Below are 72,089 nucleotides of genomic sequence, written 5' to 3' on the forward strand. Positions count from 1 at the left end.
ATGAGATCATCTTGGATTATCTGTGTGGGCCCTACATTAGGACAAGTGTCCTTACAAGTGAAAGGCAGAGGGAGATTTGACATGGAGACAAGGGAAAGCCATCTGAAGAAAGAGGCAGAGATTGGAGTTACGTAGCCACAAGCCAAGCAACGCCTGGGCCACCAGAAAAGTCTCTGAGGGAGTGTGACCCTGACCATACTTTCAGACTTCTGGTCTTCAGAACTGTGAGAAAACAATGCTTCCTTCCTTCCTTCCTTCCCTCCTTCCTTCCCTCCTTCCTTCCTTCCTTCCTTCCTTCCTCCCTCCCTCTCTCTCTTTCTTTCTTTCTTTCTTGCCTCGCCACATGGCTTGTGGAATCTTAGTTCCCCAACCAGGGATTGAACTCGTGCCCTTAGCAGTGAACGCTCGGAATTCTAACCATTGGACCGCCAGGGAATTCCCAACAATGCTATTTTAATTCACCCAGTTGGGTGCCATAACATGTTATGGCAGCCCTGGAAAATTAATACACAGTTCAATTGTTTTACTCACATTACCTCATTTCATTCTCACAAAAATCCCTACAAGTGAGGTATTATTGTCCCCATTTTAGAGATGAAGAAACTGAGAAAGACCGGACAGCCTGCCCCAGATGCAGAGCTACCAGTGGTGCAACAAGCATTTAAACTTGACCAGAGTCATGCTTGGTGGGATAAAACTCAGAACATGAGACTTCCAGAATGTTGCTGGCCACTGTGACTTGGACCCAGTGAGTCCAAACATACCCTGGTTCCAGCTCCATCTCTCACCCCAAAGGACAATATGCTTCATTTTTTTAAAATTTAGACACATTTTGTGTGAATGATTCTTCTCTGTTCATACACATTAAAATATGCAGTTGGAATTAGATACCTGGGAGGAAGGATATTGAAATGCATTTATATTATTGCTGCTATGAAGGTTTTCCAGGCCTTGGGAAGCTCACACAACTATGCATGTTTAATGGTCTTTAAAATCACTAAATCTACGCTAGGTGTCTTAAAACTTGAATTGTTTTTCCAATTCAGTTACTAAGATCTAGGACCTAGTGGAGATTACTCAACTCTTCTGTATCTCAGTGTTCTCATCTGTAAAACAGCATGGAAACTCTGCCAACCTCTCAAGGTTTTGTGTGTGAAAACGCTTTGAAAATGATAAAGCTCTCTACAGATTTATGTTGTGACTGTGTTTGCCATGATACTTCTGAAAGCCATACAGGCTCTGTGATTTAACTATGGAGAATGGAGAAATCAAATGTCTTTTTTTAATTAAGAACTGGGTGTTGAAATAGTAAAGAACACTTTGCAATCTGCAGAGTCATTAAGTCTTTATAAGGCTCAGATCTCTAGAGAGACTCATACAGTTGCCTTAATATGATTAACAATAAAAATAAACTTGTTTGAAAAGAAATTGTCATGATTCTGGTGGTTTGTGTAGGAAATTTATTTTTATTGTTTTTCTTTCTTCAATACCCCAAATCATTCTTCATTCTCATCTATTTTGAACTTAAAGCCAACAAATATGTTGAATTCTTAGATAAATTAAATGGAATGCTTTTTCCTTACATACAGAAGACAGAGAAATGGATCTTTAAAATAATCTTTAAAATTTTAATAGTACCCACTGTAATCATAAAGATCAATAGACAACACATAATTTTATAGAAAACTAATTATAATTTTGTCAAATTTTCACATAATTTAGTTAAGAAGAGATGGTAGTACATAATTTTATTTATAAAGTTACTGTCTAAAATAGGATTGGCTTAATATGCTATTGCTTTAAATGAAGATCGTTTTAATTGGAGGTAACATAACATCTATACTTCTATACAATGGAGATCCAACCTCCCATTAGAACTACCTAACATGCTATTTAATAGTGTGAGAAAGGAGGGGATGGAAGTAAGATCTATGAACATATGTAGCAGCTCACATTTCTTTCTGACCCCTTTGAAGCACCTGCATGGACTTAAAACTAGAAATAATCTCCCACATTTTGACCATTTAAAAATTTAAAAATAAGCATCACTGTAAAACAACTGTTTTTGTTTGTTTCAAATGACATTTTCATTTGTGTGCAATTCATTTCTTTATCAGATGTAGCCCATATTATACAATTTGATGATATTTTGTCATAATAAGATTATAAGAAAAAAAGATTTTTCTTGTCAAGTGAGAACGAATGCAATAACTTCTTAGGCTTAATTTGATGTAGCAAAATAGGAAACTCTATAGTCACTTTCTCAAGAAACATGGTATTTTTTTCCCTTATGCAATCACTCTACTTGTGCAACATCAGACCTCAGTTCTCTATAGAGTAATCCTTCTTTGGGAAATATCCAAATATTTGGTAATCTGAAATCCCTGGAGTTCAGTATCTTCAACCTTCATTACATACAGGGACTTTTTTCAGAAAGTTATCACAACACAGTAGAAAATAAATAAAAAAGAATAAGTTCAGAAACAAACACCGATCACAGTATTACGAAATAAATACACTGATTTTTCTATTTAGTTTTAGCCAATAAAAACACGGGAGAACACAATGATGGGAATGGATCAGAACCTATTCTTTTCTTAGATAACGCTAGGATTGCTAAATAGAAATTCTCAGATCCCTGAAGCGATCTAGGTTTTATCACTCCCTGATTCCCATCCAGGAAGTTACAAAACTACTTCTCTCGTTGTTTTACGAAATACACTATTTGGAAGTCTGAAAGGTTCTGTTATTTAATAATCAATGTTTTAGTTAGCTGTGAAATTGCCTGCTTGCATTTTTGAGGTCTGGCTGGATGGTGGATGAAGCATGAGCTGTGAACCACGGGGTGAAAAAATTTCATGGTCACGTTTCAGCCTCCTTCATGTGGCACAGGCATTAATTTATGAAACCATATTTTACTTAAAATCAGGAAAAAAAATCCAAATTTTATGAGAGAATAAATTTGCCTTTGGATAATACTCTCTTTCCTGTGATCTGCCTAGGATTTGCTCTCTGGCGTCTTCTCTTTTAGCTGGTTTAAAACTTCAAAGCCCCGCAGTCCTGCTGCAGAATCCCGTGGTCCCCTACGCGGGGCTACCGCACACCTCCACCACCTCCAGAGCTTTCTCTTCTGCAGATCGTTGGTCCACGTGCCCCCAGGCATCTTTCAACAGTAGTATCAGATTTGCTTGTAGTTCTGAGTTAAATGTTTTCATGGTCTGTCACCTTGATTTTATTAAAGGTGTTGGGACTAAAGCATTAAGCAAGGGTAAAAAAAACTCATATAAAGGTTCTTAAATGTTTGGAATTTATATAATTACCAATCTTCCTCAGCCTTGTATCAATCGTTTTCACATGGGGCGTATCTATAATTAATCAAAAGTTAAATAAGACACCACAGATGTTTTCAAGTAGGTAGCATTTCATTTTTGTGCCTATAAGACTTAGATCTTTAGGCAAGGCAGCAAGATTCGGGATACTTTCAGTCATTTTCGGTGGAGCTTTGCCTCCCATGCTCTGGTTAAGATCAAGAGTTTTCAGGATATATAATCTGAGTATAGAAAGTCCTTCCAGTTGACTCCAGCCCTGGTTTCACAATCTCTTTAAAAGAGTCTATTTCCAGAAAACAGAACTAGAAACTGATTTTATTAAATTTGTATTGACTTTCCAGGCTTTTGCAATAGAGAGGTCTTGCTTTAGTCTTACTTTAGCGCTCTGTTCTTTTAAACGATGTGCACATATATTTCTTTAAAAAAAAAAGAAACTGCCCTATACTTCAATTTTTAAAAAAAAACTTCTCTAATACACACTACTATATATAAAATAAACAACAAGGACCTACTGTATGGCACAGGGAACTATATTCAATTTCTTGTAATAAACTATAATGGAAAAGAATCTGAAGAAAAAATATGTATAACTGTATCACTTTGCTGTACAGCAGAAACTAACACAACATTGTAAATCAACTATACTTCAATTAAAAAAATAATTTAAAAAAACTGGTCTAAAATAAAAAATTTTAAGATGAAAATGCAAGTTTTGCACAGATATATACAACCCTGTGGAATTTCAGAGCATAAATGTACCTCTCTATTTGCACACTGCCCCTGCTTCCCGCCCCCCTTTATTTTTTCTTAAAGGAAACATCCCTTGAAAACTGACCTGCTTGGAAGAAATATAAACTTTTTAACAACACAGATTCTGAGTCGCTGAGCTAAGTGCAAAATTTAATTAAGTGGCAGGAGCCATCCAGTCCCCACGTGAAGCGCTCCAGGCTGCTGATAGGTGGGCGAAACAAAACAAGTGTATGTTGCAGGACCCCTGTGCAATGCGGCTGAGTTGTGTGTGGTCCGGGTGGACATTTTTGTCATCCTGTTTGGGAACCAATTCAGGATCTGTTTCTGTTGGCACTTTCCTCCTGTTGTGAATATATTAGTACATTTCTCAAAGTCTCGGCAGACCCAAAAAGCTGGTAATTTAAGCCCCGCGGCTATGACAGACAGTTCTTCTCCATCAGTTCATGCATGGGTGATAGGATTTCTCAGAAAGGAGGAGAGGATGTCTCGAAGCAGAAGAAAGTACTGGCCCAGTGCTATACAGAAGGACCTTGTTTATCCATCCTATATATAAGAGTTTGCATCTGCTATTCCCAAACTCCTAGTCCTTTAATCAGCTATACTTCAATTAAAAAAGAAAAAAAAAAAAGAGTACTGACCCAGCTTTAGCCGAGGGTTCTTATCAGCCTTTTAGTTTTTACCATAAATGTTCAAGAATGCTTTATCTCTGGTCTGGAAAAGTTATGAGAAAACCATGCCTTGTGCTCGGGTCCGTCAGCTGATTTCTGAGCCACAGCTTGAAAAATGAGACGAGTTCTCCATAGGCCATAAAACTTCAGATCATTGTGAAAGTCGTATTTACGCCTACCCTGATGAACTGGTTTTTGCTCTCTTCATTCTGTGTTCTTTGCTAGAGCCATCTGAAGATTTCATCACCACCCTATCGTACGGAGTGCACTAATGTGCAGTTATGTGGAAAGATTCACTTTCATTAAACTCACATTTGTGCATAACTGTTTTCCTCAGCAGTAAGGAGAAGAAAAGACAAACTATGCAGCTATTCAGCTGTTTACAAACAGATGCCTAATGTATTTAATATAAAAATCAAAATTTATTTTAAATGCACTAAAGTTTCCTTCTATATCCTACAGACCCCCAAAATCCTGGGATCAAGTGAATGCCGACTGTTCCATCTTGCGATGTTTTTGTAGATTTTTTAATGTGTGAATGTTGACTTATTTTGTGCACAATGATTTATACATGTAGAGGCATAATTCTTTGTGTTTCCAAGAGCGAACAGCAGCAGTGAAAAGATGCCATGTGGGGAGATTTTTTTTATTTTTCCAAAATGCCTAAGTAAAGGCAGCATGGAACATTCAGGTGTCAGTCCTGGGGGTTCTCTGTATGTTCATTTATGTGAAATTTCGCACTCATTGAAATTAACTATCCACCTGACACCATAAAACGGTACAACCACGACATAAGCCATTCACACCGGCCACATCTGCAAATATTTCTTTCCTCTGAATTTTAGTCCCATTAATGAAGATGTGATTGCTTCTCCGTGACCTTTAGCACACTCCAAATCCTAGGAGACGAGCTGCTTCTCTTCCTGACCTGACTGAGCCACAGATGTTCCCGTTCACACTGAGTATCTCTTATCTCACCAGTTAAGGGAAAGTTGCCCCCTCCTCCAGATTCAGGATTGAAAATGAAGCGTAAATCTTACGGGCTAATAAGCACGGCAGTTACTTCAATAAAATGTTACTTAAAAGTCAATAGGCTGCACATGTTAAAGACATTAGAGCTGTTAACAGACCGTTGTAAAGTAAGCAGAATCTTTAATAACCTGCAGGCAACATTGAACCATTCCATTTTCATCTCAGGGCAGGCTTAGCTCTGGCACTGAGGTACCACATTTGTGGTACTGAAGCTCTCTTGCACTCTCAGAATTAACAATCCAACGAGGCTGGATCCAGGATGAAAATCCCAGGCCTCCGGGAAAGCTTAAAATCTGGAGAGTCTTGCCTTTCCCCCATTGTGAGCGAGAAGACAGTCAAACAGCTCGATGAGGCACAGATCACAACCAGTGTCTCTAATGCCAAGAAGCAAGAGACGCAGATCTGAAGGAAGTGAGACCCCGTTAACTAGGGCCAGCTGTGGTCTTCACTGGACCAAACCCAAGGGACACCCTTGGAGGGCACTCCAGAAACCCAACTGCAGGGTCAGAGAAGGCTAATATTGGGAAGCATATGACAAGAGCAAAAGAACAATTAGACAAAATTAGCTCCGAAGCATGTATGCCACTTTTCTCCTTAAGGAAAACAAGGCGCTTGTTCTTTTGTGTAAGGAACCTTCTCTCATGCTCTCTTAAACGGCAGCTACTTTGAAAGACACCTAATCCCACAGACAGAGAACAAATAAAACGTAAGGGTTGAACATCTTATTCCTTAGAGAGCATTCCTGACGGCCTTTCTGATGTTTCTGGGCTCTCCTTCATTTACAGAGTGTCATTTTCTAGATGGAGAAAAAGGCAATGAAGAGAAACAGATTTTCTTTCTAGTTCAAGTAACTTTTAAAAGTGACAAACTAAAAAATTTAAAGTCAGTTATTAAAAGAATGAGAACCGATTAGAAATTCTATTCATAAATTTAACCTAAGTGATAACTTTTTCCTTATGGCAATTCATTTTGTATCCTGATCATCATTTCCATTCGGAGATGGAATTTCTAGATCTTCCAAATTGTGAACTGAAAGCAAGTTATCTCAGTCTAATGTCGAAAAAGCCGTGTTACTAAGGGTACTAATCATTTGGATTGGGGAGAAAAGGGATAAATCAGAGACTGGGACAAAACTGAGGATTATTATCAAAAGAGCATGACAGGGCTTTCCTGGTGGCGCAGTGGTTGGGAGTCTGCCTGCCGGTGCGGGGGACACGGGTTCGGGCCCTGGTCTGGGAGGATCCCGCATGCCGCGGAGCAGCTAGACCTGTGAGCCACAGTTACTGAGCCTGCGCGTCTGCAGCCTGTGCTCCGCAGCGGGAGGGGCCGCGGTGGTGAGAGGCCCGCGCACCGCGATGAAGAGTGGCCCCCACTTGCCGCGGCTGGGGAGGGCCCTCGCGCAGAAACGAAGACCCAGCAAGGCAATCAATCAATCAATCAATCAATAAAAAGAGCATGACAACTTTACAGAAATGTTTTACATTTGTAAATTCTGATAATCTCATCATCCAAATCATCTATATTCTCGCTTTACATATTCTATTTCAGGCTTCATCCACAGGCATACAAATTAACTGAATCATAATAAACCTAACATTTTGCACTGTATTTTTTTCACTTAACATTTTATCAAAACTATTTTTTCGTATTTCTCTATTACCTTTTATCATGATCACTTAAAATAGTCCACTGAATTGAAGTATCCTAAATTTAGCCATTCTTTAATTGTGGCATTTAGGTTTCACATCAATTTTTGTGATATCTGAAGTACTTATTCTGAGATCAGTTTTTCTGATGGTTAATGACAAAAGGTTGAGCTAAATGGATGCAAAAGAGTATGTCTGAAATAGCCTCCAGATAGGTCCTGCAAAACCACTGACGAGTTCTGAGAAGAGAGGCAAGGGAGGCAGAAGATGGTTGGATACGATAATTAAGAAGAGATATAGCAAGTAATGATAAGGTAATATGGCAGAAAGGGAGCATAGAGCATAAAAGATGAGGATATTCCCATGGTCCCCCAAAGGTAGGATCGGGGGGAAGGAAGAGAAATCAGCAACAACAACAAAACAAGGATAAGCAAAGAATCTTGGCATCCACCCAGGGAACAGAGCCAGATACAGCAGTGAGAGATGAGGCGTTCCCTGGAAATTTCACAAGGACCAACTCCATGCAATGGCTGGGAGAGGCTCCAGCAAGCGTTTGGGGAGGGAGTTGGATGAGAGAAAGAAGTGAAGGCCAGCTCTCCCTGTGAGCATTTAAGTATTTATTTAGTTGTCTAAAGCCTTTGGTCTCAGTTCCTGAGTAAGTACAACTAGTTAGTTCCGCTTCTACCTTTGACAGAGAGGGTGGCCGGGAGTAACCTCTTTCCTATTTAGTTTCTCCACAACTATCTCATGAGGGTAACAGCTTGGATCGCTCCCTTGGTCTACTGTGAGGGGCTAATGAGTGGCTATAAAGATGGTGTAAAAGATTTAACACCTCTCTTGAGAAAGAAAATCCTAATTGTCCACCTGAAACTGTCTCCTACTCCAATTAATTCCAGTTTAGGAGATTCACCCGGTGGGTTCCACCAAAGCAAGCGCATGCCAAGGATGGGCTTAGACAGGTGAGGGAGTGAAACTACCCCCCTCAACAAAATCATAAGGCCCTTTGGAGGAATTACTGCCTGCAACAGACCAACCAACCTGCCCTTGTGCTTTGCAGGTAATCTTTTCAGAAAAGAGGTTTCTTTTTGCCCAGTTTGCCTGGTAAGAACATTTAGGGAATAATGAGTAGCTACTGAAGCTAACCAGGGACGTTTTTCCACCCAGGGAATTTTCCTTACGTTCAACATTTGGAAATTTTAGCTAAAGATAATTGCAGGTAAGCGTTCACCAACAGATGTATTCATTTTCCATTGTAGTTTCTTAAATGGGTACTTGTACACAAAAGACCTTCTTCCTGTATATTTTCAGTTCTCCAGGGTACAATTACATGAAATTATTCAGCAGCGGCGTTTGCTTTGTATCACTTAACTGGGTAAGGACACAGAGAAAGCTGCTCCCTATGGCACAGAAAGCTGCAAATCTTTTTTACCTAAATGTTTAACAGCCACATTCATCACAGTCTAATAACAAGGCCTCCCACAGACAACATACTTCACTTGTTTTCACCCTCCTGTTAAAAGAGTTTACCAGAAAGACCAACGCGGGTCTTGATGTTGATTTGATATTCCAACTAACTGTGCATTGGCTAAAATGGACTGGTCTAACACAAATTGGTTTTTCTTACCATTTGCAACTTTCCAATACCAGCTACAATTTAAACGTTCTTGCATAATTTTACATTTTTGAGTAGCAACATCTTAAGTAAGCTACAATAAATTTTAAAACTGTAACACATCTTACACTTGAAAAGCATTTTACTAGTTATAAAGCACACTGATGTGTTGTACATTATTTCATTGGTTCCTTAGAATAATATTATTCTTAGTTTAATAAGACCAGAAAATGTCTTATTTGCTTCTGGTCTCTGAAACCAGTAAGCAAAGTTGGGGAAAGAATTTATTCCTTTAACCTTCAAATCCCTGCTGGTGGTTCTTGTTTACTTATTTGTATTTTGTTTTTGTTTTCTTTTTCAGTTTGAGTTGACTAAACACTATGTACCAGAAGCAAAGCCCTTTACATATATCATCACATTTAAGCATGAGACAAGTGAAGAATTTGATTGGAATTTATAGAAGTCCTTTAGTTATTTCCCTCCATAAAATAGCAAATGTGATTTTCTATATGGATGACACATGAGGCTAACAATAATACCCCCATCTCCACAAAGATTTTGATTATGAAGGAGGGAGGTCTAGTTGCCTTCTGAGAGTTAAACTGTAAAACAAAAGAATAACAGAAGAGCTTAGCAATATTAAAAAACAAAGCAAAACAAAAAAACGACTTTAAGGAGGACAGACTGCCTTCCAGACCAGAGCCAGAGCAAGACTGTTACGGAGTCCAAGCTCGTACTGCTCGTACTGCACAACAGGCCAACAAATCAGGAGACAAGGTGTTGGGGCCAGGAATAGCAACTTTATTCCGGAAGCCAGAAGACCAAGAAGATGGTGGACTAGTGTCCCAAAGAACCATCTTAGAATTCAGATTTCTTTTATACTAAAAGGGGAGGGGGTGTGGCTGGTAGTTGCAAACTTTTTGGTCCTGGCCAGACCCCAGAGAGGCTATAGGCAATGTGCTTTTACAAAAGGTGCAAAGCCAGTATGACAAAGCACAGGCAACAGAGCACAAAGGTTAGAGCCAAGGGAATAGATCCAATATGGAATCAGATTTGTTTTTCTCTGTTACAAGACCTCATTGCAAAGACTTACGTGCATACATTTTAAAAAGGAGGGTCAACAAAGACATTGGTCAGCCATGGAAACTCAGTAGACGAGACTTACAGAGGCGCACATTCAGGGGTGCTCCAGGATGTGACTTAGTCAGTCTCAAGACTAAGTTACTCTTTGAGGCAGTCATGGTTCCTTGCTACCAAACATTTGAATTACAAACAAACCCCATGCCTTCTGATTCCATGGATTCCAAGACCTTTTCATGAAGACATGGCTTCCCTCCCAGATGCTGTCAGGAAAGAACTCACTAACAGAGCTGCTAGCGGTGCTTATAGATCTCGTAAAATAAAGTTAGTGCTGTACTTACACACCCACCCCTGTAGGGTCTGTGAATTTGAGTATGCTCCTGAAAGGAGACTCACTAGCAATTTTCTAGGGCTGCAAACTTGAGGACTACAATCTGGACTGTGATAAAGTCACTAAGGGAAATGTCAGCACTGTGTTTTCCCAAGGTGCCTTTTTGGTTTTTTGAAATTTCAACGTGATAAAAATATTTTTTAATCCATGAGAGCCTTACCTACTTCCATATAAGACTAAAGGTCATACTAGGCCATTACAAGAAATTTCAGATGCTTTCAACTATCTCAACTATCTTTTTGAAAAAACCTTCCAGAAATAAGAATAAAACCTTATTTTATTTAAAGATGAGGAAAGGGAATCCCAGAGAGATTAAATGATTTACTCAATGCCATTCAATTAATGCGTCAGAGTCAGAAGTAGACTTCATATCTCCTCCCTATGCAAGACATTCATATTCTCCAAGGAAATACTAGTTGCTTTAAGTATTTTCTAACATGGATTTATTTCAGTTAAGTATTTGCATTTCCCTTGCATCTGCCTGTCATTTAAAGCATAATCAGCAGGACTTCCCTGGCAGTCCAGTGGTTAAGACTCTGAGCTCCCAATGCAGGGGGCATGGGTTTGATCCCTGCTCGAGGAACTAAGGTCCTGCATGATGCATGGTGTGGCCAAAAAAAAAAGAAAAAATTAAAGAATAATCATCATCTACCCTACTTTACTCTTTTCCTTCCCACTTCTCCATTTTTCTTAAATCCCTTCATCCCTCCCCTGAAACCCCAACTTTAAGTGAAAAGAGACCCATGCTGTAGAAATACTCAGAGCCTTTATTTTTTCACTAATAAAAAAATTATTGAGATATTTTACATTATTTTGCTCATACCAGGTCTTTGAAATCTGGTGCATGTTGCACCCTGACAGCACATCTCTACTCGGATGTCAAGTGTTGAGTAGCCACATGAGGCTAGCGGCCAAGTATTGGACAGTGCAGGTGTGGAAGACTGGCTGTGGGTGCCGGAGTGGAGGCAGGAAGGCCAATGGAGACTACTGTCCAAGGCAGAGTTGTGGTGAGCTCTGGGCTCCCTCCTCAGATGTCAGTTCAGGTGGGACACACAGAAGGGACTCAGAATAACTGGTCCCAGCTTGCACAGAAGGCAGGACTGGGAGTGTCCAGTGAGCAAGTCACAGAGCAGCAGAAATACCCAGAGCCTTTCATATGGTCATGTTAGTTATAAATCCACAAGGAGGATATAGGATGCCTTATCCTCAAGCTCATTTGACAAAGCATCTCATTATACTGTGAACACATTTTTCAGAAATGCTGCATCCGAATGTCATACTGCATGTGCTTTTTTCTTTTGACATTAGATACTCTTAGCCTCAGGAAGCACATGAGGTGGGAGCAATGGAGAGAGTTGAAAGATAACAAGAGTGGTGAGTGGAGAAAGTTAGCAGAGTCATTTAACACGCCTGCCTGTAAAACCAACCAACTCAAGTGCTATAGTATTTCTTCACACAGGTCCAGAGAGGATTCATTAATTAGTGTTTGAAAAACAGATCATTGGGGAAGGTACCATGTGAATGTGGTAATCATCAGCACCACTCACAATCACGTCAATAACATGTGGTGATGGCATGTTGACTCTGATTATGAACAGTTGTTGGTGTTGATAAAGCTGTGAACTTGGAATCATTAAATGTGCTTGCTTTGTGGTTTTGAAACCCCAAGGCAGATGTTATGTAGTAGAGTTAAGTTATATCTTGAATATGTGCCTGGAGTCCAAAGCTAAGAAAGAAAACCATCAAAGAGCCCAGAGCACATGACAAACAGGCTTTGACAAAGCATCTCCCAGGAGAGCCGCCACGGAGAAGTGATGTGATAGGTTAGTTCCATTGTCCTATTTCTCTTTCCTGTTAAAGAGTATTCTGCCAGCTCAGCTTGCTGTACATGGAAGTTCACAGTGCACTGTCAACCTTAATACATTTTCCATTAACTTTTATTCATTCTAAACACAAAGCACCAGGAAAAAAATCTTGATGATCAAATACATTCCCAAATGACTCTTCACTCCTTAAAATGGATAGAGCAATTTGAGAATAATTTTTGAAAATGGATAATCTTCTGAAAAGTCCCTGTGAGATGTTGCCTGCCCACTCCCACTTGCCAACTATATCATCCTACAGAAGACTTATTTTTCATGCCAAAAAAGGGGGAGCAAGTAGGGGAGAGAACCAAAGCACAGAAATGTAACTATCAGCCATTGAAATGAGGTATTTGGCTGGTTGAAAGAGAAAGACCAGCTATATTGCTTTGACCTCTAACTTCTATTTGTCCTTTGGCTATTAACCTAATTTTGGTTCACTCCTTGGCTTTTCCAACTACTACCTGAATTGCCCCCAAATTAGGTTTTCATCGGTTTCCACACCCTGAAAACCCGTGTGTTCAATTTCTGGACCATTCACCTAAACTTTGATACTGGATTTTACTGTAACACCCTCCTAACAGACACTTACATGGACAGGAATATTCTAGCAGGACATGCCCCAATTTAGAGGACCCAGTTTTGCCTTGGCCTTCTTGGTTCTGCTGCCCACTGTGTTTTAGCAAACCACTCCTAACTGCACTCCAGACCTACTAAAAATGATTTCTGAGCTTTCCTCCATGCACTTGAAAAAACAGTGGCTAAAACATGTGGCTGAGAATATAGGAGGTAGTATTCTCAATATATTTCTGGGGAAGAGAAACAGTTGTAATAACACACTGCAACATAAAAATCCTTTATAATGAACATGTTGAAGGTTTCTGTGAATCCTCAATTTTTTTTTCGACTTTCACATGATCATAGAAGGTGCATTCTCATTGTAAGAGAGATGAGCACCCATGTCGTCAGCAGTCTTTGAAAAATTGATCACTTTTGTGTCCCAGCAAGAAGGGCACTTTGCAAATGGTGTTGCCTATAAACTGTGGGAAAAACCATTTAGGGAATAATAGTGGCAATCCCTGGGGACAAGATGGCTATCTCTGGTTGCTATGCTCCTTGCTCCTGTTTTAGCCCCTTATGTCACCTTCTAAAAATGGCTTAGTGGAAATGAGGGTGGGTGAGGTTAAGGGAGAAGATGGGGTATGGAGTGGACGCTTGTTGATAACTGACTTCAGTAGTTTTCAAACCAAAAAGCCACCCTGAACATCCCACAAAACGCAAAATGTCCTCCCATTAAAACAGTAAGCTTTATTGAGAGTGTTATAAGAGATCTCTCCACTCTTCCCCATTTTTTATTATTGCTAGGTATAGTTTGGTATATGCATAACAATGTCTGCAAAGATCCCAACCAAATTATGGAAGGTGTTTCTGAAGTCTCTAATGATGTCTACATGAAAGCCTCATATATTCATAATGCATGTGGCATGATTTGTGTCTAGATAGAAGGGTCTGTCCTCTTTGTGCTTAATGCATTCATTTGTCTGCCTATTTAAGCAAATAATTTTAACTACACTCAACTTTTTTAAAGAATTTAGACTTAGTTATTTGAATATCAGTTAATGTGCTTTAGAGTAAGATAGTAGTCCATTCAAGGGATGTGGAAGTGTTTGCACCAGCACAGTTGTGCTTTCAGAGTTTCACCTGTTTTTGCTTTTTGTTATTTTTCTTTGTCAACACTTGCTGTCAGTCTTCTTTTATGCTGTCAGTTTAGATTGTAACGGCCTCCTCCCCAACCTCATCCTTTATTGCTAGACCTAATATGTTGTGGGTTGGGAAACCTCTCTGTTTTGTCAGAGTTATCTGGAAGATAAAATCAATGGATTCTCTTTAGGATAAGCATGACATATTCATGTTTATTTTATGGACTCTGGGGTTCTTATCACTGCTTTTCAACAGCTTTTGGGCAGGGAGCTGAGTTCCTAGTTCTCAGCTGAGTTTTGGGTAGATGAATTTATCATAAGATGAGTTCTGATTGGTAAATTGTTCATCCAGTACAGTCCTAATATATTCTTTAAAACTTGTCATTTTACCATTTCTCTCTTCCATAGCCCTATGATATAAAATACTCAGTGAGGGAGAATTTAAAATTTTTATAGTTTAGAAACTCCCTTTTCACTCTTGTTGGTCTCAGTTTCCATTTTCTCTTTTTCTCTCCTTTCATGTTTTGCCCTGCCATTTCCCACTGTACTTCTTTGTGTGTGTGTGTGTGTGTGTGTGTTTGTATGTGTGGGTATCAGGAGGCTTAATTAGGGGGATCTAAAAATATGGGATTCAAAAGAAATTGGTATGTTTTTAGGTAGTGAATCTGCTTCTACATTTTTTCCTGATCTCAATTTATACCTCCTCATCATGCTTTGTCCTCTAATCTTCTTGATTTTTCTTCCTGGCATTTACCACCTGATGTATTATATATGTATTTGTTTTGTTTACTGCTATAGGCTCAACATCTAGAAATATATCTAGCATATTGCTTTTTTTTTTTTTACAGTGAGGCCCTCAGATTCCTGAAGTCACTTTTAAGATGAGTCGTCATGCTCTGCTTTAGAGAAATTCAGAACATGCTTTTAATATCCATTCTTTCATTGGTGTTTGGGTTACTTGTAAGATTTCTATATAAATAAGATATAGTGCTTACCATGTATATAAGCTCTTTATAAGTATTTACCCATTTAATCCTCACAACATCTCTCTAAGCAGGAGCTTTTATTATCCCCAGTTTATAGATGAAGAAAATGAAGCACCAAAGATGTCAAGTATCTTGCCCAAGGTCACACTCCTCTTACATGGCAGAGGCAGGAATTGAACGGACAGTCTGTTTTCAGTGTCCTTGCACTTAATCACTAAGCAACACAGCCTAAAACTTCATGCTGGACTGCATAATAATTTATTATATACATCTTCAATTGAGCCAATTTATTATGTTTGTGATGATCTCTCTTATTTTGGTGGACCTATTAGAATTATCACCACTCAAGGTGAAGATTTGTAACAGGCAAAGCTTTGCCAACTAATCTCAACATTCATAATTTATTGAACAAGGGAAGCAAATGATTTCCTATTTTAGTTTCCTGATCAAAGTACTGAAGCCAAAGGAGGAAAATGTGACTTTATAATCTTAAAAACATTTCCCAAATAAATTAGTGTCATATCTTCTTTTGTATAGGGGTATATTCTACCAACATTTCCCCAAAAATCCAAGAACCATTACTGAACCAAATTCTACTGCATTTCTCAGCAAATTCTAGGAAGGGCCCAGCAGCAAGTATATACATAACTACATACATATGTATGTAGAAATTTACAAGCTACAATATCCAGACATCATGAGGTGAGGCTCATAATTTTCTCAACCTTGCCAGACTGTAGCAACATTTATGATCTGGAGGAGATTTATTGATTTTAGTTTTTATCCTCTCATAATAGGAAACCACGCTTTAGACCATTGACCTCCTCTTGTTATAATGAGAGAAAAGAAATATATTTATAATACCATTCATGGAAACAGGCAAGCTTTTTAAGGCGTTATAAAGAAGTGCTGGTACTATAATGGTGGTGGTTGTAACAAAGGTTATAAAATAGCCATTTAACACTTGAAAATAGGAGAGCTTATATTGATTGGATTTTCCCTTGTCTTATTACTTGAGTAACTTGACCGTGTTTCATTTTGTGACTGGTTATTTAAATAACTGAGTGAGCACATTTCAGAACATTGTACTCTAGGAAGCAAATACTCTTCAGAGAAAATCAGATGTCAAAACAGGTCACTATCTAGTCTTGAGTATGGATGATTCTAGAAGGGATTTTATTAAAGAAATACAGACAAACAGAGAAGGAGAAAGTATTCACCTCCAGATAATGAAGATATAGAAACAACAACCTTTTAAACTTTTGTAGTGACCTTGAGAAGTAGGTGAGGAAAACAAATACTACACAATGTTTGAATTCTCTCGATTTAATACTACAGTTTCTAGCTGAGGGATCTGGGCATATATAAATCAGTGAATCTCTCCATGGCTAAATTCTTCTATAAAAGTAGTCAAGGCTACCCCCTGTCTCACAGAAATATTTTGATTAAAAATAAATTCATTATAAATATAAGCTGCTATCATTAAGAAAATTTTGAAGATATTAAATACCATCTGTTGCTATTAAATACCATCTGTTGCTAAATTAGTTGACTGATAATTTAAGATATTCGTGTCTACTTTCAGACCCCCAAACTAATTCAAGTACAACTTGCTTTTATCAAATTAGTGTGTGTAAAATAAGAGGAGAATCAAAGGAGCTCTGAGATGGGTCTGATAGAAGATGGAAATCTTATATCCACAGGAGGGTGAGGCTGCTAGATCTCTCAGCTCCCCTCAGCCATATCCTCCTAACTCATAAACCCATTTCAGCCCCAGATTTCAGGGGCCTCTCCTGACCCTGTACAGAGGGACGAGATCCAGACCTGCACAACCTCCATTTGAGCCTACACCTGATGGAAAAGGTGAAAGCCAGGTAGGATATCATACAAGCATTCCACTAGCTGAGATTGCTGACGAGCATCCTCTCAGATCAGAGGGGGTCCTACACAGAATTGACTTGAATACATTCAGAACAGCTGGCATTGCATAGAAGCATTCCAGATACCAGGAAAAATACTTGGAGATCTCTACCGGCTTTCTACTAAACTTATATAATAATTCAATAGAACTATATGACCTAGCTCTTTTGATTATTCGTTTTGGCAAAGCCAAGTGGTTTGCTAGTATTACATCATGATCGCTCAGTTAGAAGTGCTAACATACAAACATAGTGAAAGAGACCTCCTATTTTACCTCATTTGTAAATCAAATTACAAAGAAACATTTGAACATGTGATACCTTCTTAGAAGCTTAAAATTACAGCCTCTATCAAAGTTCTAAAATAATTCAGGGTTCACTGAGTAATTTTAATCGCTCTTGTCTATTGAGAGTTTACTTCATTCCAGGGACTGGGCTAAGTTTTTCCCATGTATCATCTTACTTAATCCCTACAACAACCTAATGCGATAGGGATCAATTTTATCTCCATTTATAAAATGGGAAATATGGGTCAGAGAAGTGAAGTAATTTACCCTTGATGCTAAGACAGTAAGTAGTGGAGCTGGAGTTCTAATTTGAGGTAACTGGGCTCCAGAGCCAGTGCAAAGAACAACTTCCCTCACCAACAGAAACACTCCTGGAAGGAATATATGCAGATTGTGTGTCATGCTGTAAGCTAATGATTGACATATTTAATGAGATTTGGATTTCTAATATTATTAACTTACATCTGGAATGCCACATCTAGGATTTGCAAACTTAATCCTTGTGGAGACCCAGCATTTGAACTGAGGAGAAAGCAGCATATTTTTTTTTTCAATTTTGCTCCACCCTCAGGTTTAAATTATTCCTTTGCCCAGTGCTTCAGAGAGAGGGTCTCTCTCTGTGCTTTTGTAACTCTTACCGTTTCTTCTGAGAAATGGAATATTGCCTGCCGTATCAGTAAACAAAGGATGTTACAGTCATCAGCAATTGCAGCCACCGTCCACGGTGAGCTGGTGAGCCCTGAGGAAACTCAGTATGTGAAAGCACAGGATACCAGCCCCAGATAGCTGAGGTGCATATCAAAGGAATGATTTCAGTGAGCCCAGACTCTTGCATCTTCCCATACATAGAAAAGCGCTAAATTCCTTAACTTGAGATCTCTGGTTTTCTTTTATTAACAGTAAGCTTCTGTTCCTACTACCTGCCCTTTGTTGCAAAACTTCTGTGTATCCTGGCTCCCCCCTTACCTCCTGGGAATTCTCTCAGGGTTACTTGAGATGCTGCCTCCAGGGCATGAAGTCCTAAAAATTTCCGCCGAATAAAACATAACTCAACTTTTAGGTTGTGCATTTCCTTTTTTAGTCGACACTTCTTACTTGATATTTGTTAGTCTAGAGGTGGGGAGCTTGCTCTGATGACCTGATTTTTTGGGGGTTTTTTTTGGCTGTGTTGGGTCTTCGTTGCTGCAAGTGGGCTTTTCTCTAGTGTGGCGAGCGGGGGCTACTCTTTGTTGCGGTGCGTGGGCTTCTCATTGTGGTGGCTTCTCCTGTTGCGGAGCACGGGCTCTAGGCATGTGGGCTTCAGTAGTTGTGGTACGCAGGCTCAGTAGTTGTGGCGCACAGGCTCAGTAGTTGTGGCGCACAGGCTCAGTAGTTGTGGCGCACAGGCTTAGTTGCTCTGCGGCATGTGGGATCTTCCCGGACCAGGGATCCATCCATGTCCCCTGCATTGGCAGGCAGATTCTTAACCACTGTACCGCCAGGGAAGTCCCTCTGCTGATTAATCCTCACTCTTATTTAGTGAGGCACCGTGTCCCTATTTCTTGGGGATGTGGCCTTCTCAGAACTCCATCCCTCTCCCAGCTGTAGTTCTGGGTCCAGCACTTTATTCCTGCCCTTCGCTTAGGGCAAGAGGTTGTTGTTGTTGTTTGTTTGTTCTCTGTTCACTTCTCTCTGACTGCTGTAGATTTTCAGCAGCATCCTAAAAGTGGCTGTGCTTCTGCAGTGTATACTTTTCCCCACGTGCACACATAGTTTAAAGATTTTTTTCCCATAGGGAAGGATTTGGGTGTGGTTGTGTGCCTTTCCCACAGTGGTTGCTGTTCCCTGCCCCTGGCCTGGGCCATGAGGGACCCTTTCTCAGGCCCCTTGACAACCTGCGAGCTCTGTGGTGAACAGGCTGCAAGTGGGTGAAAACTCCCTTTATAACGGCCTCCCCAGAGGTTTCTGTATTTAGCCCTCATTTTGCCTTTACTGATTTAATAACTTTTGCTAATTTCTTCTTACAGTGTCTGCCCCAGATAAACAGTGTTTCCGTCTTCTCTCTCCTTGAAGTCTCTGTGAACTCAGTTTTCTTATGGGTCAATAAAACTTGTGAATTTGCAGTTTGTCAGGTTTATTTATTTTTTTGTCATTGTATGTGTTGGACCTATGCTCTTTCTGGCTTTCTACATCCCAAGCAGAAATTTAAAAGCAATACAAGTTTATTGCAGAAACCTGGGAAAAGGCACAATAATATTAAAGAGAAAATAAAAATCACCCACAGCCTCCTTATGTGGGGATGAATGTTTTGGCGTGTTTCTCATACATAATATGTACCTTATAAAGAAAGTTTTGAACAGACTGTGTATATTGCTTTGAAATCTACTTTTTTTCCTGCTTGAGTGTCCTTGACTCTATGGACAACAGTAGATATGAGCTCAGGATAGATCCCTAGATCTACAGACGCTTTCTTAACTATTCACCTTAATACAACTATCAAAGCCAAAATTCTGGATTGCCAGAATTCGGCATAAACCCTTAGGACAAGAGCCAGTGTTAAGGGTTTTGTTGTTGTTATTGTTGTTGTTTTCGTTTCAGGGTTTCTACTTTCTCTTTATTTGGAGACTCTGCCCATTTCTTCCTTTTGTGCCAGCTCGGTGATATACTTAAAAGATGATTTTTAATATTTTAATTAGAGTAGAAAAGTCATGTTTCTTTCTTGTTGAATATGAAATTAATTTCTTACTTTGTAACACAGCTCTTCAAAATTTATCTTAAGGCTAGATACAGCATTATTTAAGGGAAATTCCACAATGCTGAAGTTTGACCAGCTTGGGTTTTGAATTCCAGTACTATACTAACTAGTTAAATGACTTTAAGTGAATAGTTATTCATTATTCAGTTACTCATTCAGCAATACATATTGAGCATGTGTCATATGTCAGACATTAGTGCTAGGCTTGTAGTTACCAGCGGCACAGACAAGATGCTCGTCCTCATGATGGCTACAAACTAGCAGGGACATGCACATTAACCAAGCGAACACATGAGCTAATATTACATAAAAATACAATTAGGTTTTGCTTTTATTTATTTCATTCTATTCTTTCTTGCTCTCTTAAAACAGATCTTTTCCATCAACATTTTAAAAAGTGTAAATGAGTACCTTCCAATATGTAGTCTATGCCTCCCACTGGTCACACACAGAACACGTAGGAGCATGGAAAAGACAGCCTGTGAGGATCAGTTCTCCTGTAAAACACAAGATAATCCGTCCCCGTTAAAGCAGAGGATGGGTGAGGACTGGACATGACAGTAAAAAGTCCAAAACTGGCACAAGGTCCTCTAATATTATAGTCACAATGGACCATAAACTTTCACTGATTATTTATATCTGAAGTTACTTATCTGAAAATAAAAGCTTCCTAAACAAGAGTTTCAGAACAATAACATTCTAAACAATAAGAGGAAGCATGTTTCCACATATAATTTTTAGGTAGTGACCACTTCACTAAATCCCACTTTTAAAGTCTGGTAGTATTGTTTTGGGGATTTTTTGAAATGCTATTTAAAAACATTTATTAGACTGGAACAGATGACATTTGACAATAAGTTCATCCTTACTTGAGGTTTGTTTATATTGCTTTGGGGTAAATCGTTCGCTCAAGACATTTTCTATGACTTGAATACATCAATTTATGTGATTCAGTGCCTCAAACTTTTCAAAATAGTGATAGATTTCCATTTAGCAAACATTCTGTGTATTAACAGCCATTGGTCTATATGAAGAATTGGATAAATTTCCCTTTTCTCCCAAGTTTTAAATAGAATTTTTCAATAGACTGATGACTTTTTTCCCAGTCAAACTGAAAATGGCATTTTGGAATCCTTAAAACATAGACTGCTACATCCAGGTTGCTCAGTCACACAAACAGACTGAATCAAAATGGACTTATTACACAACTTTAAACTCTTCTTGTCTCATAAATGATGGAGAGAGAGATCAGCCATTACCATATAGGGGTAGACTCAGGAAATCCACAAACTTCCAAGGTCAGACATACTCACCAGTAGCTGCCTAACCCCAGGTCAGCCTGAGGAGTAAATTGTTTTGACAGATCTAGAAAAACAAGGACACCTGCTCCTCTGTGAAGCCTGCAAAGCCACAGGGACAGATAGTGGTGAAGTTCTTGATACCCTGTTTCTCCTTTAATTCAGAACTCCCCACAAAGTGTGTAGATATATGCTAAAACCATGATATAGAGACGATAGATACCAGCCTGAGAGAAGCGTACAACCCTTAGAACCATAATAGTAATAGATAACATTTATGCTAAATGCTTACACGTGTGCATGATATCATTTAATTTTTACAACAATCCTCTAAAGTAAATGCTATAATTTTTTACAGTTATAAGGATGTTGAGTCAAAAAGAAGGTAGGTTACTTGCCCAAGGTCTTAGAACTAGTAAGATACAGAACCAGATTTTAATCCATTGTCTAAACTGAAGAGGATGAAGCTAAATGTAGTAGGTGTTAGTGCCTTTCCTATACTTCATCACTTCAAGTATGTAATACATATTTATTGTATTAGTCATTGTAATACAGGCTGTGTCAGAGAGATACAGGTTATCTATCACTAAATTCTAAACTTCAGTGCATAATGTATATCATTTAGAGTACTACTCTAATAATAGTGGGAGTAATTTTGATATTACTTGATATTATTTGACCACAGGACACAGGAAATTCTGAACCTTTCCCAGAAAATCCCATCCTTCCACAAGGTTCCCAAATGAGTTATACACACAAGGAGAGAAGAATCAAAGTATCACTTTCTTGTGATACTCATGCCCCAAATCCTACAGTACTGAATTCTGGTAAAGTTGGGTCAGAACATGCTCATGCCCCAAATCCTACAGTACTGAATTCTGGTAAAGTTGGGTCAGAACATGCAGCTTAAACTTTAATTCTAAACAAAGCTTCTCTCTCCTTTAAACCAGAACTTCAACCTTGGGTTCTCAGACCCTCTGGCCAGCCACATGGCACAAAATCCAAAGCAAGGATCTAGTGTGCATGAGAAGGGAGAAAGATGCATGGCCTGCCTCAAGCTAAAACACACCTAATGATCATTCATGAAGAGAAAAGGAATCAAAAGATATTGAGACATGGCAGCACATGACCACTTAGCACACTGTGACCCCACCCATCAAAACAAGGTCTAAGAAGTTCTCTGTGATCTGAACAATTGTATGATAATCCCTTCTTCTTGGGTAGAAGAAAGAAAAAGGAAGAAGGAGCAGGGACATTCCCTTGTTAGAAGGAGAGTGTTGAACGTTCTCCTCTCCCTAAGAAGCCTGTGACTAATATTAAAAAAAGTGATGCCGGGCTTCCCTGGTGGCGCAGTGGTTGAGAATCTGCCTGCTAATGCAGGGGACATGGGTTCGAGCCCTGGTCTGGGAAGATCCCACATGCCGCGGAGCAACTGGGCCCGAGAGCCACGACTACTGAGCCTGCGCATCTGGAGCCTGTGCTCCGCAACAAGAGAGGCCACAATAGTGAGAGGCCCGCGCACCGCGATGAAGAGTGGCCCCCGCTTGGCGCAACTAGAGAAAGCCCCTCGCACAGAAACGAAGACCCAACACAGCCATAAATAAATATAAAAATAAATAAATAAATTAAAAAAAAAAAAGTGATGCCCTCACAGTCATCACTGATAAGAAAAAAATACTAGGGTAACAAAAACCCAGTGAGTAGCAGTGGGCAGATTAAAATCAATAGCAAAGAATCAAGTTTCCTGCCCAGTTTCCTATCCTTCTGGGACAAATCAGTTCTAGGTCTTGAGCAAGTTAAATAACTTTGGGCTTAAGAATCTCATTTTTGAAACTAAGGAATTTTGTTAGCTAATAATGAAGCTCTAGAGAGAGTATGATTTCCCAACTATAAATAAGATAATACCTTGACAACCCATGAACTATAGAGACCCTGAAGTTACACAATAAGCAGGAACCTAGTGCCTCTTTATAGGAAGTTGTTATTGGATCCAAGTTAAGGAAAATGGAAACAGTCTTCCAAGATTTACAAACAGACAAAAGTAATGTAACTAAATGTACATAGACAATGTCTCAGAGACATCACCATTCTTCGTGTTAAACTAACTTGACAACTGGCAAAGCATATTGTTATTCTGTATTGCCAGAGAGATCCTATGCAGAAGCCTTTGGATCTAAATGCTGAACACATTCTCTAAGCCCAGGGGATAGTTCAAAATTCCCCTTCCCCCCAGCCCTACCTCCAAGAAGGAGAAACACTGAGACAGGTCAAGCATGTTCCATCGCAGAAGGCGGAGCTTCGGGTATTAGAGTAACTTTGTGATTTCTTGCTTCTCTCTCTCTTTCCCATCTATTGTGGGTGTTGTTCATACCCTGCCAAGATTCCCTTGAGGTTGGTGTACCCATGCCCTAGCCGGCTGTGAGTATTGACTGCAAAGCCTTCACAGCTGCCCTCTGCTCCAGAGAACTGCCCTTGGCCAAACAGAAGTGGGAGATTCCCTACCCCTCTTTAGGGACAGCCAGGGGCCAATGACTGAACCACCTGGGGTACAAAAGACCAGACCCACCCACTTGCCTCACATTGATAACAACTCTGCAGTGCACTTCTGTCTCAGGGCTTCCCCATGGAACCAGGCGGAAGCTAGTTTCCAGGCTAAACAACTTCCTTGCGTAGCTTTCTTTCTTAACCTGCACTGCTTCCCTCACCCCTCTTCTTCTGAGGGGGTACCCCCTCAATAAATCACTAAAAAGAATCCTCATCTCAGGCTCTGTGCGTAGAGAACCCAACCTAAGACACATCTATGAGGCTGGTGATATAAGACAGGCTTGGAACCATCTGTAAGATGGGAGTAGCAGCTTCCTTGCTTCAGAAATGTCACCAGACCAGGGTTGTCCAAGGATAGGATGCCTGAGGTTCTGTACCTCTGTGGGGAGGGATTTGTTTCTGGTCAATTCTCAGGCTTCTTCTCATAATCAGAGTGAAAAGATCCAGAAGGCTGAGATCAGGATATGAACTCAAAGAAATGGAGTCAAGAGAGCCACTTGATCTTATGCCAAAAAAAAGGCATTTATGTGGTCCACCTTAGTTCAACATAAGACACATAGAGATTTGGAGTTCAAATTCTGGCCAGTAGGAAATAATGTGAATTTATCCACAGGAGCTTTGAGTATTAACTCTCCTTGTAATTACTGAACAGAAGAAGTGGCCAAAGTTTGTTATTCAGAGATCAACTAGAGATCAACTAATACAAAATACTGCTCAACACCAGGCTGCATATGGTGTTATGTGACTTTACACACACGATGCTTGGACCAACTCAGAATGGTTTCTTCTGTTTCAAGCTTGTGATTGGTCTAGTGATATGAAATTAGGCGAGAAACATCTCATGATTAGAATCCACAGAGAAGCTTAGACTAGGAACAGATAGAGTTAATCTGTGTCCATCTGTTTTTATTTTTCTCCAACCCATTCTGTCAGCCACTACAAAATATTCCCATGTGTTCCAGGGTACTGTTGAACAAGACATCTGGAAACAAGCATCCTTGTTTTTAAACCATGATAACAATAGAGGAATTAGAAAAATTATGTTAAATGCTTCATTATTCGGTTGGGAAAAATCTCTAGCCAGGGAAACTATGTTAATGTCCAGATTGGAAAGCGTTGTTCTCCTATGTGTCTTGTCCCAGTTCACAGGTCTGATGGGCAAACTTACAAAGGAGGTGGGACGGATGGTAAAAAAGGCAGGACCGGTCAGGTGGCTGTTAGAATCAAAACAGCCGAGCAATGTTCTGAGTTAGGAAAAAGAATCAAGTCAGGGGTTAAGGACCTCCAGGCTGTCGCCAATAAATAGCAAACACCAAAGGAATAAAAAATAGCAAAAAGAGAACAATTAAACAAATAAAAACACTCTATTAGAGCACACTTGCATGTACTTAGTTATACATGCAAGATAATTATTCCCTAATCTCAGTTTAAACATAATCATGGAGTCATAGAATTTTAACCAGGGTAGGACTTCTGTGCTTACCGAGCATAACCCTCTCATTTTACGTTGAGACCCAGATGGTGAAGGAATAGCAGCTGATATGAGAACCCAGGGCTCCACCACCCAAGTCAGTACACTGTCCTGTGCTGCAGAATACGACAACTCCCAAAAGAATAGGACAAACCCCCAGAGTTAGCTGTGGTCACCAAAGCTGCATTTAAAAACTTTACAAGGGACTTCCCTGGTGGTCCAGTGGTTAAGACTCTGCGTTCCCAGTGCAGGGTGCCCAGGTTCAATCCCTAGTCAGGGAACTAGATCCTGCATGCTGCAACTAAGACCTGGCGTAGCCAAATAAATAAATAAATAAATATTTGAAAAAATAAAAAATAAAAACTTTATAAAACTGTGTTAACAATATCCTTTCTCAGTAAAAATTAGTTCAGCACAGAGATATTAGCTCTGTCTCTGTCATTTCTTCCTTGCAGATCGAGTGGTACTATCATTTTTCTCTGTTGTAACAAAAACTCGTAACAAAAAATGCAATGATATTTAAGAAAAGTTTTTTATTGAATTAAAAGAAATATAACTGTATTGTGAACACATTGGTATAAATTATCTCCAGATCAAAGCCAGGACACTATGAGACTGGCTACAGCCTGTGAGGACAGGGTACAATTAAAGAGAGCCGTAAAGCAAGTTACCAGCCTGATAATTCTGCTCTCCTTCAGGCCAAGACCAGAAGGGTAACCTAACACTGAACTCCTTAATCTTCACAAGCTTCAAACTGGGAAACAGAGCTCAGCTGGCCCACCTCACTAACATTCTGTGAGGATTCATGTGTTAGAATAATTGCTCCAAATAAAGGCCCACCGTGGAGTCGATGCAGTGCAATTTTGTGCTGGGGGGATGACTGCCAAATACAGAGATGAGGGTGAAATTAAAATTAAACAAAATCCCCCAACTCCGCTAGAGCATCAGCAGCTTTAACTCCGTCCCAACCACGTGGAAGTCTTGGGCCGCCCTGCTGACATCGAATAAAGATGGATTAATTTGTACTTACCCAGGGTTGCCAGGTAACCACCCCCTTTCTCCCCATTCATTAAAAGCCCTCCAGATGTGTAAATTCCACCTTACAGCTATAGTCTTTCTGCGGCACATTAAGAGTCTCCTTTGTGGATTTTAATGGGGATGAAAGACAAGGCTGCACCTGGGCACGGCTAACGCTCAAAGTACGAGCTTTGGGATTTTCTAAATGGCCAGACACTCACAAGAAGAAAAAGGGCAGATTCCATCATCTTCTGCTTTGGAGACTTGTTCTTGACAACTCCCACTGAAAAGGGAGCAGTCCCCTCAAGCTGAAGTCAGCCTGCCACCCTTTGTGAGCAGCATTCCTGAGGTCAAATAAAGGCCAGAAAGAGTCTTTGGGAAACCAATGGTGACCTTCCCCCCAAACCCGCACCTTGCCACCCCTTGCCAAGCCACCTTAAGAAGGTGTTAGATTTAAAGCCTAGCTTGGACTTTTCTGTAGTCATACCAGGAAGGCAGTGTCTGCACAGTAAGGAACCCCTACCTTGCTGGCACTGGAACGTGGCTTTCATTCATTCCAGAGACATTTACAGTGTGCTTATGAGATGCCAGGCTGTGCTAGGTGCCAGGGATTTAGAGGAGAATCAGAAAGTCTATGCCCACCCAGAGCTCAGCCTGTGGCACTGTAACAGTGTTCATTGGCCATTCTGGGTTTTATTTGTTCATTTATTTCGGTTTGCAGCCTTGGAATAAGAACTTTTCCATCTTTTTGGCAGTGTAGGTCTACATTTAGGAATCTTTGTCCCTTTTCTGAGGTTTTATTAGATCTGAATATCCCTATCTTTATGACTAAAAACCTTATTGATGCTGAGAATCATGCAAGTTAGCAGATAAGGCAGCAGTTGGTGCCCCGAGAGGTGGTCAGGCTGGGGCACGTGGACAGTGGGGAGGAAGTAGGGCAGCCATGTTTTCTGCAATGCCCCATGCGTAGGGCTTGATTTCAGAAATCTACCTGGACACTTGCCAGATTAGTCATTAGGTTAATACATGGAAGATAGCAAAAAACAATGCAATCATAAAAGGTTACATTTAAAAGGGTCTTAGATTTGATCTCGCACACACCTCTTTTTATAGAGATGAAAAAACTGGATCATAGAGAAAGAGTTTTACAAGGTCAAACTGACTGCAGTGAGACCCCCGGATATTGGGTTGTTTGTATTTTAATGGCACGCTCAGGCCTCTAGCCCAAAGGAGAGATGACTGGAGGATGCCAGAAGCCTGGCAGGCTGGAAGGGGAGGAGGGTGTCTGGATGCTTCTCGGATTGAACCAAATAGATGCTGCCCATTCCAAACACCCTGCCCCAGCAGCCGCCCTTGCTGGAACAACTTCTGTGTCTGTATTATGGTTTTCCAGAGAAATAGAACCAATAGGATTGACTGATTGATTGATTGATTATTAGCTCACACAGTTGTGGAGGCTAAGAAGTCCCATGATCTGCAAACTGGAGACCCAGGGAAGCTGCTGATGTAATTTGAAGGCCTGACTGCTAGAGAGCTAATGGTGTAGACTCCAGTCTGGGCATGAAGGCCTGAGAACCAGGAGCACCAGGACAGGAGAAGATCCATATCCCAGCTCAAGAGTCAGTCTGAGAACCAGCAATCCTCCCTTCCTCCACTTTTTTGTTATATGCAGGCCCTCAATGGCTTGTGATACCGAGCAGGGCCCTGTGGGTCTCCTGTGCATGAAAGCCTTTCTGTATCCCTCATTTCTTTTATTACAGGAAATAGGCTTCAATCAGCCTCCATGAACTTCCCTGAGCTCCAACGGGCAGATTCAAGTGGTTGTTAATTAGGGAAGGGAAGGGAAGGGATGCGAGACCAGGGAGAAACCAACAGTCAAGAGAAACAGTAGTGCAGCCTTGGGGCTGGGTCCTGGTTCCCCCTCAAGGGATACACACAACGATATCTTTGAGCTGTTTTGCAGATACTGAAAGCCCCTCCAGGTGGGAGATGTTAAGTTATTGAGGACAGTACGCTGCCCACAAGCACGTAGACCCCAAACCAGCTGGAACCAGAAGGTTGACGACGTTGACTCCCACTTACCTCACCACCAACCAATCAGAAGAATGTCCATGTGCTGATCACGCCCTCTCTGAACCAGTATTATACAACTCCTCACTACCCGCTCCAGGTTGGGACACACAGTTTTGAGGGCATTAGCCCGCTGTGTCCCGCTTCGCGTGGCAAAGTAATAAAGCTGTCCTTCTCTACTTCACACAAAACTCTGTCTCCTAGATTCAGTTCGGCACAAGTGTACAGAGAAGCTGAGCTTCCGGCATCAGTTGTGTGATGCCCACGCACTCTGGGGCGGATAATCTGCTTTCTACCAATTCATGTGCTAATCTCTTCCAGAAACACCCTCACAGACATACCCAGAAATGATGTTTAACTACATATGTGGGCATCCTGTAATACAGTCAAGTTGACACATAAAATGAACTATTACAGTGGCATAACTCATACCCCCTCTTGCTACAGAAAAAGAAAATGGAACAGATGGTGGTGGTCTGTGCTCTATTTTTGATGCACTCTTCTCTTTTGGGTTTTCTGGGAGAACTCTTAAAAAGAAGGCATTCTTTTATTCCAACAGAGTTTAAATAAATGTATTTTTACAATGTATAGAAGTACAGATTAATGGAAATTGACTGACATCTTTAGCTGCTGCCATGTTTAAATTGATTTCTTTCACACTGTATTTTTTAAATGCCTCCAGGGAAGGAAGTACCAGTGAGGATGAGGATGGGACCATGAGAAAACAAAGACTATAGGATCCTAAAAGCAATCCAGTTTAGGTTTAAAAGGAATTAGGCAGCTGTGATAATAGAAATATAAAGTCTGCCCTTCTATTATGTTTTTTAATCAACCCACAAATCTTTACAGAGTGTCTAGTATGTTCAAGTCACCATGGAGGATAAAAGAGGTAATCACAACTCCTACCTTCAAGGAGGAAGGAGGGAAGAGTCACACAACAATTTTACACTTCAGAGCAATATGCCATAAGTGCCACATGAGTGAAAGAGATCATCAGCTACATCTCAAATATGCCATGTCTTTATCTCCATGACCACCTCCCTCCTAACAGTCATCATCAGCTTCTATACTTGTCTTGATTAGCATAGAAACTTCCTAACTGGCCTTCTTTCATCTTCCCTTGCCTCCTGCAACCTATTCTTCTTACAGGAGTCAAAGAGACCTTTGGCAAAATCCAAATACGACTCTGTCACACACAGCTGCTTGAAATTCATTAAAGGCCTCCCATTGCTTTCAAGGTAAAGTTCAATGTCCTTAATATGACCTATTTGTCCCTGCATAATCTGGCTTCATTCTTATTTTCGACCTCATCTCCCACCTCTCTCTCCCTCCCTCACCTCACTCCAGATGTCTTGGGCTTTGCTCTACTCCTGGAATGTTCCAAGTTCTAACCAGTTTCAGGACCTTAGGGATCACACCATTCCGCTTGAATGGAACCCTCTGCTCCTCTTCCCCTCCCACTCCATCCTATCCATCAGTCAAGACATAAATTCAGTGTCTCCGTCTCAAGGAGAACTTCCATGATCCTCCAATTCTTTTTCTTTTTTTTGCTTTGGCTATGCCATGGTACAGCTTGTGGGATCTTAGTTCCCTGACCAGGGACTGAACCTGGGCCCTCAGCAATGAAAGCATGGAGTCCTAACCTCTGGACGGCCAGGGAATTCCCCTCTGTTCTTGAATGGTCCCCCATTATCTTTTTTCATTGTACCTTCTACTTCTCTCTCACATGGTTTATCTCAGTTGACTATATACTCTAAGAAAGCTAGAATGTTGATGTTTTTTCACTGTTTTATAACAAATGCACATATTAATAAAAATACTCTCAATAAATATTTTTGAAAAAATTCTAATTGGGAGATCAAAGGAGACACCAGAGCACAGCATTTGAAGTAGCAAAGGAAAACAAAGAAATTGGGTTTAGAGTCAAGCCTTAAAGATTAGGACACAAAGGGATGGAAAAGGAAGGGAGGAATTATGAGATTAGGGAGGCTTTAATCGTGGTTATAAGACTTAACAAAATCCAGCACCATTTTTCAGGTTGGTTCCATTTTTATCTGATGTTTAATAGAAACAGTTGCTGAGTAGCAAATCAATTTTTGAAAAATCACTCCAATTGCTTTCCCAGTAGTAATCCAAATAGATTCCATGGCATTACTATCATCACGTTGAATGCCTAGGTTAACATTTAAATAGAAAACCAATATAGATTAAAAGTGGTTTCACCACAGATTCCTAAAAAGTTGATCTGTTGTTGAGATCATACTCACATTAGCTGTGGTAAGTGGGAGGGAGAAAACACCTAAAAGGGGGGTGAAGAGGATATTGGTTTATGTGGGCAGAGCCTATGCAGTTGATGAGGCCAAAGTTTGTGGGAAAAGTTAAACATAATTTGAACTTGTCTGCTAGGTAGCTTTAAGACAATATGAACTTTTAAAATATTTAACTGATTTAGGTGAGTTGTTAAAAGCTGCTACATATGAGGCTACATCATAAGTAGTTGAGAAAAAAAATATATCTATGACAGAGGTATAAAAGCTAAGATGAGTCTTCTCAAAAGAGAATTGTAGTTTCAAGGCCTACAGATGGGGACAGAAGGAAAGGATCTGGGCACAAGGTAATTCTTAATTTATCCATCTTTTTATTTTACACAGTTGAGCAGGATCCCATTTGACATATGTTTTCCCTGGCTTGCCCATCTGGTTTTGCTTCATCTCCTGTGCTTTTTCTTTGATTCCCTAGAATGTACCAAACTCCCAGTTGACTTTGGCCCACATACACACGTCTTCCTTTTTCCTGAAGACTCTTTTCTAGTATCTTCACTGGCTGACTGCTGTATATCCTTCAGGTCTGATCTTACACAAGTTTGCCAGAGTTCCCACCACTTCTTTTACATCCTCCACACCTTTACTCATTTATATCACCCACCAGGATCCTAAAGGCTTTTGAATGTGAAGCTGAGACTAACCTAGGGGCTAACTCAATGATGTCCAATTGTTCTTTCAATTTGCAATTTAGGGAAGATTTGACAGAACCTTTGCAGTATGGTGTTCATCTGATGTGGCTTTTTGACTGAGGCAAAGAAATCCAGAAGCTAGTTTTTTGGTTCTATAGGGATAGTGATCAGCTTCATTTAAACCCAGGAAAATGCTGAATTCTTCTCTGTCCTTTGGGTTCTAAATAATACAGATATGTACTTAGCATTTTCTGCTTTACCAGTTTCCTCTGAAAGGCTTTTATTAAGTCCTTGTTTGTAAATGACATAGTCCTGGGCACCACTCAGAGAGAATGGATTGGAAATGGCAAAAAAATAAATAATTCAGACATGGAAACCTATCTATCTATCTATCTATCTATCTATCTATTATCTATCTATCAATCACCTATCTAATCTATCTTTACTATACGCACACATTTTAATTATATCTATATAAAATAAATGTCTACTTCAGCATAATTCCTGCCCTTAGGTATAGCAGGTATAATTTTCAGGCCACAGACTCAGGCACACACACAAAAAATTTTTTGTTTTACCATAATTCAACTTCTATTCCCAACTCCATTCTCACAGACAGAAGAAACTCAAATTCTGGTGACTCCATTTACTTCAGTTCTGGGTTTTTCAGTTGATCGGAATCCCTAGGTCTGCATCTAAGTTCTAGGTGTCTACAGAGAGCCAAGGTGTCAGGAGAGTGGTGAGGAGAACCTCAGGTCTGATCGTCACCCCTTCGAGCGGGCACCTGCAGAGCCATCTGTATGCTGATGAGCCTCATCCATTGCCTTGCACATCACTGTTGCCTTTTCCTCGTACTGCCCTTGATGGGCCCATCAGCTTCCCCTGCCAAGTCTGGCCCCTCTCAGCCACTCTGCCCCACTTCCTCCTTCCCCACGCAGAGTGTGAAGGAGCTCTCTCAGGCTGTCACAGGCTATTCTGCCTGCAGATGCCCCCCACAGCCTTTTTTATCCATTTCCCATGCCAGCTGGGCTAGAAGCAGGGTGAACTGCTACACTAACATCTAATAGCTGAAGAACAGTGGAAACAGCCATGAAATGTCTGAATATATTCTTAAAGGACAAGAAAGATGGCATGTGACATGGGTTGGGTGCAGGTTCTGAGGCTGACAGGAGATAAACCAATAGAAGCGTTGCTGAACGAGGAAAGGACTAAAGTGGGACGTCGAAGAAATGGAAGGAGATGGGCTCTGCTGAAGAATTTTGACAGAGAGGCTAATGATCTTGAACATGATCTCTGATGAAAAATGCTGTCTGGTGTCCTACAGAGAAAGGAGGAAATATAGCACATGCTATTGTTTCTAGAAATGTTGAAACTTAAATGGACTTGCATATCGTCAAATCATCTGCTGGTCTCAAACACAAGAAAGGGTCCTAGAACTCGGAATGTTTGACTCATTTGCTACCCGTAATATGGAATTCCCATCAGCTCCTTGGTTTAGAGGTTCTAAACCATCCTAGCTACCCAGTCTTTATGTTTGTATTTAGATAAATATTTTGGAATAAAAAAGATAAGCACCACTTCTTAAGTATTTTTGCTCCTTTTCTAAAGTGGTATCTTTTCTGGCTACTAAAATAAAATAACTTCATTGTAGAATATTTGAAAAATACAGAAAGAGCTTAAAGAAGAAAATAAAACCATCTATAATTCCATCACTCAGAGATAACCACCATTAACATTTTGATGTATGTACTTAGTCTTTTTCTCTATATAAAGATGTGAATTTCTTATCACAAAAATGTAGTGGTACCTCACATACTATTTTCTAACCCACTCTTCCCCTTTAACTTATTGTGACCATTTTCCAAATTGCTAAGTATCCTTCTAAAATAATTCTTAATGTTTGCTCCAGATTTAATAATGTGTATACAACATAATCCATTAATCTAATTCCCTATGGTTCAACATTTAAGTTGTTTTCAATTTTTTTGCTATTACCAAGAGTACAACTTTCTTTTAAAATAGTAAAGAAGAAATTGCTTTGCTATTACTACTACTTTTTTCTTTTTTTTTTTTTTTTTTAGAACAGTACACAAAATGAAATCACGTTTACACTTCAGGGAATGAAAGAACCAGAAAGAGAGATAACCAGTGGGAGAGATAACTAGCAGTTGGGCTAAGGCTGTAAGAGGATGGATCATCACAAACAGAAACATAAAGGAAAGTAAGAAGGATTGAAGAAGAAGATCATGTAGAATCCAAAGCAGAGGTTTTTAAATGATTTTTTAAGGAGCAAAATTTTGTTGACTTTAACGGCAAACAAGTCAGGTGCTAAAGTCGATGAAAAGGCGCCAAGGCAGTGTGATGCAGACAGCTTCCTGACAAGGACTGTGGCTTCTGTGCTCCCAGCTGTGCACTGGGTCTTAGCCTCAAGCCAGTCCAGTGAACACACTGACCTGTGGTATTTACAACATGAGACTGCAGCTAAGCTAAGTATGATAAAAAGAGTACAATTCTTCAAAATATCGTCTACATCCAAAGTATCTTTGGAAAGTCCAATCCTTTGTGACTCATTCGTCCTGCCCCATAAGTAACATTGTTTTGAAATGATTTTTAGCACAAAGGATTTTCTCCAAGTTGAAATGCGAACATGAGAGAATGTAAAGTAAAAAAAAAAAATGAGGCAGGAAGTGTTTACTCCATGTTCAGGACATACAGAATTGCTTAGAGAGACCATGGATACCTTCAAAGAAAAGGAACTGGATATGATTCCCCAAGACTCTTCCCTCCTTCTGAGTACAGCCCAAGCAACAGCCCATTATGGAGAGCTCTGACTCTGACCTTCAATTTGTGTCATGATGTTGGAAAAGGCAGTGCCAAGATTTTTTCACTCTTTAGATCTTTGCAGAGAGATGTTTGCAGTTGGGCGAATGAAAGTGTTTGTGACATTAAAAGGCAGTGACCTGTCCTGGACTACAGTTTGTATGGCAAGTGACTGGTCTGAATTGCCTTCTACTCAGGCAAGCAAAAGAGAAAGTTGAAAAAGAAGTTCGAGGATTAAGTTTCCATGTGTGTCTCCATTCACAACAGATGGCCTCCACACGGACAAACTTTACGCATTTGGTGATCTCCAGATGGGCAAATAAAATGCCATTTTTGATCTTATTGTAAATTGGGGAGGGGGGTTTATTACATTCTCTCAATCAAACCAAAAAGGAAAATGAATTTTCTCCAGGCAGAGACTTTAAGCTAAAAGAATAAACATTAAGGCTATGAAGGATCCCCCCTATCAATGTATTAGTTTTCACTGAAGCTTAAGGTTTAATTCGCTGTAAGCCTTAAAGAAAAAAATATGAATAACTGTCGAACATTTTTGATAGGTCATACATACGGCATATTCAAGAAAAATTTAGTATTCAATTTTTGGCAAATCCTATGAGATTCAACATGTATTGTGGAAATAACCCCTTTTAATAGTTTCACTGAATATTTGATTTTGTAATTACCTTCCCGATTATTTAAAACACACACTTTTAAGATTATCTTTTTCTTCTTCTCTAAGCGGTCAATTTTCCTCTTTATTCCTAAAATATTTCCTTTCCATACAACTAAACCACATTTTACAACTAAAACCACTGCCATATCATCTGGCGCCTCTCTGATTTACACAATACAATACACAATTGACATCTTGTCTTTGATTTGGTGTTTCATTCTGCTTCCCCACCTGAGCCAGTCTCTCCAATATTCTTCTCAATTATGTGACACCCCCATCACCAACACACACACACAGACACACACACACACACACCTGAAAGCATCTGATTTTAGTAGCTACCCCATGACTGAAGTCCAGGATCTTGACTGCAGCAATGAAGCTTAAATCACAATTGAGTAAAATAATGTTCTGTACAAACTTCAATTCCAAAAACCAATTGCTCTGTTTTAAAAAATAGTACAATAATAACGCGCACATGTTTTGATTCTATAATTATGTTTAAATATCATAGACTTTGTATTTCACACTAGGACACCCAACAGCCAACACACTTATATGGAAACATCTGATGAATGCTTACATCTTTAATGAAACCAAAATACCTAGCCCCGTGTCAAGCTTAGGGTCAATTTTCAGTGAATAATGATTAAAAAATATTTTTACTGTCTATTAAAATCTTAATTTAAAAAGTGCAGTCACCTCTGACAGCTACAGTGCAGCGTGTAGAAGTGAGGCCCGGATACATTTACCCACGGACAGCCAAGTGAGAAGCAGCGCCACCTACTGGTAATGACTATAGTCTCTGGAATCCAACAGATGGGTTCCCATCCTGGCTCTTAAACATTAGCTTTTACCCTGGGAAGTTCCTGACTCTCCAAGTCTGAGTTTCCAAAGGGATAAAATAGAGAAAATAATAGAAATAATAAAAAATAAACATCAGGTTGTGTGAGGATTAAATAAGATGGCACATGTAAAGCCCTTTGTGCACTTTAGCAACACCCCCTCACACACACTCAAAATTATGATCATGTTCAGGATCTATAAAATCCTAGAAGAGAGGGGCTCTGTTTCTGTCATGTTGGACAACGTTGAGCAAAACATCTCTTGGGTACTTTATTATGCCTTTGTTTTACTGTAATGATGAAAATTCTGTTGCCATATTCCCTCATTAACCCTCTACTTCAACTTCATTAAAAGTATAATCTTTCCAATAAATTCTATTTTTTTTTTTTTTTGCACCTCCATGATTTCACCCCATTCTCTCACCTACACCACCATTCTCTTTCCCAAAGGTTCTGGGAACCAGCAAGTCACACAATGGATTTCTAGTTAGCACCCATTGTGTTAACGGTCACCTGGCTTTAGCATCTGTTACCTTGTCCATCACCAGGACTGATGGGGCTGCTTTGGGTTATCTGTGCCTATATCTCCTTACTTTATCATCTGGTGGTCTCTTTTTCAGAAGTCACACCTTCAGCCAAAGAGACCAAGGGTTCCTGGGAGACAAGAAGCATCCTTGATTCTAGGGTGTGGGAAGGAGCATAACCATATATGGCCCTTGCCCATAAGTAGGGAAAGCCCTGGAATTTCACCCAGCTGTGTGCCTACCATTACAGCCACGTCACAGGCCACATCCTTGGCACATGATTGGATCTGCAGGCCCAGCAGACTCAGAATTTCTGCTCTAATTTACTGAGAAGCCACTCTTCTAACTGGTTGTGGGGTATATATCACTACCTGCCTTATTTCCCCCACAAGCTCTATGTTCATCTGAATCTTTTCATTGGCTCTTGCTCTACCATATGCTGGCCACTCTTTATTCCAGCAGAAGAGCTGTCCCCCCGATCATCTGCTAGAAAAAAAGGGCTTTAATTTTAACTTTTAAAACCTTTATTAGTTGAACACCAAACATTTCAAGGAAAGAGTCTTGAGAATATTTTAGAAGAAAAATCCCATGGGCGCTCACGGCAGAACGCAGTAGTGGAAGAGGCACAAATCTGGAGTCTTATAAACTCTGTGAGACCTGCACCTATTCTGTCACCTGTGAAAGGAAGGTTAGCATACTTAGGGTGCAGGGAGTGAAACAATGCAAGTATGTAAAGTACCCGCTGTTGTCTGTGAGACCTTCATTAGGACCCAATTAATTTCCCACACCTCCTCCCTGCCTGCTCTACATCTCCCCTCGGAGTTACAGTCTAGCAAGTGGAAAGACAGTCATACATGTCAAGCATCTCCCTGGAACATATATTCTTGGCCCAGAGATCAAGTTTACCTGTAGTATGCAGGGATGAGGAGGCTGTCAGCACCTGAAGCAAAGATAATATGGGTTCATTCTCCTGAAACAAATTCCAGCTAAGCTGAAACATTACACCATGACTGTCTTCTTGAGAAAGGTGTTCTTCTCTTCTTTGTAGGTCTGATAAATGAGTAAATTCTGAGCATTTTTAACCATTTTTAAAATTCGAGTATAGTTGATTTACAATGTTGTGTTAGTTTCAGATATACAGCAAAGTGATTCAGTTATATATATATATATATATATATATATATATATATATATATATATATATACATACTTCTTCAAATTCTTTTCCATTACAGGTTATTAAAAAATACTGAATATAGTTCCCTGTGCTATACAGTAGGACCTTGCTGTTTATTTTATATATAGTAGTGTGTATATGTTAATCCCAACCTCTTAATTTATCTCTCCTCCCTACACTCCTGCCCCGCTATCCCCTTTTGTAAGCATAAGTTAGTTTTCTATGTCTGTGAGTCTATTTCTGTTTTGTAAATAAGTTCCTTTAATCATTCTTTTTTTAGATTCCACATATAAGTGATATCATATGGTATTTGTCTTTCTCTGTCTGACTTACTTCACTTAATATGATAATCTCTAGGTCTATCCATGTTGCTGCAAATGGCACTATTTCATTCTTGTTATTGCTGAGTAATATTCCATTGTATATATGTACCACATCTTCTTTATACATTCATCTGTCGATGGACATTTAGTTTCCATGTCTTGATTATTGTAAATAGTGCTGCTATAAACATTGGGGTGCATGTATCTTTTCGAGTTAGAGTTTTCTCTGGATACATGCCCAGGAGTGGGAATACAGGATCATATGGTAGCTCTATTTTTAGTTTTTTAAGGAACCTCCATACTGTTCTCTCTAGTGGCTGCACCAATTTACATTCCCACCAACAGTGTAGGACTGAGCATTTTTTAAGATGAGTTGAAATAGACTTATGAGGAATTGCAAGGAACTTCAAGCACAGCATTAGCGTGTCAGAAGATGGGAGAATAACTGAGGGGTGCACTTCATCCCAAGGATTGTAGATGGCTTCTCCTCTTTTCTGACTGTTATAACAAAGCACCATAGGCTGGATTGGGTTATAAACAACAGAAATTTATTTCTCACAGCTCTGGAAGCTGGAAGTTCAAGATCAGGGTGCCAGACTGCCGACTTCTTTTTGTATCTTCACACGGCAGAAAGAAAGTGAGCTACCTCTTTGGCCACTTCTTATAAGGGCACTTATCCAATTCGCAAGGGCTCCACTCTCATGACCTAATTACCTCCCAAAGGCCTCACCTCCAAATGCCATCACGTTGGGATTAATATTTCAACATATGAATTTTGAAATGGGGGGACACCAGTCTTCAGTCCATTGCAGGTTGGGTTTCTTTCCTCTTTCTCTTGTGCTTTCAACTTTATCCTCTGATGCTGCATCCATGTGGTCCTCACTTCGTGAAAGCATATGACAGGTTTGGGTTCTAATTTTATGCCATACAGCCTGACTCACACCTTGTTTTTTTTAGCTGTCATCTAAAAATGGCTTATTATTATTATTACCCTTTCTTTTCATGCCCCCAAATGGGCTCATTTTATCCTTAGTAAATATCTCACCCTGAGCACCTTTCCCACAAAGCCAAACTCTGAATGCTGCATATTAACAGTATCACAGCATCTTTCTCTTCTACTTGGTTTGGCTTGATGGTCAGAAGAAATGACTTTATGGAAGGTAAGGGAGTTTTTTGTATAAAAACTTGCAGTGTGTTTCTCTCTGTCACTGTCTCATTTCTCTCTAGTTATGGATGTTCATAGTGATTGACAGTTCTGCAAACTCTTGCTTTGTGCCAAACTTGCTCCTGATTCTCTAGAAGTCTCAGATGGAGAAACAATCAACTTCTCATAGGTGTATCTGAACACTTCACCCTGTGGCCTAGAATTTCTATATTTAAAAAGGAGCAAACTTTTTTTAAATGAAATTGGATTACAAACTCAAAATATCGTCCTCTAGTGGTAACCTCTACTATTCCCTGATACCCACAGATAACACTCAAATGGGTTTCCCTGTAAGTTAAATGTATTAGGTTTAATATACTTAAATATATAGTGCAGACCTTTAGGTTTTGGAAGGAAAAAACTTATGGTTCTTGGCAATTGTTCTTTTTCTTTCTCTGCAAAAATGACTGTGGAACCGTCTTTGGATTCCTTAGTCTTAGAGACGTACATATGCTAAGTTTATAATCTCATGATTTCTCCATATAACACGTGATTTGTTCTAGAACCTTAGCTCTGAATGCATGCTTCTGTGAATTAAAATGCCGAACTATTAATCAGTTTTTATGATCAAGAGAAAAACAAATAGATTATTATTATATTTTTAACAATATATTAAAAGTGAAAGATGATCTCTGTGGTCTGGTCTCAGCCAATGCAATCATGCCAGGAGTTCCCTGTAAAAGTAATTAGGGAGGTTGAAAAAGTGAGCGCTTCCCAGATGTGATCTTACCAGTGGCCTTAATATATGACATCAATGAGTTAAATGAGGAAACTACCAGAGGCTGAACAGCTAGGTTTTAAGTTTCAGATGAAGTTTTTGCTTGTGCTCACCTCAGGAAATGAATATTGCATTCATAAATTGTCGTTCTTATCCAGGAGATGAACCATAGCAGTTTCATTTAGCCCTAGAGTATTAAATTTCTCTAACACTTTGCCACATTAGACTATGTTTTCCAACTGAATGTGATGATGCAATATTGGAAGGAAAAAATCGTTAGCCAAGTGACATTCCATAAAAAGCCATAAAAGTTTATGATGCCCATAGTAGGATAATTGCCACGACAGGAATTGAATACTTCCTTATGGGTAATATTTGATAAGAAATGGCATGTATAACAATCATAACATTTCAATCGACCAATGATGGCTACTTCAGAATGCATTTATTTTACTGTTTCCACGATGGATTTTACAGTGCCAGAATTGTTTCTACTCCACTAGATAGATGAAAAAAAGGACCATATTCCTTTTCCTCCTGCATTTATTTTCTATCGTAATCATTTGTCTGTGCATTTTTATCCTCCCCCCAGCGACTAGACTGTTTCACCACAAGCTGTTGACAAATGATTTGTTGAAAGCCAAAGCTAGTAGACAGCAATGTTTTCTTTTTCTTCTTGAGTCGGCATTCTTCTGCCTCAAGTCCTTTTGCAATATTAATTAAATAATTCATAGACAGTGTCCTTTCTCCCAGTTTCCAGATACTCTAAACCTCACACCTGTTTTTCTTTGGGTTTGTGCTCTCTCAGCTTATAAATCTTCCCATATTTCCCGGTATAGTTTCTTATGAAATGACACTTTTCTCCCCACAGCACAAACTTTGACCCAACTGTTTTCAATAGTGGCAGTCAAGCCTGAAGCTGTCAATCAAAGAACAGCTTATCAGTCTGAGCTTTTCCTTTTTAAGCTTTACTCAGTGACTTTTGAGACCCGTCAACACCCAGTTGATTTTAGCCCTAGCAATAAAGTCACACTCTGTCTCCCACATAGAAGCTTTAAGATTAAATTCTGATGTCATATACGTCATATTTACATAGTTAAAACTCATAACGAGCAACCCACAGGCAATAGGATGTAATAACCGTGCAACAGAGCCATTTCCTGTCCCCCTTTTTTCTCTCACTCTATGTTTTGTGCAGTTTATTGGATGTGAATGTTATGAAAATGAAAATCGTCTGGGAGAAACCTGCTGGCCAGGTCTGAGGTTTAGAAGAATTCCACTGGACGAGTACATTGAGTTGTAAAGGCGTGGCCACCTCTTACATTATAAAACAGAAACCCTTTCAACATTCTTTCATTTCCAGAAAAAGGAGAGATGGGAGGCCACCATTACAGGCTCGAACAGCAGACTTTTAACAGCTTTAACTCTTCTACTATTAAAGGAAAACAACCAACTTAGAGTCAAAAACTGTGAAACGCCAGGAGTTTTACAGTTTTCATTTTTAAACACAAAGCACCTCCTTCAAATGCCTTGCGAGCTGAACTTCCACCGTGGCTGAGCTGCCACGGTGAAATCTGCCCTGGCACTTGAAATGGCTGATTTAGAGGAGTTAAGCATTTTCCTGGCAATCACTTTAGAGCGAGAAATGTGCGTATCATGTTAAAGCGGGAAAACGAAAGACACTGTCTCTGATTGAAGTCTCTATACCATCAAAAGATTAGGCTCCAAGTAAAAACACTGACAAGAAAATAAGGCTCTAATGGAAGCATATGATAAACCATGATGTGGACACTTTTTGTAGTTTCATTATTTAAAGAGAAGCAGAATGAAATCATTCTCTTAATAGTGTTACTTTGGAAAACCTTCTGTCTAAATAAAGCCTAGGGACTTCCCTGGCGGTCCAGCGGTTAAGACTTCGCCTTCCAATGCAGGGGGTGCAGGTTCAATCCCTGATCAGGGAGCTAAGATCCCACATGCCTCAGGGCCAAAAAAACAAAACATGAAGCAGCAGCAATGGTGTAACAAATTCAATAAAGACTTTAAAAATGGTCCACATCAATCAATCAATCAATCAATCAATAAATAAGCCTAAAATACCATTTTGAGATAAGGTCTTATTCCTTCTGGGGCTGACCTTTCTTACCAGTCATGTGAAAAGAAGTACACTGAAATTTAACAGTCAGATTTGACCAATACGTTAGAACACATCTGCCTTGACTTTCTGTAATACATGAAAAGCACAGTCATATTCCTCATATGAAATAATATTAGGAAAAATTCAATGGAATTAATATTCTCTCATGGTTATAATTCTATCTGAAAACAAACAGAAAAAAGGACTATAACAGCATTTTTCATAGAGCCCCAAATTCCATAGCCTCCAAACAAAAACTAGGTTCTTTCAATATTTTTTTCTTGCTCAAATTATGTAGGAAGCTAATTTTTGGACTCACAGTTATTGTTTCAGCAAATAAAATAGAATTCCTAGAAGTACGTAAGTCTTTTGTAAGTTCCCAGAAACAGAAATAGTTTGTCAGTAAAAGATGTATTTACACACTTCCCCATCCCCTCTGTCTCATGCACAAACATGCTCATGTCTACACCACACAGTCATGGAATGACTGAGAAAATTCAGGAGAGGACTCCTGCATCCGGACCTAAGTGCTTTCTCCTCCCTGGCCCTCCCCTAGGCCCGAGGTTCTGCTAACAGAATCCACCTCTCCTTGTTAGGCATTTTGCCTTTAATAATTCTCAGTTCAAAAGAAAATACTTCTAAAGTAGGAGTCTGTGGAGCCCCTGAACCACCCCACCACCACCCTAAAGACCTAACACACTGGGCTCATGTTGGTTGCTGGTGCCATTGAGAAAGAGTTTACATTTCATTGGAGAAATAATCATCGCACACCCTTGAGTGTGCTGTTTTAGGCACTGTGGGGAATGCCAGGATGACATTCTCTTACCTTCTGGGAAGCAAAACACAGGTAGACCTTGTCAAGGACAAGGAGAGAGAGAAGGGAAGTTTACAATACAAGGGGCAGAGGAAGAGAAGCCAAGAAGGGAATTAAAACAGGAAACCAGGAAATGCCGAAAGCATATTTCCTCTTTTACAGTTTTGCGTAGTGTAACCAAAGAGCTAAAACATTGCAATAATTTGTCACGTCTGTATTCTAGGTCCCCTTTTGCAGGCCAGAGAGACTTTCAGAATAAGAAAAAAATCAGTTGTGCCCGTGAATTTTTTAATTGCAAAATATCTGACATTTTAACCCAACTATTTGTCTACATGAGTAAAAGAATACTCTTAAGGATTCTATAGAATTGTAAACTTTTGCATAAGGTTTTATGAAACTTCAGTTATTAATAAAATTGCTATGGAAACATGAAACCAAGACACACCTCCGTATGAAAAAACATAACCCCTTTGTCTCTGCCTGATTCTTCCACTTGTGTGTGAAAGTAAACTATCAGTGGAGGAAATGTAAAACAGCTTCTCAGAACTGTAAACCCTGTTGAGTGTAAGACACTTAGAAAAAGGATGACTGGTCAAAGATTACTGGTCTCTTTCAGCTGGTATCAAATGTAAGGGCTAGATTCAACTCCTGGAGTCTTCGATAGCAATTACAGATGGAGTGACCTTCAAACAATTTGGAGTTTGTGTTTAATTCAGAACAGCACATGACATCTTGGACAGATCCCAATATGCTCATGAAATTTCAAACGGAGTTGGAAATCTCATGAAATAAGTCAAAGATATCACCCTTTACGAGGTATGACTATAAAGTAATAGAACTGCTTTTGAAACCAACATTGCAGAACCTACACGTGCACGTTGAGTGTTGCCCGTTTAAAAACAGTCATGTGGGAGTCTCTGCATCCATTCAGTTGTTGATGTCAGAATCTAAGCCACCTTCTTTCCCATTTTCCCCTGCCTCTTCTTTGGAGTGTAAATTTGAAATCTGAAAATGGATGAAGCTGTCCAGCCTCAGTTCTCGTGATTAGAGTGAGTAATTAAACTGAGGGCTAGAATTCAATGGGGCCGTAAATAAATAAAACTTGTTAGGAAACGTTGCATTGCAATATGTAATACAAATAGCTAACACTTGCATTCTCACTATGTGCCAGACTCTGTTGTAAGCATTTGACACCCATGATTTTTTTTCATTTTTATTTAAAAAAATTTTTATTGATGACACCTATGATTTTATAGCATGCTCACACTAATCCCATGATACAGGTCACACCATCACCATTTTAAAGTGATGGAAACTGAAGCACAGAGAGGGAAAAAAAAAAAGCCCAAGCCCACACAGCTAGTAAGTGGCAGAGTCAAGGATTCCAGCCTGGAAACTCAATATCTCCAAAGCCCTTGCTTTTAACCACCATGCTCTACAGCAGCGATCCCCGACCTTTTTGGCACCAGAGACCGGTTTCGTGCAAGACAATTTTTCCACAGACGGGGGTAAGTGGGCGGTTCAGGCAGTAATGCCAGCGATGGGGGAATGGGGAGCTGCAGATGAAGCTTCGCTTGCTTGCCCACTGCTCACCTCCTGCTGTGCAGCCTGGTTCCCAACAGGCCGGTATTGGTCCACAGCCCAGGGACTGGGGACCCCTGCTCTACAGTCTTCCCTCAGTATCCGAGGGGGATTGGTCCCAGGGTTCCCCGCAGATACCAAAATTCACAGATGCTCAAGTCCCTTATATAAAATGGCATAGGACAGTCTGCCCTTTCTATCTGTGGATGTGAACTCCACGGATAAGAAGGCAAATGTACTAATCTATGACAAAGGAGGCAAAGATATACAATGGAGAAAAGACAGTCTCTTCAATAAGTGGTGCTGGGAAAACTGGACAGCTACATGTAAAAGAATGAAATTAGAACACTCCCTAACACCATACACAAAAATAAACTCAAAATGGATTAGAGACCTAAATGTAAGACTGGACACTATAAATCTCAGAGAGGAAAACATAGGAAGAACACTCTTTGACATAAATCACAGCAAGATCTTTTTTGATCCACCTCCTAGAGTAATGGAAATAAAAACAAAAATAAACAAATGGGACCTAATGAAACTTCAAAGCTTCTGCACAGCAAAGGAAACCATAAACAAGACGAAAAGACAACCCTCAGAATGGGAGAAAATATTTGCAAACGAATCAACGGACAAAAGATTAATCTCCAAAATATATAAACAGCTCATTCAGCTCAATATTAAAGAAACAAACACCCCAATCCAAAAATGGGCAGAAGACCTAAATAGACATTTCTCCAAAGAAGACATACAGATGGCCACGAAGCACATGAAAAGATGCTCAACATCACTAATTATTAGAGAAATGCAAATCAAAACTACAATGAGGTATCACCTCACACCAGTTAGAATGGGCATCATCAGAAAATCTACAAACAACAAATGCTGGAGAGGGTGTGGAGAAAAGGGAACCCTCTTGCACTGTTGGTGGGAATGTAAATTGATACAGCCACTATGGAGAACAATATGGAGGTTCCTTAAAAAACTAAAAATAGAATTACCATATGACCCAGCAATCCCACTACTGGGCATATACCCAGAGAAAACCGTAATTCAAAAAGACACATGCACCCGAATGTTCATTGCAGCACTATTTACAATAGCCAGGTCATGGAAGCAACCTAAATGCCCATCAACAGACGAATGGATAAAGAAGATGTGGTACATATATACAATGGAATATTACTCAGCCATAAAAAGGAACGAAACTGAGTCATTTGTTGAGACATGGATGGATCTAGAGACTGTCATACAGAGTGAAGTAAGTCAGAAAGAGAAAAACAAATATCGTATATTAACGCATGTATGTGGAACCTAGAAAAATGGTACAGATGAGCTGGTTTGCAGGGCAGAAGTTGAGACACAGATGTAGAGAACGGACATATGGACACCAAGGGGGGAAAACTGCGGTGGGGTGGGGATGGTGGTGTGCTGAATTGGGCGATTGGGATTGACATGTATACACTGATGTGTATAAAATTGATGACTAATAAGAACCTGCAGTATAAAAAAAAAACAAACAAAACAACTAATACTAAACTTTCATTGGGTTATTTGTATGGAAATATATTAATATAAATGTTTTAGACATTACATGAAATTTCTAAAAATCTTATATGTTCTGGTATAATGTTATAAGCCATAATCCTAGTTATTACTTTAAAATGTATATCTCAGAAATAACTAATTTTCTTGTCAACTGCATTATTATGAACTTTCATCAAATCTTTAACTGTGGTCATTTTTAAGTCTTTTGTCATTTACAGACAGTTCTGGGTATACTCTGATGCTTTTGCAAATATGTTCCTATAAAAGGGTTTCATCTTCAAGAAATTCATGGAAAAGACTGACAAGTACAGGTTTCTGGTAACTGACTGTACTGCTGAACTGAATGAATAAGCATTTTCAGAACTCTAATGAAAAACTGATGAACTCATAAAAGTGCTAACAAAAGATCAAGATAAAAAAAATTAATTACATGGGACTGAGTGAACTGATGAGGATGAGTATAATTTTTGTGACTTTCTGTCTGAACTAAAAAAAAAAAAATCCCACAAGGACTCAGAGGCAAAGAATATACAAATCAATTTTCACTGCAAAGTAAAGGAGCTGTTACAGTGGAGGATTACTGGACTGAATGTCAATATTATGACATAGTATGAGTGTGTTTCATGTTTGGTAATTGCAATCATTGTTGCTTTTGTTGTGGTCATCCATGTACAATGCTTGGTGTCAGTCTATTCATCTCTTGTAAAAATAAAATACAGTGTGTGTGTGTGAAAAAAAAAAAAAAAGAAGGCAAATGTATTAACTCCAAGAGTGGTACTAAAGAGAAGCCCTGATTGAGTTCTGGTGCAGTGCCATGGGCTGTTGGACTTATTAATAACATTTCCTCATTATCAACTCTAAACATTCGTGATGTAATAATGTGCAGTTATTCCTCGGCTTGGGTTTGAATGTTTCTGGCCAGCTTGCAGGATCCTATCACACAACCAGTGACTGCGCCTCACTGACCTCCCGGAAGTCCATTTCAGTACAACTTGGTGGCAATTGTGGAGAAAAGTTTACACCACGATGCCCTCTGAATTTGGGGATCTGAAAATTCTCAAGATACAGTGTTTGCAAATGCCAGACTCTCTTACAGGTATAAACTTCTGTAATGGCTACTTTCGAGGACGGCACTGACTCAGATGTCATAAATTCAGGGTGCTTGGAAATATTCAAGAGAATGAGGGATCCTGGCACCGGCAAGCATGTTTGTTAGGTGCCTCAGGTCTTAGGCCAGGCGAGCAGCAGAACAGTATGATATACCAGTGGGACTGCAGACTTCATAATCAACCAGACCTAGGCACAGATCTAGAATTTTCCACTTATCAGATATGTGACTTTGGGTAACTTGGTTAACTTCTCTGAGCCTCAGTTTCTGGGAGCATTGGGCGCCAATGCTCACAGGTGTGAGGATTAAACAAAATACAATCAATCTAATTTTGCATGGCACAATCTGTAGCAATACACCTTCCATAAATAATGTTTTCTGCCTTTTTCAGGACTATACTTGGACTCTCCAATTGAAAACAAATTACCCTCCAAATCATTGACTCCGCTTTCTGAGTGTTTAGGACTGTCATTGCCATACTATAATTTAGAGGCATCGGGGAAGGTTACTTTTACTGGTCTTGTTCGATTCACCCCTGCTATTTTATTTGCCTTGAGTTTAGTGCCTGCTGCAGGCACCAATTGGGTTCCAACTGATACAGACAGCACGTGGGGGAGAGGAGGGGCTGACAAAGGGCTTGCAGCTGTTGAGAGAGCAAATGGATTAGGCAGCCAAATCCAGAAGCATCTGGTAAAACTGACACTTTTTTTTCACAATATTTCTGTTTCTATCATAAACGATAATTCCCAGCTTTCTTTTAACTATATTTGGAAACAGTTTTGTTTTTTTTGGTTTTTGGGATTTTTTTTTAGTGGTGGGAGTGAGGGTGGTGCGAAGATAGGGGTAGTTCTCTGTCTGATTATCCCCTTCTTCAGAGGAAGAGCCTTTCTCTGGGCACAGTAGAGGTCAAGGAAGTCGTGTGCATGTGTCTGTGTCTGTAGCACAGACAGGGTATGAGGGGAGACAGGGGCCCAGGGAGGCTGGGAAAGCTCACTAGGGTGAATCTTGGGGAGAACAACAGAAATTTTACTAGTGAGAGGTGTGCATCAAGATTATCAATCAGGGGCTTCCCTGGTGGCGCAGTGGTTGAGAATCTGCCTGCCAATGCAGGGCACACAGGTTCGAGCCCTGGTCTGGGAAGATCCCACATGCCGTGGAGCGACTAGGCCCGTGAGCCACAACTACTGAGCCTGCGCGTCTGGAGCCTGTGCTCCGCAACAAGAGAGGCCGCGATAGTGAGAGGCCCGCGCACCACGATGAAGAGTGGCCCCCACTTGCCGCAACTAGAGAACGCCCTCGCACAGAAACAAAGACCCAACACAGCCAAAAATAAATAAATAAATAAATAAAATTAAAAGATATTTCAATTCTCAAAAAAAAAAAAAAGATTATCAATCAGATATCATGGCTCATCAAACATCATCAACAGATGTCCTAGGATGTCCCTGAATTTGCACTGTCAAACGTTGCCTGGTTCTCCTTTCCTCATATACACCAAGTACCACCTTGGCTTTGAGGGGTGATTCCAGGTAGAGAGACATGGAAGGAAGTGGTGCCTCCAACAAGGATCATCCCACTTCTAAAGATCCCTTAGGAGGTGTTTGCAGGGACAACAACGGGGTGATCTTGTCCACCCCAAAGATACCCAAAGGTTCAAAACCCAGGACCATCTGAAAGCAAAGCAAGACTCAGGCTTGGCCCAGGATTTATCTGGTCTAATGATGCTCCCCGTTCCAGAAATAGCCCAGTGATGGCTTACTATTGCTCACAGTAATTCATTCAATAAACATTTACTGAACACCTGTGGTCTGCTATTAGTGTGGTTAGAAATTAGAAAATAATCACAAAACAAATAAATACCTCTGCCCTCCTGGAGGTGCTACCGGCTGTGCAGATATCATGCCTTTAGATGTTGCTTTGAAAACCTAAATTTAAAAGAGAGTAATAAAGGAAATGAGCCTCCTCTTTGATGGCATCCCAATTCGCAATGTCCTCTGTGCTGTTTTTGCCAATGAAAGTGGATAACAACTATCTTGGGTTTCTCTGGTGACTGTAATTTCATGTTTGTCACTTGTTTTATTGTGTACATTCAAAAGGAAGAGAGAAGATATACATGATAATCATTTCCATTTAACTGATTTTTACTTCCAGCTGGTTAAGTGCAGGGAGCAGTGCAGGGGTGATCTCTGCTTCCTGTATCTTGACATGCAAAAGGCTCCCCTGATACTCTACATTCAAACTGATGAGGAAAATGGAAATCTCTAATGAAGCTTAATTAATGAATAAAAACTGCTTGGATGGTTTACTTTAAAAACAAACCAAAAAATAAACAACAAAAAAAAGTGTGGTAGAGAGAGAAATAATAAGCAAGCTAAATAAATAAAATATATAGCATAATAGATGGTGGTAAGTGCAAGAAAGGGGAATGAAAGTGAGAGTGAAAGGAGCAGTTCAACAAAAAGTAGGGGACGAAGCCGCAGGCAGCTGGGGGAAGAGCCTCGTCCAGGTGCAGGGCTGGGGCAGGACAGCGGAGAGAAGGAGACAGTGGTAAATGAGGTCGGGAGAATGGCGGCAGGGACACAAGCTAAGAAAGGCCCTCCGGCCTCTTACTCTGTATGACGGAAACAGAGCACCTACGACTATTCCAGGCACTGAACGGGCTCTTTTCTTACCGCTGTTCTCTCTAGTGCTATTGAACAGACAGAATTCGCTTACTCAGACAAGGCAAGAGAAGCGGACAACTAACAAGTTGCCCCAGGTCAGACTGCTACCAAACGGGAGAGCCAAGGACGCATACCCGAGGCCACGCCGGCGGAGCTTGAAACCACGCCTCCTGCAGGTAAGAATTGGAAGGCCTTCCAATAGGGTGCCACCTGCCGTATTGCAGGGCGGCCGAAAAGCAGTCCTGTGTGAAAGAGCTGTCAGAAAGTGTTGTCGTAAAATATTTACCTCTCTCTTAGACCCCAGAGCCGCCTGCCCTGTAGTTCCCTGAAGTATTCACGGTTTTCGAGACGGTATGTGTGTGAAACGCTTGAAGCATTTTTGAAAATACTTGATTTCAGAGCCCCACCCCCCAGTCAACTGAACTAGAAAATTACGGTTCCCAAATCTTCTGATGCTGGAACTGTTTTTTTCCTAGAACACCTCGTAGGTATGTGAAGAGGAGACATTCTGGAAATGAAACCAGAAGTACAAATCTTGGGATGTGCAGACTTAGATGCCAACAAATTAAAGGACAAAAATAAAAACCTGACCTGTGGCTTGGTTGGTTGCAAACATAATTGACTCACTTCTTAGTTTTACATTTTGGGGTCATAGCTATTGAGTGCTCAATAAATGCTTGGCCGACAGGTTTTGAAATAACCTTTTTTCTGCTCCACTTACTATTTTAATAATACAACACTCTACCTGTTAAAAACAAAAATCTGACGCCAAGGAAAACAATTGATATAAACTGCTAGAAAGTTTTCAGTTTCTTCCGTGCCTGTAATTTCACCATATTTATAACAGAGAAGTAAATTCTGCTTTCTCAAGAACTAATAGAATAATCTCCAGCAATTGTTTTAAAAATCCAGACCAACAGACGTCTGTATGTTTCCTGACCAAAAATGTCTCATTTTTATAGTGACCGTGAGTTGGTTGTGCTTTCTGGATTACTGAAATGTTTGTTTGCTTCAAGTGGAATTATTTAAAAGATTATGCTACCACACGTAAGTAACTTGCTATTATTGTTCAGACTGGGGGAGGGGGTGCGAGCAGAGCTTTGATTGTTCACGTTGTGGAGGATCCTGAGGACGTGTGTGCCCTGGAGCTGTCATAACTCTCAGGTCCCTCCTACTACTTGTTCTGCTGCTCAGTGGCCCAAGGATAAATGAATAATCTCTAAAAATAGACCCAGTCGTACCAATCCGCTATGGCAAAATAGCAGTTCTTTTGGGGTTTTTTGTTTGTTTGCTTGTTGTACATGTTTGTTGCTGTTAGAGCACATTACAATGCTTGAAACAGAGCAAACATTACAAACATCCCTGCTCATTAAAGATCAATGAATATTCACTTTTCAAAAATCACTTCCAGAGAACATCACCCACTTAAAATTGTTTTAAGTACTTTAATGCAGAAATGGTTGAAATTAAAGTGACACTTTTTTGCTAGCTGAAGGAGTGTTAGTTTATAGAAATTATTTTAGTAAAGTAGTCATAAAAGCCACGGTCTGAAACACCAACAGTCTTAAGTATGTGTTACAGATTAGTGGTACTCACAATGCACAGCCCTTCTTCCTTTGCAGTGAGGCAGGGCATATGCCTGGTTCTGGTAGATGAATTGGGAGTGGCAGAGTTGAATTGTCCAGGAAAGTGCTCCAGCATTTTCTCTCGCTCTGCAGCAATCACAGAGCAGATGGAGGTGATGGAGCCCTGAGACTGAGATAACTGGATTCCTGGGTGACCGCATGGAGGACAATTGCCCTGACAAGGCAATCAGACTTGCAGTAGACTTTACACAAATGAAAAATAAAACTTGTGTGGTATTAAGCAAGTGAGATTTGGGTGCTATTTGTTATTGCACCATAACCTAACCTAGCCTGACTAATACAGTGTGGACTAGATAAATATACTTAACAATGGTAGCATGCCAACATCACAATAACTTCATTAGAGAGAATTCACCAACAGACATTCTGTGCATTTGGGCCCTACCCACTCCCCCTTTTTTGGATAACTTTTGTTTGTATCCATGTATGATGGCCAAACATTTACAGTATTTTTTTTTAATTGTCATCTCCAAACGGGGTTCAAGATACCTGTATTAGAGCTACAAAAATGTTAAATCCTTCCAGTCTCTTACTCCTGATCCCCCACATCATTACTATTCTATTTCTTCTCCATGTTCATAGAGCAGTCTCATTCCACAGCATTTTCAGTGGTTAAGAGCACAGGCTTTAGAATCAAGCAGACCCAGGTTAAAGCCACTTACTAGCTATTTCAGTGCTTCCATTTCCTCAGTGCAGAACTATGATGATTGGAGAAACTTCCTCATGAGTTTTCAGTTTTGTTTTTGTTTTAAGATAAACAAGAGAAATGCAAATAAAGCATTAGCACAGTGCCTGAATAAATGCTTCTTTGAGTGATTTAAAGAGGAAGAAAACTAATATTTGCTGGACAGATTTTACTGTTTTTGCATGAATTATCTCACCTAAAACTCACAACAGCCCTGCAAGGCTGGTATCATCCCCACTTTATAAATAAGGAAATGAAGACTCTGAGAAGTTAAGGAATTTGCCCAAGGTCACAAAACCAGCCACTGAACGAGCTGTGAGTGGGGTCACGTCTGTCAGGAGCCAGACTGACTGCTCCTTTCACTGCCAGGCTGTCTTTCCTCACAGTGACATAGAGTTGGAAAGGAACATTTTCTGGGCACATGTTTTTAAAAAGCATTAAGAGGCAACAAACTAAAAATTGTTAAAAATCTACCCATAATGACTAGACAGTTGTTTAAAACAAATATTTATATTATCCACTAAAAATATTTTTAATTATTTTCAAAAATAAATTGTTTATATAGTCAAGTTTACTGGTGTTTCCTCTTCCTTTAATTCCTTAGCTCCTCAATCAAGATCCTGTCAGCAAAGACTGTACCTTTTGTCATAAAAGTGGTTAAAGCCATTGGGGAAATTAATTAAATCAGTGGAACTGCCATTTTTCTCTTTAGGCATATCACTTATTAAATACAATCTTTAAAAAAAATTTCTAGTAAAAGTCTTTTATTGGAAATATGAAGCAGTTACAAAGAAGTACCTCCTTTATTTGTATTTCTTCCTTCTGTAGGTGTTATAGTTTGTTTTTCTATGTTTCTTTCGGGGCCTCTCCCATCATCTAGAGAACCCATTTAATAATGAATTATAACCTTCAAAGATTTCCCCAAGTAGATCGCCAGCAACCAATATATAAGAGAAATCAACTACCTAAGGGAAGGATGTTACATTGAATTTTGAATGTGTTTGGTTTTGAATTACCTCCACCTCTGCCTGTGCCCTCATTTTTAAAATGCACCTGATCAGACTGAATTATTCCTGAAATGGCAAAACAAACACCACCTCCACATATGTATTCCAACTGCAACTAAAGAGCTGCTAATTGTGATTTGAGGTAATTTTTTTAATGGCCAGTCCTGGCAATTTTTTATGAGTCCCAAATGAATTTCAGTCTGAAAGGGTTTGGAAATCAAGGTGATAAACAATATGTCTAATTGCCATGTTCATATTTTACACACCCTTAAATTTTGGGTTTCATATAATAAAAATTTTATTTTTAAATAAATAAATAATTGACCCCAAGGCCACTGCCAGCGCCAATGACATCCTTCTTGGAAGAAAAGCATAGTACCTGGGCTGCCGAAGTGGCGCCTGTGGACCTTTCTCAACTTCTTGCTGAGACCTGCTCCTTTCTCTGAACCAGGAAAATAAATACGGAATGTACCTGAGCAACAAAGCTTTACTTTGTTTCTTTCCATAAGTGGTACATATATTTTACCTTTCAAAATAATCTCGTTTTTGGAACAAAAACCATCTTCCTTTGAACTTTATGACCTCCTTCAAAAGGCTTGATTGTCAAACTAAAGGTTAGTTAATGTCTTGGCTTCAATAAAACTTGATTAAAGCTGAAAAACATAATAGTTACGAAATCATATGAAATAGAAAAATGACATTGGATTTTTTAACCTAAATCTCAGCAAATATCTGGAAAGTAGGATTTCTAGAAAAAGCCAAATAGTAGTTATTCTTTATGCAATATATTTAAATTGTTTTGTAATTTCCCTGCCCCAGAAGAAAAATTACTTTTAAGTTAAAAAAAAATAGGGGCTAAAGGATATAGTATATGTGCGTTATTGATAAAAAACTTAAGGGATCAACTTTTGTAAAAACTTTCTGTTAAATAAACCATTTTGAACTTATCCCTAAAAAGGTATTATAAATGTCTATACTGTACAATTAAGTGCTATATTATCTTGGAAGTTAAAACCCAAAATTTAATTGGGAACTAAATGAAGAGCTGAGACTTTTTTTTTTTTTTTGGTTTAATAAACCTACTTAAAGTTTAGAAAAATGCATCCAATGAAAAACAACCCTCAATTTAAGCTGCAACACGAAACAACCACAGACCTCAGGAAATCACCAGGCTCGTTCACCTTGACCTTTGGCCTCTCACACATTCTAACATTTAGCTTTCTTCCTTCTGTCCATCTGCTTGAACCATTAGTAAAGTTCTTTTGCAACAGCTTGCACAAGTAAGCCAGCTGTCATCGAGCACATTTAAATTCTGCCTCTTAGTTTCCACCGAGTCATACGTTTGCCCACAGGTCTCATTAAATACAAGGAAGGGCAGTCGTGCAGTTTCCAAATGCTGTGAGGGAACAGACTGTCTACATAACAGGGTGGTCCAAAGGCCCTTAGACTACTTTGCTTGCTTCCTTTTTTTTCTTTTCAATCTATAGCCGAGTTGTCTATAGAGATACAAGGTAAATGGAAAATATATGCAAGGTGATCTATAGCCAAAATGTTGGACAGGTACATTAACAAAATAAAAAAAAGGAATTTTTCCTTTAAGAATTGGCTCTTATAAAAAGAAAGAATTAAAAACCTCTTGCACAAACTCCCATTGTTTGATTTGATTTAGGAAATAAATGACTCATTCATGATAATTTCCTGATCTCACCACCAAGGGCCCAATAGAGGAGGAAATTCAAGAAAATGGTTAGATGTAAAGTCAGAATTGTCACACCTACTGCTCAAAGGTTAATTGAGCTGTCTTTAGTAAAGCCCCCAAATGCATCCACTTTCATACTGTGGAAAGTGTTAAAATACTGGACTTCCAAGTGAACAGGATACAAAATAGAAAGGTCCATTCTAAGGGTAAGGCCAGAAAGCAATTAACACCAGGTAAACCAGGCAGATTAGAATGCATATCAGGGTATTCGGGGTTCCATTTTTCATAGTGCAGCATAGATATTTTGACTGGTCTCCTAAATGCCTTCCATTTTCACTGCTATCAGTCTGCTGAGACCTAGGTCAGACTGCACAATCAATCGTGATTAATATTAACCAGGGCACACTCTGCTAAAGCCAGCCCATCAACAGAATGATCAAAAGCACAAATTAAGTAGCCAGCCTAAGAGGTCTCACTTGTGCATCACTGGAATGGCTGATGGATTTTCATCTGAACCAATATTGTCTATTCCGAAGGTGAAATTAACAGTGGCGTTTCCCAGGTCTCTCTGAATTATACACAGCTCTGATGGTTCAAGTCACATATCTTGAGCTTTCTCTGCTTTTGCTCTCCCCCCTGCCCGTTCTTGTCAGGCACACTCATACACATACTGCCCACCTGATCACCAGGTACTACAGCATAATGTGTCATTAATGTTTTCATAGAGAAAGTTATTTCACCTAGAAATCCCCTCTGTGCTAGACACACATTTTAATTCAAACTTGGTTTGCAGTTGTTTATTTTTGTATATTATTTTTCTGGACTGCTTTGGGGACAAATTCTCAAGGGGAATTTTTTAGAATATTCAAGATTGGTGGGCAAGGGGGACTGCCTGTCTATGCCCTTTTCCTCACATTTAAACTTCTGCCCTTAAAAACTGCCCCTTCTCTGGGAGTATGAGGTAGCAAAAGATGGCATTTCCTCCTCTCTCCCTGGCCTTCCCTTACTTCTGAGAGACTGAGGATACAAAGGGACAATGCTCAGAAATGGAACTCTGACCCACAGCCTGTGGCAACCTTCCCAGGAACCCAACCCCTTTATCTATACCGTTAAGTCCCCTACATACGAACCTTCAAGTTGCGAACTTTCAAAGATGCGAACGTGCGTTCCATCAGTGTCAGGCGTGAGTGAAACTGCAGCTTGCCCTCCATCTCCTATTGCTGACGATCCTTCAGCTCTACCATCTCCCACCTCCTCTCCCTCCTCCACTCAGTAACTCTTCTTGCCTGTTCACTCGATGCCAGCCCCTGGATGTTGGCTATTGTACTGTACTATTGTACTTTTCAAGGTACTGTACAATAAGATTAAAAATGTTTTCTTTATTGTTTGTGTTTGTTTTTTATGTATTATTTGTGTGAAAAGTATTATAAACCTATTACAGTACAGTACTGTACAGCCACTTGTGTTAGTTGGGTACCTAGGCTAACTTTGTTGGACTTAAGAACAAAACTGGACTTATGAACACGCTGTCATTCGTAGGGGATTTACTGGAATATCCAGCTAGGAGGTCAGTCGAATATAAGTCAGACTTGTAGGAAGTCAGACTGTTATCTCTAGTAACAATCCAGGAAGCGAAATAATCTGCCCCAAATGGTCAGGCCTTGATTAATAATTTTTGTTTGCACTTCCAACTTAGGACCAACCAGAGAAAGCCAAATATGCACCCTAACCAATCACACAGAATTTCCCACTACTAGTTACCCCACCTCCAGCTTCCCCAGGCTGCAGAGAGGGGGAGCCCTGGTCTGATACTGAGCAAAATATAAAATCGGAGACGGAAGAATCTGCAAAATACAAAATTGTGGAGGGGGGCATTTTGGGTGATGATTTATAGCAATGGGTATTTCATTTTAGGGAATTATTTCATTCATTGTGTTATTTGAGCTTGTTGCAATGTCTCTGAAGAGTTTTGCCGGGTATTTTGACAGTGCGTAATTTGAAAGAAGTGTCATAGAGGGTGAATTTTGGGTTCAGGGTTCAGGAGGATAACATAAAAGTCCTCTCTGACCCACCTCAAAGGCTTTGGGACAGCAGCTGAATTGCCCATCTCACTGACTTAGAACATAAGGGGCAAAGCTGGAGTCCATGGAATTGAACCACATATACGGGCCAGGACTCACCTCATAAACTGCTGCCCTCTTCTTTAAGAGGATAGCTATGCCCATGATTTATACTATACTTGGCCAGGAAAAAAAAATATTTGGGCAGTGTAGAGAAACTGGGGAAATATTTATGATCTTCTTCTTGTGTTCTGCCTCAGCCCATAGAGGACAGTATTTCTATCCTCCTTTTTTAATACAGGGAAGAGTCTGGATAAAGCTCCCTTTCTTCTATGCCCACTATACTCACTGCTGCCCCTAGAGGTGTCTTATCTGATGTGCATGGGGCCCGTTTCAGTAGTCACGATAGGTACATAATGCATCCCATTCTCTCTCTTTATCTATCTGCAGCTGAGGAGTAAGTTCGAGGGGCTTATACCAAGCTTTCTTTTGCCTTCAGTTCAGAAGCTTCACTTAGGCCTCCTGGGTTCTACCAAAGCTTTGTACTGGAGTAGTAGGCAGTTGTCCAAATTCATGTAATTGATCATTTTCCCCCATTTGGTTAATTATCTTTATTTGTGAGCTCCATCGACCAATGTGCCAAAGTGGGGAATCCTTAAGTTCTATACTGAGGGATTCAATGATAATTTCTCAGAATAAAGATAAATTAAAAATATTAGAAGTGGAAGGTATCTTCAAAATCATCTCTTCCAAATTCCTCACTTTATGAAGAAATTGAGGTCCAGAGAGATTATGTGCTTTCGCAAGGCACAGAGTTGGTAAATGGCAGGTATGAAATCAGTGGTCATTATATGAAGGGATTTTACTATTGGACAGGCCTGAATTTGAAAGCTGTCTTTATCCTTTCGTAGCTGTGGAATCTTGGGTGAGTTGCCTAACATCTGACAATAATTTTTCTTTTTTCTTTTTTTAAAAAAAAAGGGAATTATAAATACTTACCTCACAGGGACATTGGGAGGAATAAATGAGATACTATTCAAAGCTTTTAGGCAACGTTTGATGCATAGTAATTTATCACCTCAAGGTAGTTATTAACACTTAAAACAGCACCATCATTATCATCACCACCATATCCTGATTCTTATCACAAGTCCCAGTACGTGCCACCATGCTGATTCCCAGGAAACTCACACCATCTCTATAATTTTTAGAGGAGGGGTCGGCTAACACTAACACAGGTAAAAGAAAGCAAATTGTTTTATTTGCAATTAATTGATTTGAATTTTGACTTTTTATGCCCACGGGTAGGAAATAAAAAGGAGCTTAGATCTAATATTGTTGTGTCTTTCCATAGGACACATAAGAAATATTATTCTGAGTGATTTGTTTAAAGTCATTAAGCCTGATTAACTGCATGCCAAAACTACAACTCCATATTCCCAAGTTAATTTTTTTGCTTTTCCCTTTTTTATAATAAATATTTTATTTAAGAATACTTCTAAATTATGGAAAAATTATAAAGATAGTACAGAAAGTTTCCATATACCACATACCCAGGTTCCCTTATTATTAACATCTAACATTTGTATGGTACATGTGTCATAATCCAAGAGCCAATATTGATGCATTATTATTAATCAAAGTCCATCCACACTTTATTCGACTTCCTTTATCTTTACCTAATGTCCTCTTTCTGTCCCAGGATCCCATCCAGGATACCACGTTGCTTGTAGTAGTCATGTCTCCTGAGGCTCCTCTTGGGCATGACAGTTTCTCAGACTTTCCTTGTTTTGATAACCTTGATAGTTTTGAGGAATACTTGTCAGGCATTTTGCAGAAAATCCTTCCATTGGGATTCATCTGATGTTTTCCTCATAATTTGACTGGGGTTAAGGGTTTGAGGAAGGAAGGACACAGAATCAAAGTACCATTTTCATCACATCATTTCCAGGGCACACACTGTACACATACCTTCCCACTGTTGACGTTAACCTTGACCACCTGGCTGAGGTGGTGATTGTCAGGTTTCTTCACTGTAAAGTTACTCTTTTCCCCCCTTTTCATACTGTACTCCTTTGAAAGAAGTCACTATGCGCAAGCCCACGGTTAAGGAGAGGGAAGTTATGTTCCACCACATTGAAAGGATAGTATCTACAGAGGTTATTTAGAATTATTTTGTCTACTCTTTCCCATTTATTTGCCTATTTGATAATTTCTTTATATCAGTGTGGACACACGAGTATATATTTTATACTTTGGGTTCTCATTCAAAGCTGCTATATATATATATATATATATATATATATATACACACACACACATATATTGCTCTAATTGTTCTACTATTGGCCATTGGGAGCTTCTTCAGTTGGTTCATGTATCTTTTTGACGCACCCCCATCCTTGTGGATTTCCTGAGCACTTCCATACTTCCTGGCACTACAAGATGATTCAGGCTCATCTTGCATATTCCCCAGCTAATTTTCCTCCCACATTTCTGCAACAATAACAATGTATCTGGATACAACATTATGTCCCAGCGGACATCAAGCAAGTTACCAAAATAGGCATGTGTTCAAATTCCCAAGAAAATTATAACTTCACATCTGGTAACTAATAGGACAAATCAAAAACAACAAAAAAGGACAAAAATCACAAACATACTCCAAAGATATGCCAAGCATTGTGCAATTGTGCAAGTATCCAGAAGATATGAGATACAGAGAGCATCCTTCCTAAAAAATGGATCCTGGAAATTCTGTTTCCATATGGTTGACTAGCGATCCTGACAGAGCTTTCTGCTAACAATAACTTAAAATGCTGGGAAATTTTTAAAGTATCTTTTTGGATGCTTCTATAATTTGTCAAGGAAATAAGAAATTTTCAGACTCCGATAACTAAGGGAAAGAAGGAACCTGGAGCTGTTAGCCAAGAGCTAAGAACAACTTGCATTCTGAAGACTGACCCCTGGTTAACTTGAGCTTCTGTTTTCAAGGCTTATCAAGCTTTGAAGACAAGAGATAAAGGCCAGGGCCCACCCACCATGTGCATCGTGTATTTCCTAAAGGCATCATCCAAGTTACAGTGAGCTATATATAAATAAACACATCTTTCTTCTGTTCCCCAAGAAAATTGTCTCAGACATTGGTGCTGGGGGAGGAGAGAAAATAAACTCCCTTGAAAATTTGTAACCACAAACTTGTCTTACATGTGTTATAGCCCAAATTCACTCAACCTGGAAGATATAAAGAACCTCAAATCCAGAGTTCAATTTAAAGTGATTCCAAGTTGGAGGTATCCCCAGTTGACTAGCAGAACAAATATACATCATTCCTGGAGAAATCCACCTGCAATCTAGTCCTCAAAGAATTTAATCAGATGAAATTCCAAAGAATTAGAATTCAAGATTTAATAAAATTCCTAACAGGTACTAGGAAATAAAGTACTGTTGTCAAAGAGAAAAACCACAGGCCCAAAGTGGTGTCACTTGTGCTGAATCCCATGATACTGTTGCAGGAAGGGGGAACCCTTCCAGGGCCCGAGAGTGGGCTCTTGTCTAACACTCGGAAATGAATTGTCCGAGGAGACACACGTGCTGACAAAGCAAGAGACTTTATTGGGAAGGGGCACCTGAGTGGAGAGCAGGAGGGTAAGGGAATTCAGGAGGACTGCTCTGCCACGTGGCTTGAAGTCTCAGGTTTTACGGTAATGTGGTTAGTTCCCGGGCTATCTCTGGCCAATCACTCAGACTCAGGGTCCTTCCTGGTGGCACGCACATCACTCAGCCAAGATGGATTCCAGCTAGAAGGACTCTGGGAGGTTGGTAGGACATATGGACTGGAGTCTCCTCTCACCTTTTGACCTTTCCCTAATTCTTCCGGTTGGTGGTAGCTTGTTAGTTCCACGTTCCTTACCAGGACCTCCTGCTTAAGGTAACTCATGCAAGTGGTTACTATGGAGAGCCTGGGCAGGGCGGGTGGTTTCAGTCAGTGGTTCCCTAACAATACCAAGCCTAGATTCAATACCTAACCTAATCTCAGTTTCCACCTTCCCCAGAAATGTAATCTTCATCAACAGTTTGAAATTTTCTTGTCAGCACCAATGAAGTGATCTGTCCATCCCCCAGAGGAAGAAGAGGTGACCCATCTGGTAAAACACTTGCCATTCCCTCCCCTCCCCCCAAAAAAGATGTCCTAGCCCAATGTAACCCTTTCCTTTTTTGCTAATGACTTCCTTGCCCCACCCTCCTTTCTATAAAAGCCTTCCATTTTTTATTTCTCCTCCCAACACCCTTCTAGTTGCTAGATGGGATGCTACCTGATTCATGACTCATTGAATAAAGCAAATTAGATCTTCAAACTTACTCTGTTGAATTTTGTTTTTTGACACCATGAACAACCCAAAAAGCCATCAGCTATTGGTATCATCAGGCAAATTACAAATTAAGGATGTTCTATATGTTTAAACAAATAAAGTGAGAAGTTTTTAAAATACAAATAAGGTGAAGGAGACTTTTAAAAGGGTCAAACAGATGTTTAAAAACTTTAAGAACTTCAAGAAAGTAAAAATATAATTATTAGAATTAAAACTCAGTGGAAAAGTTCAATAGAGCTGAAGAATGAATGAATAGAAAGACAAATCTAAAAAATTGTCTATAATGCAGCACAGAATGACAGAGTCAGAGAGAGTTGAGAGTCAGCAAAGACAGGAAGAAGTTAACACAGTTTCCAAAGGGAAGTGAGTGAGAACAGGAAACAGCTACATTTGAATAGATAATGACTGAGAATTTTCCACAATTGATCTTCTTACCCAATCTTCTTATTCAGGTGACCTAGAAATCCAAGACAGGATGAATATAAAGAAACCCACTCATGATGAAAGTACACAATACCAAAGGCAAAAAAAAAAAAAAAGTGTAAAAGTAGCCAGAAAGAAAAGCCAGTTCACCTAAAATGAAATGACAATCTGTGAAATGACCTCCCAAAAACAACAGAAGGAGAAAGATAGTGGAATTGTATCAACAACATGTTAAGAAAAAAATATACACTGAGAGTTGTACACTCAACAAAATATATTTCAAGAATAATATACAAAGACATTTTCAGACAGTAGAAATTGAGAGAGTTTGCCACCAACAGACACTCAACAGGGAATTTCTAAATGATGCACCTCAGGCAGAGAGAAAGCAATTACAAATGGAAGGCCTGAGATGGAAGAAAAAAGAATGACGTGCAAAGAAAATGGTAACTAGGTGTATAAATCACCGATTGTTGAGTAATAATCTCTTGCGAGGATGTGGTGAAAAATATACCTAAAATACCTGCCACCAATATCATGTAAGTCTGCAGTGAGGTGTCTGGAGTTCCAGTGATCTAAGGGGCCTGGGAGTGTTCAGAGGTAGATACAGATATAGATTAGATGTAGACTTTGATAAGTTAGGTATGCAAGCTAAAATGATTAGGGGAACCAATTAGAATACCAATATCAAGTTTAATTTCCCAATAAATGGGAGACATGAAATAAGAGAAAATATTCTGTCAATCCAAAAGAAAGTAAGAAAAAATTACAAAAGAGACACAGAAAAGGTGGGAGAAAAGAGTACAGAATAAGATGATAGTACTTATCCAAATATATCAGTAATAACAGTAAGCACAAAAAGACCAAATATTCCAGTTAATTCATTTTTTAAGAAAGACTCAATATATAATAGCATCAAACATATAAATTTCCTAGGAATATATGTAGCAAAATCTGTATAAGAGCTTTATGGAGTCATAAAATTTTATCAAAATACATTAAATAAGACTCTGTAACTGGAGAGATATTCCTTGTTCATGGAATAAATTGAGTATATATATATATATATATATATATATATACACACACACACACAAAATGGGAAAAATAAATATGGAATACAGCAGCTGAAAGCAACAATTTTTAATTCCATACAAAACCATAGATGAATCTCAGGACATAGGTTGAATGAAAAACACAATTTATAGACATGTAATATATTATTTTAGGGATACAAAAACATGTTAAAATATATAAAGAAAAGTAAGAGAAAAAAGCCCCAAACTTCAGGATGATGATTACCCTCTGAGAGGGGATGGATGGAAATTGATGGGAAGGGTACAAGTGAGACATGGAAGGAAATGGTAACATTCTGTACCTTAATCTGTGTGGGAGCATACCAGTGTTCAATGTATCATTCCCTTTCACACCCCATATATATCTTATTAATATTCTTTTTGCTTCTCAGTTGTCTTATTAAACAACAAAACAATCTCCTACACACACACACACACACATACAGACACACACACACACACACACACACCAATCCTGCTAAGGATAGGTTGCCTCGTTGCATGTACACCTCATCTGACTTATCTGAGGTGCATGACCGGAGTTTCTATCACCAAAGTCTAGATTAGTATGAGGATTTGGGAAAACTGGTAAAGTTGTTACAGACCACCAGCTTTTATAATCTACGGTTTCTGTTATGTTTTCTATTCCTTACAATAACATTTTATCAAAATCATATTTTCTAACTTACTCTGGAAATGGCGTTCCTTTTTACATAGCTGTCTCATACCAAGGCCTATTTCAGCAATGTGCTTTGTACTCTGTTTTCCCATTACTATAATTTTAAAACACATTTTCATATCTGGGAGAAAAGAAGCATCCTCATCAGTCTTAGGTTCTATTGCCTAAGATCTATACTTGCAGATGATCTTCAAAATCATAACAAGCATAATCATTATTATTATTAAGATAGCATTAAATTTATAAAATAATTTATAAATAACATATTTCTAGTGTTTCCAACAAGAATTAGGAAATATCTCTCCATGTATTAAGATTTTCTGTTACATCATTCCATAAAGTTTGCTAACTTTCTTTCCCCATAATTCTTTTAGAAGTTATTTAAATATATTTACTGGGTTCTTTTGGTTGTTGTAGTTGTTGTTGATATTTAGAATGGTTTTTGTTGTTGTTGTTTTTGTTTTGTGACAAAGGGCTTGTGGGATCTTAGTTCCCAGACCAGCAATTGAATCCACACCCTCGGCAGTGAAAGAGCAGAGTCCTAAGTGCAGAGACCACCAGGGAATTCCCATGAAATATCACATTTTTAATATCTTCCGTTTGTTTTTGCAATATAAGAAATGTTGTTTGTATTTATTTTATGTCTGATAATTTTACTTAATATTCTTACTATTTTTCAGAGTTTTGCATTCATTTTTTGTTTTCGCCAAGTATATAATTGTATGGTCTGAAATAAAATCATAAGGTCTGAATCACCTTTCTAATTATATTTCAGCTAATTTTCATATCTAAGTTCATTGATCATATATTTAGGAAAAAATTAAATAATAATAATGACAATGAACATCACATTCCTCATGCGAACAGGAATGTCTTTATTATCTCACCATTAAATATGGTGGTGTTTCTTGCTGGATTACGGTATTATTTATGGTGTTATTTCCTTGGTGTAGATATTCTGCACCAAGGAAATATCCTTGTTTTCCAACTTTCTTTTAAACATTTAAATCAGGAATGGGTATTAAATGATATCAAATACCTTCTCGAAAATCTATTGAAATTATCTCATGAATAGTCTTATCCTACCCATTAATGGAATGTATTAATAATTTTTTTAATGTTAAAACAGTTGGGCATTTCTAAGGAAAAACTTGATGGGTTGGGGTGGCTGATTCTTTAATTTATAAATTTTAACATTCGCCACTCTTTTTAGGTAACTATCTTTAAAAGATAGTTTAGTATATAATTTTATTTTTGAAGCTATATTTATCAGATTTTGTTATTAGGATTTTGCTAGCATCACAAAATTTAAACAATAGCTCTATCTTTTTATATTCATTGTAACAGATTAAAGAATATGAAAATTAGTTTCTTCAATAGTTTAAAATAATACACACCATCAGTTGAAAATAATTCCATGCCTGCTACTTTTTTGAGGTAGTTCCCTACTAATTAGAATTTTCTTCATAGTTGGTGATCTATTCAAATATTCTACTTTTATAATTATTTAGCATTCTAGAATAAGAACACATATTTTATCAAGATTTTCAAATTCCTAAGTATATCAAAGAAGTGGGTATAGTATACTCTTATTTTGTAAATATTTATTTATCTCCCATTCCTTGATTATATTTGTCATATATTTTTCTACGTTATTTCTGGCTTGTTTGTTTGTCTCTATTGTCAAAAAATCAATACTTGAACTTTTGCAACAGTTAGCCAGTGTAGAAATCAGTTCCCCCAAATTTTTCTATTCTGAAATATTTTTTAGCGTCTAGATAGTTAACAGCTCAGGATGGTAAAATTGCTGAGATGTTTTAATTGCTCACCTGGTATAACTTGTTATTAACCTAAGTTTACAAACAGTTATTAGCAAACCAATCTGGATTAGCTTTAATCTCTGGGACAGTTAATCTACTGCTCTTTATAAACAACATATTCTTTAACTTTATAACAACCTAGAGACCAACTAACCTGTCAGATGCCATAGATCAATATTTCGGATTGTTGAAAATAAAAGCAATAGCTGGAAACACTGATATTAAAACAGACAGTGAGAATTTAGGTATAATTTTAAAACAATCAAAATTCTTCACTATGTAAACCACATATACAACACATCGGGTTTGAAATGATTGTCCTATCATAAATTTCTCTGAAAGAAGCCACAGGTGGCCCAGAGCTAGCAACCACAAACAGCTAACATTTTATAAATGCTTATTATGTGCCAGGCTTTTCACTAAGCACTCTTTAATTGCAACAAAAACTCTATGAGAAAGATACTATTAGTATAGATGAAGAGGCCCAGGCTCAGGTTAATTAATGTATCCAAGAACAGAAAGTACTAAGTGACAGAATTTAGATTTGAACTCAGATGTATCTTTCAATAATGTCCATTGAGTACCTGCTGCGTGCCAAGATTTATGCTAGGTACAGGGGATCCAGAGGGGAATAAGGCAGACAAGGCATCTATTATTATGTAGTTTTTGTTCTAGTAGAGGGAAACAGATACTAAGTAACAGGTGAATATTTATATATATTTATACACACATAATTCTTTCAGAAAATGAGAGAGCTATGAATAACTATCTCAGACATATTCATTTAATATGTAGGGAGTGAACAGGAGCGGAAATCCTTGATTAAACTAACCCTTCTGAAGAGTTCAAAGGAACAGAGCTACTGAGCAAAGAGGTTTTATTGCTTAAAAGAAGAGACTGAAAATATTTTAAGGTAGCAATGTTGATTTAAATCACCTCCCAGAAACTGCTAGTATTGTTACCAAAGAAAAAAGAAAAAGGTAACAGGATAGCCTCTTGAAATTCTTCCGACCCAAGGCCTGAGCCGCTTACGAAAACCTCTATAGTCTGTTCTGCTCATTCCCCCTCCGCCTCTCCATCCCTGTCTCTACACCCCATTCATCACTTTACAATAGTTCATCCAAGAGATACTGAGCACAAAGATGGTTCTGGCAGACTTTCCTGGCAAGGTGAGGGTGGAAAAATAATTTAGCCATTGATGTCAACGAAAGTCAGGAGCTGGGAATGACTCTGGTAAGAACTTAAAAAACTTAAGTCTTCCATCTCAGCCTCATGATTTGGGGGTAAACTTCCTCAATCCACAATGAAGTCCTGTTGCTTGCCAGTTGTTGAAGTTCTTTCCCCTGTCAATCAACATCATTTTGGTTGAATGTAAGACATGTGGATTTCATCAGGACCTCTATTTTAAACAGAATCTCAAGGAAACTGTTCTGTTTGTTCAGAACATATACACTTTATGCTCTTGTATAGAGTAACCCTACTCTACAGGTATGTATAAGAGAAATTTATGATATCTAGTTCTTCCATTGTTAAAAGTGAAATGGTACAATTGCAGTAATAAACTTTACACTTAATGTGAAAATGATTTCTGATTGTGATGTTCCTTTCACACCACAAAGACAGAGGTCACAGTTGGCAGTGTCTAGCAAGAAGAGTGTGTTTTCCCCTCAGAGTAACTCAGTTTCTAGTGACAGGTTGAATTTTACCATATTTGATTTTGAGATTCTTTTCTTTCTTTCTTTCTTTCTTTCTAAATTTATTTATTTTTTATTTTTATTTTTGGCTGCATTGGGTCTTTGTTGCTGTGCACGGGCTTTCTCTGGTTGCGGCCAGCGGAGGCTACTCTTTGTTGTGGTGCGTGGGCTTCTCATTGAGGTGGCTTCTCTTGTTGCGGAGCACGGGCTCTAGGTGCGTGAGCTTCAGTCGTTGTGGCACACAGGCTCTAGAGCACAGGCTCAGTAGCTCCGCGGCATGTGGGATCTTCCTGGGCCAGGGCTCGAACCCGTGTTCCCTGCGTTGGCAGGCGGATTCTTAACCACTGTGCCACCAGGGAAACCCCTCTTTTCTTTTTTTAAAAAAATTTTATTGAAGTATAGTTGATTGAGAATGTTGTGTTAATTTATGCTGTACAGCAAAGTGACTCATTTATACATATCTATATTCTGTTTCCTATTCTTTTCCATTATGGTTTATCCCAGGATATTGCATACAGTTCCCTGTGCTCTACGGTAGGACCTTGTTGTTTATCCACCCTATAGATTCTTCTCTTGCTGTATGGAATGCCAGAATGCCTCCCATCACTCTTTCAGCACACAGACCCCCAGTGAACATCTCCCAAGAGAGGGTACCAATTAGACCAATGAGTCTCTGCATAATTCTGAGGTAACACCCACCTCCTAACTTAAAGGAATTGTTGGTCTGTCTAGATAAGTCAAGACTGATCAACAAACGTTAGCATAAACATACACATTTGTTTATTTGTCTGTTTCTATTTCCAAAACTGATTTAAGGTGGCTTAAACTAAAAAGAACAGAAAACTTTGTGACACTAGCCTTGATATCCTTCCAGTGCATTTTTATTCAATCCAAGGTACTTGATTTCACAGAATGAGCAGTCTCCTTTTTTCTGGGCCATGTCATTATTTTTCTTCTTAAATCCAATTCATTGACTTAATTCATTAACTGTGTATTACCTTAACATCTTTCAGAAATAAAATAAACAATAAGAGGTCATACAATGAAAAGTCTCTTACCTCTGTCCCATATTCACCTAGGTCCCTCTTCCTACTTTCAACCCATCCTAACTGGAACCACTCTTGTGAATTTTCTTATGTATCCCTTGTGAGTTTCCTTAGGCATATTCAATGTACAGACAAACCTCAGCGATATTGTGGGTTTGGTTTCAGACCACTGCAATAAAGAAAATATTGCAATTAAATGAGTCACATGAATTTTTTTTTTCCCAGTGCATATAAAAGTCAGGTGTACACTATACTATAGTCCATTAAGTGTGCAGTACATTATATCTAAGAAAAACAGTATACATACCTTAATTAAAAATACTTTGGGGCTTCCCTGCTGGCACAGTGGTTGAGAATCTGCCTACTAATGCAGGGGACACGGGTTCGAGCCCTAGTCAGGGAGGATCCCACATGCCGCGGAGCAGCTAGGCCTGTGTGCCACAGCTACTGAGCCTGCGCTCTGGAGCCCGCGAGCCACAACTGCTGAGCCTGTGTGCCACAACTACTGAGCCCGTGTGCCATGACTACTGAGGCCTGCACGCCTAGAGCCCGTGCTCCACAACAAGAGAAGCCACCACGATGGGAATCCAGCACACCACAGCTAGGAGTGGTCCCCACTCACCGCAACCAGAGAAAAGCCTGCGCGCAGCAACAGAGGCCCAATGCAACCAAAAAAATGAAAAAATAAATAAAAAAATACTTTATTGCTTAAAAATGATAATCATCATTGAGTCTTCAGTGAGTCATAATCTTTTTGCAATAGTAACATCAAAGATCACTGATCACAGATCACCGTAACAAGTATAATGATAATGAAAAATTTGAAATATTGTGAGAATTACCAAAAAATGACACAGAGACACGAAGTGAGCAATTGCTGTTGGAAAAATGGTGCCGATAGGCTTGCGCCGTGATAGGTTGCCACAAACCTTCAATTTGTAAAAACAAAAAAAACAGCTATTTCTGTTAAGGGCACGGTTACTCGCTAATACATTAAGTGAAGCACCACTCTAGGTATCCTGGGAAATGGAGCCAAGAGTCAGGAGTTATTGATAAGGTAGAAGATGAAGAGATGGACAGAAGGGAACTAGTACCAGCTGGTTTAGAAAGGGGATCAGGAATCAGGCTGGTCAACACAGAGAGCCTCTGGGGTGTGGGGATTACCTACAGCAAGCAGGCAGTATTTTCTACGAAGCCTGGAATGGGCCTGTTCTGGGAAAAACAAATTCAGATCACCTGGGTAAAACTGGCCTTAATTATGAAAAAGTCTGAATTAAAGAACATTTTAAATAAAATGCAATTTTTATGTTCTCAATTATATTCAATAACATGGGTTTCTCTGTGCAAAGCAATTTGTTCTCTTACGCAGCGTGATCTTATTTGTCCTCCTAATTTACCTACAATTCTTCATAGACAGTACAGAAATGAACTGTAGTGCCTGCCTTGTCCAAATGATGAAAGGTATTTTATGAATGAAATGCCATTAATGAGGTTTCCCCTGCTGTCTGGCTCCCTCATGCTTTCTCTTTTATTCTGAAAGGCAGCTCTCGTCTTGCTTACTTTTGCTCGTTTTGCTACTTCTCAGCTTACTATCCTCTTCTGTAAACTCAGGTTGTTGTGGCAGGGACATCTCAGGACAGAGTTATACCCAGAGTCCTTCCAAGAGTGGAGAGAAGTGGTGATGCTTAGTTAAATAAAAAGTCAGAGCCCTCTGTGATAGCAGTGTCTATTAGATTCTCATGCTGGTTGCCTTCTCCTGGCTACTTGGAACTGGGATTCCCTATGGCTGGAAGTGACCTCCCCAGATGTTATTCTTGCAGAATCCCTAAAGCCAGGTGCTGCTTTGATTCAGGAGGCTCAGGAAATAAGTATTTCTGAAGTACCTTCCAGCCGGGGGAATCCCCGTTCACCTCCTTCCATCCAGAAGAACCAGATTCGGCAGCTCTGCTGAGGCTGACGAGAAACACTGGAGCCAAAGGCTGGCAAAGAAGAGTCCTTTCATGTACCACTTCTGATTGGTAGTAGCTGTCTGGAGCATGCCACTGAGAAAGATTCCAAAGGACACTCAAAATCTATGGGAAGGCGTGCCACAGTGGGTTAGTAATGTCTGCCTTGGATAGTGAGGGGAGGTGGCAGAATGTGGGCTGGTTCTGTGCTATTACAGGTCACAGTTGCCCCACAGATCACCTTCTGAAAAATTCTTAACGAGCATCTAAGACTCTTCTGGTTGTAAAAATAATCATGAGAATTGATGATTCACACAGAAACAGAAAATAGTAAGGAGGTATCTGCCCACCCTGGAAAAGGGCCCTGATTCTGAGAGGAGAAACACTGTGGCTTGAGAGGAATGTTTGATTAAAAGAGGAAAAAAAATCCTTGTTTACAGATTCCTGGTGAAAAGAAGAGGAAAAGAAAACCAAGGGAAGGGTGATGTTTTCTAGTTGTTAAAGTTAAGGAAACTCGTGGCAAAAGCCAAAAACTCCACAAAGAAAAAAGTAAGGAATTCCCTAGTGTCCTACGTGCCTACCTCCCTCCTTTGCAACCATTTGAAGAACAGTACAAATGTTTAGGCGATGATTTTTCACCTCTGTGGTATTTCCATTCCTCTAGGTGTTGGTCCTTTTTCATATAACTCATATTACTTAATAAAAGAATGAATAAAATATTGAAAAATGTTTAACTTTATTTATTTTTGGCGGCTGCATTGGGTCTTCATTGCTGCACATGCGCTTTCTCTAGTTGCGGTGAGTGGGAGCTTCTCTTGTTGTGGAGCATGGGCTCCAGGCGCACGGGCTTCAGTAGTTGCGGCGTGTGGGCTCAGTAGTTGTGGCGCATGGGCTTAGTTGCTCTGCGGCATGTAAGATCTTCCCGGACCAGGGCTCGAACCCAAGTCCCTGGCACTGGCAGGCAGATTCTTAACCACTGCGCCACCAGGGAAGTCCCTGAAAAAATTTTAAAACTGGCAAACCTTAACAAAGATGAGTATTTCATCTCTGAGGACAGCGAGCTTTGCAATGAGGAACTGGGCCTCAGGTTTAGGAAGGATTCTATTTAAGTTCTGCACTGCAATTTCAACAAAAAGTGGCTGCACAGATCCAGCTGGTGTGGCTCGTACTCCAACACCACCACCAGAGTACCACACGCTTGGCCCGAATGTTCCCATCACAGGGCATCAGTGGCCAGAGGCAGTTCTCTTGGCCAGTCAGGATGACTGACAAATCACTGGATCTTTTTCCACTACAGGGTGCCAAACCGTGCACTCAGTGACTCAGAAATCCGGTCCGCTTCAACACACTGTGCTATGAAAGGAAAACAAAGTCTATCAAGTGCCTCTTTTCATTTTAAGTTCCCATTTGTTCTTTTGCATTCTTTTAGCATTTCAACATGTTTTGGAGTGTGTGGCAGGAAACGGAAGCAAGAGTAAGGGGCAGAGACTTCCCTTAGATGCTGGAATCCATTATTGCTGGGTCAGCTACATGATGCCAAAGTGGGTCACACCAATCATGGTATGGTACCCTAGAGCCAGGGCTGAGCCTGAAGACTTGGACAGTGGTAATGCCAGACTCACTGCAGAGCAAGAGGGCTCTTCTGAGATCCACCGAGTAGGCTTGAGAGAGATGGATGGAAACATCACAAGGTACAAGAAAGGATAAGCAAGAGATACGGTCACAAATCCTGCGTGGCGTGTTTGTTTCACTGGGATGTTCCAAGTGTGTTGAGTGATTCTGGGTGTTTGGGTTTTGCTGGTTACTTCTAAGGTTTTGTCTTTATCCAGCAATTTGAAAGCACAATCTTCCAAGCTTACAGGAAAAAAAATGCTTAAATACTTTATGTTTTTCTCAACTCTAGTTTTCTTTAGGCTTCTAAATTAAATGTCTAATAGTGTCAAATGCTGATTCTCCATAAAAAAGCATGGGGGAGTTAGCCTAACATCCACCACTCTCTTCACAGCCATATCCCTATATATGTGCTGTGGTGTTTGATTCACCAACTACTCTCCAGCCCTTCAAACCAGATACGTAATCCTGAACTTGACCTCATTGACTGTAAAACTTTTCGGCAGCTTCAAAGATTTACCAAAGGTTTTATTCAACCACTACTCCCAGATTTTGCTTGCACATTTAGCGAGTGCATTGCGTAGCTCCTTTCCAAATCAAATCAGAGTAAGAAGGTGTCTATCATAGTGTCTGCCCTAAAGAAATGCTGAATATGCCTGTTACAATATTAATTATCATAAGGCTGATTATTTTGTGAAAATGCTGCTGTAGCTTGACAAGTCACCAATACATCAGTTTCTTTGAGGATGTTTTTGCTTCTTTATTTTTAAACAGTCTGTCGTTATAGTCTTGGCTCAAAAACAAATATCAACCTACATAGCAGGCTGATCTATTCAGTGCTAT

The 72,089-nt window shown here is 39.4% G+C and overlaps 2 long non-coding RNA genes across 2 annotated transcripts; one reads left to right on the forward strand and one right to left on the reverse strand.

Moving 5' to 3' along the window:
• Positions 1-20,417: 20,417 nt before the first annotated feature.
• On the reverse strand, positions 20,418-49,588 carry LOC132376403 (uncharacterized). The gene is made up of 3 exons (XR_009506290.1): positions 49,534-49,588; positions 48,679-48,743; positions 20,418-20,493 (listed from the first exon to the last, which is right to left on the reverse strand). It is a non-coding gene; the product is annotated as an uncharacterized LOC132376403 (long non-coding RNA).
• A 192-nt stretch (positions 49,589-49,780) lies between these two features.
• LOC132375814 (uncharacterized) lies at positions 49,781-51,288 on the forward strand. The gene is made up of 3 exons (XR_009506117.1): positions 49,781-49,832; positions 50,444-50,528; positions 51,200-51,288. It is a non-coding gene; the product is annotated as an uncharacterized LOC132375814 (long non-coding RNA).
• Positions 51,289-72,089: the final 20,801 nt, after the last annotated feature.

The sequence above is a fragment of the Balaenoptera ricei genome, chromosome 12, assembly GCF_028023285.1.
Source record: "Balaenoptera ricei isolate mBalRic1 chromosome 12, mBalRic1.hap2, whole genome shotgun sequence".
NCBI classification, from domain to species: domain Eukaryota; kingdom Metazoa; phylum Chordata; class Mammalia; order Artiodactyla; family Balaenopteridae; genus Balaenoptera; species Balaenoptera ricei.